This window comes from Crotalus tigris, unplaced genomic scaffold, assembly GCF_016545835.1.
Source record: "Crotalus tigris isolate CLP2741 ecotype Arizona unplaced genomic scaffold, ASM1654583v1 scf7180000017800.2534000, whole genome shotgun sequence".
Taxonomy (NCBI): Eukaryota; Metazoa; Chordata; class Lepidosauria; order Squamata; family Viperidae; genus Crotalus; species Crotalus tigris.
The window spans coordinates 1,937,687-2,009,775 of NW_024096645.1; the positions used below are offsets into that span (position 1 = coordinate 1,937,687).

The 72,089-nt window shown below is 40.1% G+C and overlaps 1 protein-coding gene across 6 annotated transcripts; it reads left to right on the plus strand.

Annotated features, from left to right (window-relative positions):
• The first annotated feature begins 2,496 nt into the window (after positions 1-2,496).
• BMF (Bcl2 modifying factor) lies at positions 2,497-37,348 on the plus strand. Of its 6 annotated transcripts, none has more exons than XM_039342655.1 (6): positions 2,497-2,584; positions 7,356-7,481; positions 16,891-17,052; positions 19,463-19,783; positions 21,616-21,779; positions 35,486-37,348. In XM_039342655.1, exons 4-6 carry the CDS (start codon positions 19,468-19,470, stop codon positions 35,585-35,587), a joined length of 582 nt encoding a protein of 193 aa, XP_039198589.1. In that variant the 5' UTR covers positions 2,497-2,584; positions 7,356-7,481; positions 16,891-17,052; positions 19,463-19,467; the 3' UTR covers positions 35,588-37,348. The 6 variants fall into 6 exon arrangements, with proteins under 6 accessions (XP_039198589.1, XP_039198583.1, XP_039198584.1 ...); XM_039342650.1 differs by lacking the exon at positions 2,497-2,584 and adding an exon at positions 2,923-3,171; XM_039342651.1 differs by lacking the exons at positions 2,497-2,584; positions 16,891-17,052 and adding an exon at positions 2,923-3,171.
• The last annotated feature ends 34,741 nt before the right edge of the window (positions 37,349-72,089 follow it).

Below are 72,089 nucleotides of genomic sequence, written 5' to 3' on the forward strand. Positions count from 1 at the left end.
GAAGCTGTGTTACATGGGAACAAGGGACACAATTAGCAGACTACTATCTCCTGCCCCTTAAGATGAGACGTTCTTCTCCTGTTTCACATTCTATCTAACACAGAAGAGCTCATCCTGTCTTTTTAAAGTGGGAGCTGGTGGGAAAGAGATCCATGGCTATTAACCCTGGTGGCAGTGGCACAGCCCTGAAAGCCATCTTCTGGGAGACTATCATTCAATTGATGCTTAACATTATCAAAGTTAAAATAGTTACTATAGCAGTGTTTCTCAACCTTGACAATTTTAAGGCATGTGGACTTCAACTCCCAGAATTCCACAGCCAGCATTGCTGGCTGTGGAATTCTGGGAATTGAAGTCCACATGCCTTAAAATTGTCAAGGTTGAGAAACATTGTACTATAGGAATTGAGCAAAGGATTGATGTGACTCTACAAACCAGGGCAGTTGTTCTCAATCTTTTCTTCATCACGGACCCCCTTGAAATACCTTTTGTGGCCACAGACCATAGCCATGGACCCCCAAGATTTAACTCAAGATTTAAATCATAAAAATTCTTCAAGCCTTCGCAGACCCCCTGTGGTGAGAGCCACTGAACTAGGGTACAATTCCAGAGACAGGATATTTTATAGAGACATACTGTTAAAATGAAAGATAGACGAAAATATAGGACCTAAATCTAATAAACATAGTATGAAGGTTTCAGATTATATCATAGAATTACTAATGGCCTAATCCAGAATGCAGTGGTGCAGGAAGTGTTGTGTCTTGTGACACCAGTGCTCTGTAAACTGCACTTGTTGCTGGTGAGCTTCTGGTGCTGTTCAAGATTCCAATTATTAACTATAAAGTCCTTCATGGCATAGGAGTTTTGAGGGACTGCCTATCTCATCATGTTTTTGACCATTTAGTAAAATCAGGCCCACTTGCTCTCTTCAGAACTATTCAAATAAATAATTCTTTGTCATGGCACCTGGCCTCCGGAATGATCTTCTGAAGATCTTTAAAAACATGTATCTTCTCCCAGGCCTAATGTTAGGTGGCTGTAGAACCATGTTGGTGACTAAATAGAGCAGTGGCTCGCAACCTTTTTATGCCGCGACCCCCAACCGGTCATAAGTCGAGGACTACTCAACCCGTCGTAAGTCGAGGACTACTCAACTGGTGCAGCACTGTTTGCAGAATGGGACTTTTGGCGGGCTCAGCAGGGCAGAGACAGCCTGGACAATTCCTATTGGCTTTTGAAAGCCAATAGAATTAGACTCTATTCAAGAGAGTCTATTCTATTGGCTTTCAAGACCAATAGAATAAAAGGGAGTAGCACAGCTAAGGAAAAGGGGGAAAAAAATGGCGGACTGCGTTATTTGGCGACCCCCGTGAAATGCTTGTTCGACCCCAAATGGGGTCCCGACCCACAGGTTGAGAACCACTGAGATAGATAGATAGATAGATAGATAGATAGATAGATAGATAGATAGATAGATAGATAGATAGATAGATAGATGGATGGATAGATATTGTATGAATGTTTGCCTTGTGTTTTTCTGTTTTTAAAATGATAAACTGACCAGACTAAGCTTGGAGTTGGATGGTCTCCAAATCTAATAAATGAAAATATTATCTGGATCTGTGTCCTATATTAGGCAAAATACAGGTTCCTTCTTAGGAAAGAAAGAGAAAGATGGCAGGTTTTATATTAATATTGCTAGTATAAAGTTCTATGCATGACTATTTAGAAAAAAAATATGTTTCACGAAGTAGGCAAACTCCTCCTATAGAGCAGCAAGTGGTTTCAAAACAGGAAGCAAGGGTAAGAATAAATTGACAGCTCTCACAATGGAGGGAAGTAAGTACTGAAGGCTATCCACTGGGAATTCTTCAAGGTACATAAAAAGCAAAAGCAATGGGGTTTTTTAGAAGGAAATTATATCTAGAACAGTTTAAATCAAATCCTGGGAGGGTAAGTTTATGAAAGGTTATCTACTATCACAACTAAATTAAACCTCCCTGTTTAAAAGCCATATAGTTCATCTTTTTAATACCCGAAACAACTTAGGAACAGTTCTTTGTGCCCTCTCACTTAATTTCATCTAGGATTACTATTGTACAGCTAAAAGTTTTTCCTTTTTATTTGGCAATTTGTAGGTGCCTAATCTGGGGGGCACCAACCAAGGAAAAACAAATATCCAGTCTTCCTCAGTCTGGCATCCTTCAATATATTGCATTACCATATACCCTTAATCTCCAGTCACTCTTCTGGCTGAAGAAGATGGGAACTGTAGTCTTAGCAAATGGACATCAGGCTGAGGACATAAAACATAAAATAACAGAGTTGGAATGGACCTTGGAGGTCTTCTAGTCCAACCCCCTGCTCGAGCAGGAGACCCTATACGTTTCAGGAGGACTGCAAACAACCAAAAGTCCCCAGAAACCACGAGAACAGCTCAACCCGATGCCCATCCTTAGAACTCGAAAAAACGAAGGCGTTAAGGATCGCACAAGAATCGCTTCTCTGCAAGTCTGGACTTGCCCTGTCTTCCACAGATCGCGACGTTAGGCTTGTGGTGGAATGCAAGGGCAACCAATAGGTAAGGTTTGGGGCAAACTCTTTTGCCTACGGGTCTCCAACTAATTCTCGCAATCTCAGCGCCGTGATTTGGGGAAAGGAGGGGGGTCGCCCCGTCTTGAGCCAGCGGGCTTTAGAAACGGCTCTGCTGGAGCTCCAGTCTCGCTGTGAACCGAGATCACGAGCCGGACTCAACAAATTACCCACGTTGTGACAGCCCCGAACGCCGCGAGCTGGGAACATGCGCGCCTGCCGCTCCCCATTGGCGAGACCCCCTCTCTGACGTCACGGGGGGAGGCGTGTCTTTCATCAGCTGTGCGGGTAATGCCAGGAAGCGAGTGTCTTTTTGGAAACAATACCGTGTGGTGCTAGCGGCGGCGGCGGCGTCTCAGGTTGCAGCCCGGGGACTTTCCGGCTCCCGCTCTTTCCGCTGGCGGCTCTTGTTGGCGCTTCAGGAGCGGACCAGATGAAAAGCGGGATCCGTTTAGGAGGGTTCGCAGATCGCCGCTTTGAATAGGTGACCAAGGGCTCCCGTCTCTTGTCTCCGGGGTCCGATCGGAAGCTTCTGCAACTGTTCTGCCCAGGCAGAGGCGCAAGTCGGGGCAACAGGTCAGTATTGGGGGGAGGGCGGGAGGGGAGGGAGAAACGAGCACTTGAGTGACAACTGTGTTGTTTGTATTTATAAGTTCTGCTTTGTATAAGTTCTAAATCACATTGTGCTCATCGCCCATTGGGATTTGGATTTCTTTAGTGAGGAAAGGACTGGGACGAAAAAAGCGAGTCCCTCGAGAGCCTTCGTTAGAGAGGCAGGCATCAGCGGATTCTTCAACTTGAAGAATTAAGGAAGTTAACTTTCCAAGTCATAATAACTTGGTCCTTACTTGGCCTAAGTAAAAGTGGGGGGAGGGGGTTTGTCATGGCTAAATGGCTTTCAGTACTGCTTGACAAGCAGGACCCAAAGATTAAAACGTCTTTTCTTTGATTTTTGTCTGTTGGCCATTAAAGTTGTCCAAGATATAAGTACAACAAACTGGTTAGGACCACTGTGGCTAAAATTTGTGCCAATGGTTCATGATTGTTTCCATCCCGTCTTTTCTGTATGCCTAAAACTAAGATCATTTGTCATTTACTGAAATAGTTGTTCGGATACCAAGACTATATAGCTGTCTGAAATAGTTCCCACAGAATCATTAGGAAATGCAAATTTATATTCTGCAAAATAGGAAAGAGACATTTGTGGTCACAAATGTGCTACAAATGAAATTTTAGTACTGAAAGACTCAATGAATTTCATGTACCATGGATGCTGTAAGTAAGGTATTGCTTTTTGTTGACTCATTTGGATAACTTATGAGTTATCTGTTTCCCCCCCTCCCTTCTCTTTTTCACTGTAAACATTTGGTTTGATCTCTTCCTGGGCTGATATAATGCATTTCAGCCTTAAAGATAATTTATGATTGAGTCATTTAAGCACAGGGAAGAAGGCAAAAGGAAGAGCTAAAGAGATCATGAAACCAGCTTGTCACTTTGTTTTGGTTAACTGGCATGCACGCGTGTTATGTCCTCCCCCACTCTCTTCCTTTTTCTTCCATTCCTGAACGAAGGCAAGTGGTTGTATATTGATTTTTTTTCCCCTGGGAGAATGCTAGAGGTAATGGAAGAATGCCTGCATTGTATGGTTCCTCAACAGGTGTTTCCAAGTGGAAAGAACTGCAGAATTAGTTTCTTTCTTTCACATTCGGGGTTGTGAAGGTGGTTGCTGAATTGATTTCCTTCTTTCCAAAGAGCATGATGGTTATTTATTATGCTTCTATAGCATTTCAGGAAATATAAAACTGCTTGCTTGGGACTTTCAGGGGATTCCAGTCCAGGTGCTCAGATGTGCTGAATGGTACCAATATAATTGCATCATGTACACTTAAATCCCAGGATGTTGCTTTTGGATACCAGTGTATTTATGGACACTTTTCTTGCTACTTTCTGCCCCACTCTTCTTATTTTTTAAAAATATTATTTTAATTCTTATTTTCATTTCTCAAGAGTGTCCTTGCATTTCACATAGGCATTCTTGGAAAATAAAAATAATAGACATAGTGTAAGAAGGGACTACATAAACCTTGGTCTTCTGCTCAAAACATATTTATAATTTGTCCTACTTTCAAGGATCTTGGATTGGCCCCATAACTGCACACATCACACTAAACCGAATGAAGTGTGTTTGTCTACACACATCACACTAAACCGAATGAAGTGTGTTTGTTTTTGGCTCAGTGTATAGCACAAATCCAACTATTGTCACTTATGAAATATAGCTTATGATTTAGCAAGATACAAGAACCCTCACGACATTGGTTTATTCCACAAACCATGGCTAAATGAATCATGATTTATAGTGATCTGTGACCCCAGCCTAAAAGAAAGTGATGAGTTCCCAAGCTCCAGTTCTGTTTTTTTCCATATTGCTAACTGTTCAGAACCTCACAGACTCATGGACTCTTATTTCAAGATGAGCCCCCACTGAACACAAAAGTTCTTATGCATAGTGTGTGGTAAATGAATATTGTTCGTAACATAGTTACGAACATAGGATCTGTACTGAGAGACCTCTTTCTCTCTAGGTTATACATTAAAAACCCTGGCTATGGTGATAGATATTGTTATGAATACTTACTGGATAAAAGTCTTAATTATACATGCAAGATTTTTACTATGTTTAACCTGGAGAAGAGGCAGTTGTAGAGAGATATGATCATTGTCTTCAAGTATCAGAACAGTTATGGGGCAGAGTTACTCAAAGTCCTATCCCAGATGATGGAAGAAAAGATAATGGGTTGAAATGACAAGGAGGTCAAAGTCATCTGGACATTAGGATTTTAAAAAAGCCCTAAAAGTAGAAGCAGAGTGGAACAAATGCCTTGGGAGGGGGTGGACTCTTCCTTTGCTGGAAATATTTAAACAGACTGGATGGTGGTATATAAAAGATGTTATAGACATGGACTCCTATGCTAGACATGAGATTGGACTAGATCAGGGGTAGGCTCTTTTATGACTCGTGGACTTCAACTCCCAGAATTCCTGAGCCAGCTGTGCTCTGCTGGCTCAGGAATTCTGGGAGTTGAAGTCCACAAGTCATAAAAGAGCCAAGGTTGCCTACCTATGGACTAGATCAGTGTTTCCCAAACTTGACAATTTTAAGGCATGAGGACTTCAACTCCCAGAATTCCACAGCCAGCAATGCTGGCTGTGGAATTCTGGGAGTTGAAGTCCACAGGCCTTAAAATTGTCAAGTTTGGGAAACACTGGACTAGATGATTTTAAAGGAACTTTCCAACTTAGGCATTCTGCAACATGAGGTCTTTGAGGAAAGGGCAAAACAACTCATTTCCCACTCTCCTCATAGTTCAGAACATTGTTCTGTCCTTTCCATTTTTCATGTTTCATTTCTGCCACCCTTTCTTCCATTCACAACTTAGAGCAGATACATAAATGGAGTAAAATGAAATAATAAAAAAAAATTAAGGCATTTGGGAGTTCTTTACTCCAAGGTGGGGAAGGCTGTTAAAAGAAATACAGTGGAAACAAGGTGCATGGCATGGCAAACGTTGAGTTGGATTTCATTCTGCTCAAACACGAGGGAAGGTGAGATTCAGAATCAGTCAAAAGAACTTCTTCACAGAATGAAATTGAGCAAATTGAAATTAAATCCAGACAAGTCAGAGATACCATTGGCAAGAAGAAAGCTGGACTCTGGAACTATGATGCCCCCTTTTTTGGATGGGACTGCATTCCCCAAGAAAAAGTTGACCATCAGCTGTCATTGGATTTGCAGATGGCAGCTGCAATGAGTAGCGCTTCGCACAATTATGGCTAGGGTACAGCTGGAATCCTTCCTGAGCCAGTGGAATTTAGTGACAATAGTTTGCACCTTGGTTACAACTCTTCTTATTTATTTGGGCCGATCCTTGAAAAGTATCCCGAAGTTGCAGTTGGTGCAAAATGAAACAGCTAGCTTCTGGTCTGGTATGCAATATAGGAATGGTGTTGTTTGCACAAAAAAAAATCTGCATTGGTTGCTAAATGTGCCCCAAGCACAATTGAAGATGGCAGCACTGACCTTTAAATCCCTAAACTGCTTATTGCTAGATTACCTGGGAAACTCCTTTCGGGTTACTCAGATTGGTAGGCGAGACCCTTCTCAAGATGCCCCATTGTCACAGCTCATCTTTGTGGGAAAGAATCTCCTTCTCTATGGCTCCAAGCTTGGAAATAATTCTCTAAAGAGCTATATTTGGCTCCAACTCTTTCAGTATTTAGGAAGATGAAAAAAAAATGTATTTTTAGCAAGTTTTTGATTATTAATTATTTTAGTGATTGATTTTCATTTTGGTTTGGGTTTTACTTATTTTTAATCTTTCATATTCCATATTTTTCACTTGTTGATAATCACCTTGAGCATTAAAGTAAATAGAAAGACAGATATGCATTTAATAATATTTAAAAAGTCAAGTTGGAAAGCTAATTATTTCCTTAGTCCCATGCCATAGAACAATTTCCTATCACTGTTTTCAGTTTTTACTCTGTCTCTTCCAAAGTTCTTTGTTTCCAACCACTCATTCAGCATCTTACAACAGCATTGAAAACAGAGATTTGTGATCAGTCCTCAAAGTTTCAGCCTTTGCATTGTTCCCATGGTCTCATGATCACGATTTGGACTCTAGGTAACTACTGTAGTGTGCATTTATGATAATTGGAGAGTGCTACAATCACATGATTGCCTTTTGTGATCTTCACAGCCATCTGTCAACAAGCAAAGTCAATGGAGAAGTTGGCAGGAACTCACAAATTGGGGTCAAGTGACATCACACTTAAGAACCTGTGGTGATTCGCTTAACAATTACAGCCAGAAGTGACAAACTGATGTAAGTCAGGCACAGTCCTGTGATATTTCACTTTATGCCAGTGTCAATTAGCAATGGAGTTGCCAGTCCCAATTTGGTTGGTAAGTGAAGACTATCTATAAACAGTACATGTTCTACAAATTTGAGTTTTATTGTGTTAGGAATACAGCAAGGTGTTTGGAAGTTATTTTATTTTAATAAGGGTGTGCTTTACTTTCAGCTGCTTTGCTTAGGCTTAAAGCTAGATAGTTTTACCTTATGAAGTAAGGCCTATTGAGTTCAGCAGGACTGTTCCTCCAAATAAATGTGCATTCAGCTGCATCTTTAAAAATAGTAGTAGGAATCTTTTCTATTTCAGGAGTATATTTGACTACTGTGAGTGTGATTTGGCTGCATGGTAAAGGTCCACCTCACAAAAACTTCTATTTATCAGAAGTTACATTGAAGAACTGTAAACCCTATCCACCTTTTATCTGAGATTTCTGTTGTCTAACATGTGGGCAGGTAGAACCCAGCCATTTTTATTTTCTAACAATATTGATAGGTCTTCTGTGGAAACTAGTTCAGTTTTTGTAGAGAAAGATTGATTGGCACTTTGCTTACAGTATAACAACTTGTATGTATTCTAGTAACAGCAACTTTTATTATTATTTAGAACTCTGAAGAAAAAAAGATATGGCAATAACCAGTGCTTTAAAAAAAAAGGTGCTGGAACTCACACACGTCATACAACCCGCCTTGCCTACCCTACAAGGTTCCATCCAAAAAAGGTGCCGGAACTCCGTTCTGGGTGTTCTATGAGAAAAAAAGCCCTGGCAATAACTATCTACCAACAAAGAAGAATGATTCTTGAAATAATTCTGTTGTGTGTATTCTGTATTGTACCTGACTGTAGCCCTTCTTTTGTTCACTAGTTGTAAAGTATTATAATTATGGCACCTGTTATTAATGTAGAATAAAAAATTGTTTAAAGTTAAATAAACTTAGAATTGCAATACAGTACATAAAAGTGTTGTTTCCTGGGCTTTAAATATGCGGGCTGTAGTACACTACAAATGAAATTAAGACCAAGTCTTTTGATCTAGTGAAAGTTCGGGTTAGAGTTTAGGTTGGGAGGTGTTATTTTAAACTTTAAATACTTTTATATACAGATACTCAAATCTGAACAAGATTTATAGCCCAGTTCTGTATGTGCATACTCAAAAGAAAATCCCTTAGATTGCAATAAACCCTCCGACTCCTAAGTAAATTTACAATAGATTTCAGACTTGTTAGATCTCATCAGTAATTGCAAGTTAGATTAAACAAACCACAGCAGAATAAATAATCCAAATACTGAATTTCACTTTTTAAAGATCTGGAGAATTCTTGTGTGCTTTGTGTGTATTTAAATTAAGGTAGCGTTGAGAGAATCATGAAAGACTAATTGTTGGCCTCAAGATGTTCAAAAATCAATGCACCGTCTGTTATAATCTATAACCTAAATATGCATCAACAAACACTTTTGGTTTTAATAGGCCAAGCATTTTGAGAGCTTATTAAAATGAGATAACGCTCTATAGATGTTTTCTTTATTTATTTATTGGGTGGAGGGCATTTTTTAGGTACAGTACATATAACGTTTGGATTTGGGATTTCAGGAAAAGAGTTGTCTGTTTTGCAAGATCTATGCATCTTGGTGCATTTCAGCAAGCATGTCAAACTCACAATGTCACATGACGTCGAGCAACGTATCGCGACTTTTCCCCCAGTGCCGGCAATGGGGTGAGTACGGTTTCGGCGTGATGCATCCGGCCCATGGGCTGGCAGTTTGACGTGCCTGCATTTCAGTGTCACTGACTTGTTCAGGGCTTTTCCCCTCTTCCTTGCTACTTATCCCTTCATTCTATTTAATTATCACCTGCTAACACCTCCACATTCACATTACCACTAGCTAACACCTCCACATTGACAAGGGGCTGAACCTTGTCAACTTGAAGATGGCATTATAATGCAACCTCTAGTCTACAATAATCTATAATGTCTCTAAGCCATGTCTCAGAATAGCATAGTCAAGGAGTTCCCAAGGCTTTCTGGGAAACTATAGGAAATAGTCTAAGCCTCCAGATAACACTTTCTCTGCCCACAAAATAGCCAAGCCTCAGAACCACACCAATCTTCCTCTGGCTTCTTTCATCCTCTTGTTTTTATTATTTTTGGCTGATGGATGCTACTTGAGTAGTTCCATTTACCCTGGCCAGTTAGGCCAACCAAAATCCCTGCCCTGATTCCTACAAACTCCTGCCTGAGGCCAGAAGAAATAGCACAGTTTCCTTTTCTTATCTATCCCAGTGGTTTCGGTTGCTAGAGTGAAAGTATAAATTGAGCACATTGCCAGATGTGCTCAAGAGACACTAGTTTTGCGAAGTGCCTCCTTTTTTGTGCAGCATGTTCTGTTATGAAAAACACTTTTTAAAACTCTGTTTCTGCTTGCCAGACTTTCTTTATATAAGCTCTTGAGAATGCATAATATGATCTCAGAGTCAAGCTCAATTATAGTGACTTACATGAGTATTTCTATGCAGTTTTCTTGGTATAGTACGATGTGGAAGGGGTTTGCTGTTGGCTTACTTTGGGATGTTCTTTTCACTTCCCACTCCACTGGCATGGGATGAGAAAAATAAATCCATGCCATCCTATGCCACCATTTCAGCTGTATATTTAATCCTTTTTGCCAAGGGATATTTATATGGTGGTTACTATGATTGGGCATGGAGTTACATAGTTTACATGTTCTGTTGTGGGCAGACTGGTTATTGATTCAAGAGCCATCATTCAAAAACATTTTTTTTCTTTAAATGTAACTCAATGGGAGAGAAATTGCCTATACCTTGCCTGGATGGATGTCATTAAAATTGTACGCTCAGTGAAGACATGGCCATGGATCCCGGTATAGCATTTGTTTGAGGTTATAAATTTTGTTAGAGATTTTCTAAACAACTGCATTCTTCGCTATTATAAGTATACTCTGTTATCTAGATGCTAGATAACTGAGTTTTGTTTCTTAATTCAATAAGGTTTTAGATCTTATGCTTAGATTTAAGTGCACTTGTTACATACCTAAAACAGTTCTGCAAAAATAATTTTGCACCGTCATTGTCCCTAAGCCGATTCTGAAGTCAATTCACTCCTATTGTTCTTTAGTCAGCCTGATTGAACAGGTTTGCTGACCAGGGTTTTCGTCTTTCTATAAAGTGAGATTGCACAAGGTGATCTTCCAAAATCCAGTTAATGGGAAAATTAATCTCCAATCCAGAAACTGTAAACCACTTCCTTCTCTACTTGATCTTAGGTCTGGGCCCTGGCACTGTTCACATTCAAAAAAATGTGACTTCAAAGATTGGGCAATACCAAGGAATGGTTGGTGAATATGATAGAACTTGCTGAGGCAGCCAAATTGACTTGTCTTTTTTTTTTAATCAAACATTTATTACTGACTGAAAATGCCTCACAGATCTTGTCTTTTTTTTTAGATCTTGTCTTTTTTTTTAATCAAACATTTATTACTGACTGAAAATGCCTCACAGATATTTTGTGTAAAACAGAAAAAAATGAACTTATGATCTGTGGTTTGGACAACTAAATAGGATGAATTGTAGAAAAAAGAGAGTTATGATATAACTTAGAGAAAGATGTAAATCTAAAATTGTATGTATAACTGCTGAAATGAAAATAAGAAACCACTTCTTTATTTCTTTTTTCTTTTCTGTTTTTCTTCTACCTTTTTGTCTTTTTGCACTTTAGCTTTTTTTTTCTTCTTTTCTTCTTTGTTTGATTTTACTCTATTTTAGTTTGTGTTAATTCATACTCATTTACACTTTCAATAAGATTATATTAAAAAAAAAACCAAAATATGCTTGAAGAATCAAATGTTGGCTGGGTACAGCAGCAAAAGTTTGTTGTGCAGTTGTCCTTACCTGATGGAATAATCTACAGTGGAGTGTTGCGTGATTACACAAGCTGCCAAATTACAATGTGTATTAGATTTTGAAGGGGGAGATACAAAGATTTTTTTAAAGTTTCTAGTAGTTTGGTTCATTGGGGTACCAATCGCTGGTAATTGATCTACAGCAGTCATCACTTAGCCATAATAGCTAGATTCACACAATCTACGAAGTCAAACAGAAACAAACCAAGTGATGGAATAGCATTATATGTGAACTAGGTGTTTAAACAGCTCTTGAAAGAACTGAACATTTCATTCTGTTCTTTAAGAAACAGTCTCCCATCTTTATTTTACAGCCTAGAGTTGTTGCTGTTGTTTCAAACAATACTTCAGTATTGGTGATCACTAAATAGCAGCATTGAGGAACTAGTTTTCAGTATCCCTTTGCTATACATTATTGGCATCTGGATTTTGGCAGCCCAGTTTAAGTAGCTACCAAAAGTAGTACAGATAGTCCTTGACTTATGACCACAATTGTTGTTTAACAAGACAGTTGTTCAGTGAGCTTTGCCCCATTTTACAATCTTTCTCACCATAGTTGTTAAGTGAATCGCTGCAGTTTTTCAGCTAGTAACATGCTTGTTAAGTGAATCTGGCCTTGCTTATCAGAAAAGGTGATTATGTAATCCTAGGACTTGCAACTGTCATAAATATGAACGGGTTACCAAACATTCAAATTTTGATTACGTGACCATGGGGATTGCTGCAATGGATGCTGCAAGCATGAAAAACAGTCATAAGTCACTTTTTTCAGTGCCGTTGCAATTTTGAAGGTCACTAAATGAATGGGTGTAAGTTGAGGACTACCTGTACTTGCTTTAAAAAATTTTTTTTAAAAAAAACAGCCAATCATAACTCTCATTTTGGTACATTGTGCTTTTTCCATTTTTTAAAACTTTGCAAACCATTCTGAGAATAGTTTATTCTCAAAGCCAGTGCCAAGATATTTTATAAGGAGAAAATCAACACTCCACCAAGAGCTCCCGAACGTTGCCATCTACAGACACATAGTACAAACTGCAGATATCTAAATACAGGTAGTCCTCAGCTTACGACCACAATTGAGACCAAAATTTTCGTTGTTAAGTGAGACATTTCCTAAGTGAAGCCCATTTTACGGCCTTTCCTGCCACAGTGGTGAAGTGAATCATTGCAGTTGATCAGTTAGCAACTCGGTTGTTCAGTGAATCTGGCTTCCCCAGGTTGCAAAATGTGATCATGTGACCTTTGGACCCAGCAATGGTCATAAGTGTGAACCAGTGGCCAAGCGTCTGAATTTTGATCACGTGATCATGGGCATGCTACAACGGTTGTAAGTGTGAAAAATGGTCATAAGTCACTTTTGTCAATGCCGTTGTAACTTTGAACGGTCACTAAAGGAACTGTTGCAAGTTGAGGACTATCTCTCAATCTTTTCAGTACGTAAACAGACTCCATTAATATTTATGTAGCCATACATGTGAATAAATATAAATAGGTAATGCAATATGGCATTAAGAAGTGTCCAGAGAATTTAATTTAATTTAATTTAATTTAATAACAGCAGCAAGGCTATTGATAGGTCAATATTGGAAGAAAGATTCGTTGCCTACTATAGAAGAATGGACACTTAAGGTTTCTAATTTAGCAGAAATGGCTAAAATTTCTGCTTATTTAAAGGATCATACACAAGAAAGATATATTATGGTATGGAGAAGATGGATAGATTATATTCAGATTAAATATGGAACTAAAAAGTTCCATTTGTTTTATGATTAAATTTTAATATAATAAGTATTATTAATAGTATTTTATAATTGGAATTATTTAGTTTATTTATTGTTATTATGGTTTTTTATAATAATTGTTTAAAAATGGATTTATTTATAATATGTTATTAAGGTTTAAAAGGAGTTAAGGGTTAAGTATGAATTTAGTTGTTGTATAAATTGTTAAATTTAATTGGATTATGTTTAACCTATTTGTTAAATTTAATTAGATTAAGTTTAATATGTTTGTAATAACCCTGTACTCGGCTCTGGGAAGTGGAGGGGGGTAGGAGGGTGGGGATGGGTGGGTTAGTGGATTTATTCTGTTAATTGTTAATAAAACTTTTTAAATAAAAAAAATAAGTGTCCAGGGAAGCTTGATTTCCTCAGTCTTCTGGCTGATTCTTGAGGTTCATGAATCAGTTAAAGGGGGGACATGATAGTAGTGTTCCAATATCTCAGGGGCTGCCAGGAAGAAGAGGGAGTCAAGCTATTCTCCAAAGTGCCAGAAGGCAGGACAAGAAGCAACAGATGGAAACTAATCAAGGAGAGAAGCAACCTAGAAGTAGGGAGAAACTTCCAAATAGTTAGAACAACTAACCAGTGGAACAACCTGCCTCCAGAAGCGGTGAATGCTCCAACACTGGAAGTCTTTAAGAAGAGACAGGATGGCCATTTGTCTGAAATGATGTAGCGTTTCCTGCCTGAGTAGGGGGCTGGACTAGATGACCTCCAAGGTCCCTTCCAACTTTATTATTATTAATTGGACTCCTTGCAGAGAGATACCACTTCTTCTTCCTCTGGCAGCATCTTCTGGCTCTGGACTCTGTGCTGTGTCCTTTATCTTTTTGCAGAATAGATGAGTCCCAGCAAAGCTCCTTCTACTATAATGCTTGCCAACAGTGCTTTTTTTCTTTTTCTTTATCTGCTAGAAATAGATCTGAGCCCTTTTCTCCATTCTCCATGATTGGCTGTTTTCAAAATATATATTTTTTTATCTTTCTTTTGGCTCTTGTTCCTTTTTTTGCCCATTACTAATGTTAAAATCTCACGTCCTGCTGCGGATGTTGCCAGTTGGTACAGCATCCTTGTGTTTATAGCATGGATACATAAATTCATAGAGATAACTGTCAACCATCAATCAGTAACCCTAACATTAAATCACATTTGGTGGGGGGGGGGAGAAGGATAACCTAGCTGAAACAAGCAGATGGAATTGACTGTTGCGTGAAACACACTGGCAAAGAAAAACATTTTGGTGGGCAAAAAGGAAACAAGATTTCTCCTTTCCTAAAGACAATTTAAAATCACTTTTTTTGTGGGAAGTCATTAATAAGGATGAGAACTGTGTGATGTTTCTTCAATTGCCATTAGGAGAGATTGTTGCCTTTTGCTGTAAAAAAAATCACTGGGAATCAGGCAGCATACAAATTTAATAAATTATAATGGTTCATTGCATAGTCAGCCAGATGTTTAGACTGGATTTGGCATTTTTATCCACCTATCAAGTTCTTTCTAACAACCTGGAACAAGATGATGGTGTTAAAGGTACAGTCACAGGATGTAAGCTGTTCCAAATAAAGTTGCCTTATGAAGTTGACTGGTGATTTTTGTCAGAGATGATAGTGTTCAGCTGGTTTTGGGACTATTACTGTTGGTGCTTTGCTTACTTTTGCCACAATTGTCCTACTTTTATTTGCAGGTCTTTATGTTTTGTGACTTTCTCCAGTTCTTTTCTATTCTGCTATCTCCAGGTATTGCCATGTCTAGGATCCAGACTTTTTTGTCTTTGTTATCAACAATTGTTATATATGAGGTGTAGTGTGGCAGATGTTTATTTGTTTGAATTCAAGGTCCCAGTGCACTTTAGTTCTTCATTTTCTATGGTTTTGTCTCTTTTGTGGTCTCACCAGTTCTTGCTTGGAGGCAAAAGGTATTTCTTGTAGATATTCCAATGCACCATTGTGGCTACTGTATCATGCCATTATTTTTAGTCCATTATTTCTTTGGCTTCTTTGCAGAGGGTGCACTTGCTGTCCGTTGCTATCTGTTGTTGTCTTCTCAATTTTAGCTTTGTAAGGCATTTGCTTTTAAAGCTTGGTCTTATGCAGCCAGAATTAGCCCCTCTGTCTCTTTCTTCAATTTTCATGCTCTTAGCCATTGCCAGGTCTGCTTTGCCTGCTTTTTTTTAATGTACTGACCATGTTATACTTTGTCTTGCCACATCTCTTTTCTGTTTTTCATCTTGGTCTTTCTTGTAGGCCAATTTAGTCTATCCAGGTCTCAGTCAGCTTTCCTGGTATACTAGGTTCAGTTATCTGAAATGGTATAGATCAGTGGTGGCGAACCTATGGCACGGGTGCCAGAGGCAGCACTCAGAGCCCTCTCTGTGGGCACACGCACCATCGCCCCAGTCCTAGGCCTTCAGCTGGGGTTTATAAAAACTTTTCGCTTTAGGCCTCCGCCGCCGTGTGCAAAAAAAAAAAAAAAAAAGGTTCAATCAATCAGTCAATTTCAGCTTTTCACGGGGAAAAAAAGATCTTGCAAAGTTGAAATTGATTGATTGAACTTTTTAGTCCCACCCAGTCTGCTGTTACCACTGCAGCCACGCCCACTCAATGGGCCACACCCACCCAATTGGCCCCACCCATCCGGCACCCGACGATGCATAAGTGGGTTTTGGGTTGCAGTTTGGGCATTCAGTCTCTAAAAGGTTTGCCATCACTGGTATAGATTCTCCTGCTTGAGCAGGGGGCTGGACTTGAAGATCTCCAAGATTCTATTCTATTCTGTTCTGTTCTATTCTATTCTATTCTATTCTTCATTGTCCTTTAGGTATTCTTCCAATTCCCCTTTTTCTTCTTCAGCTGTCTGGTGTACTGGCAATATTGCATACCTGCTCATTTTCTTTGGTACATAGAGTTTGTCAACATGCATGAAGGCCATGATTCATTATCATTGTTTTTCTTGTTTTCCTATCCAGGGCTTTTATTTCTGCTTGAGTCCAGGCCACTATTCCAGCTGTGGAATTTCCCAGGTGGCATTCCTTCTAATGATTTTGGTGTTTAAAACTTTTACTGTCTTGATATATTGACTTCTAACTTTCTTCCTGATTTCACTGTGCTTGATATAGTCAGGTTGAAGAATACCCAGGTATTTGTAGTAACGGTTTTCATCCAGACTATTGTTATTTCCACATAGGGCATTTTGATTCCTTCAGTTTTCACTATTTTTCCCTGTTGATGGTGAAAGTGGTACATCTGTCCTATCCAAACCCTATTTTAATATCTTGACTGCATATATGGACAGTGTTGAGCAGCAGTTCTATTTCAGCAGTTGTTTTTCAGACAGCCTCTGATCATCCATGGAAAAAAGGTGGGAGATGTTTTTAATGTTTGATAGCCATGATCTGACTTGTTCAGTATTATTGACCGAGGAATCAGAGCAATGACAAACACTGGTGGTGAGATTGAGTCTCCGTGAAAGATGGATCTCTTGAAATTAAATTCTCCCAATCTATCACCATTGACTGGCAACTGTGTTTTCCATTGTGCCATTGATCTTTGTACAAAGCTTCTGATGCTTCTACTTACTTGTTATTTCTAGGCACTTGATTATCTAATCATGTGGTAGGGAGTTAAATGTTTTCTTGTAATTAATCCAAGCTACATTCAAGTTGGTCTTTCTTCTCTTGCAGTGTTCCAAAACCTTCTTATCAATTAGGAGCTCATCTTTTGTTCCTCTGCTGTGTGGGCAATTTGCTCTCTGCTCAGGTGGAAAAAGCTTGTTTTTAACTAAATGCTGCTGGACTTCATCAGCTACCATACCAGTTGGCAATTTGAAAGTTGTTGATAAGCAGGTAATTGGCCTGTAGTTGCCTGGTCCTTGCTTGTTTGTTTATTTATTAAATTTATGTGCTCTGAGTTGCTTTTGTTGGATCTTTCATTATCAGGTAGATTTTGCCAGATGTTAACAAATCTTCAGTTTCACCTCCTTGTAGTAGGTTATTAAACTGCTTGGCAACAGGTAAGCGTAGACCAGGGGTAGGCAACCTTGCTGAAATCCACGAGTCATAAAAAAGCCAAGGTTGCCTACCCCTGGTGTAGACCAATCAAATGTTTCAACCGCAAACCATGCAATTCACCTTCACCTGATGCTGACCAGTTCTTGATCATTCTTGCGCTTTTCCCACTACATCTGCTGTTACTCCTTTCATTTTAGCTTCTTTTTTTATTTTTATTCACCTCCTTTATGCATTCTAGTTGTATTCACCTCCTTTATGCATTCTAGTTTGTCATCTAGTTGTATTCTAGTTGGGTTGTCCCATAGCTGTGCCCGGAACTACACTTTTCTTCTTTATCAGGTGTTGACTGGATCAGCTAGATGTGAACACTTTTGTCAAGATCAGCTAGGATGATTAATTTCTTCCAGTTTCTCAGCTTAAATCCCCTCTGCTTCTGGATATAACATACAATGTGTTTGTCTCTGGGAGTTTATTTATTTATCAAACTTATATAGCTGCCTGTCTCACCAAGGTACCTCTGGGTGGCATACAACAATAGATAATAAAAATATAAAAACAGTGAATACAAATATAAAAAAAATAGTAATAAATATCCTTAAAAATGTAATCAAAGTGGAGGAAAAATAAGAAATGGCCCTCTCAATAGTGGAGCTATCTAGCCAGGTCTGGGCAAATAAGCAGATCTTCAGGGTCTTATGGAATGTCAAAAGGGATGGGGCCAATCTAATTTTGGGAAAAAGGATGTTCCATAAGCCGGGCACCACAGCAGGCTCATGTCATAGGATTCATCAAATGTAGATCCCTGACCAATGATATCTGCAGCATGCCTTCTCTGCGAGATCTGATGGGGCAAGTTGATGTAAATGGGGAAAGGCAGTCCTTTAAATAGCCTGGTCCCACGCCATGAATGGTGTTTATTTATTTATATTTCACACTTCTTAACGGCCCATCTCCTTCAGAGGAGGGCTCTGAGTGCTGTACAATTTAATCAGTGAAATTAAGCATTAATAACAGAATGATTTAAGATTATTTTTTTTAAAAAAATATAAACATTATAAAATTGCAAGAGATGGAGAGTTCCAAGATGGAAAGGTTAGCAGTTGTTAATACAGACGAAAAGGTTCCCATGGGGCCAACCAGCCTCCGTGGTTGGGTGGGCCCCTGTGTGCCCACGCAAGGCTGCACAGCCAAGTTTTAACCCCTTTGTAGAAGGCCAAGACATTGGGGGCTTTCCTTACCTTTAAGGGCAAGATCTTCCACAGTGCAGGGGCAGCAGCAGAAAACATCCTCTTCCTAGATCCCACCAGTGTAAATTCTGGTGGGATCCATAGCATTCCCTGCCTGAATGAGTGGGATGGGCTGATGTGATTGGGGGAAGCCAGTTCCATAAGTAGCCTGGCCCTATGCCATGTAGAGTTTATATACACAGATGCACAAGAGAGACATTCATATATATTATATGGATACAGAGAGATGTATTGCACACTTTCCCTTAAATTTTACTTTTCTATGCATTTTGCACTGCAGAATTTTTAAAAAGGGTGTGTGTGTGTGTGTGTGTGTGTGTGTGCGTGCCCGCGCATGTGTGTGATACATGTTTTTTCTAGTTCTCCTATGGACATGAGAAGTATTTCTCCCCATTCCAAATTTACGATGGCAGACTTAGAACTTTAAGTAGTTCATTTTCAAGACTTTGCATTAAAATGGCAAAACCCAGCTGTACTTGGATGTATTTCCTAGTAAATTTGAGTAGCACACTCAGTCCCAGGATCCCCTGGCTCTATTATTTAGATTAACAAACATTAATCAATGTTTTCAGATACCATACCATTATGAATTCTCAAAACTGCGTAGAGAATTTAGAACAGTATTTTTTGAGAGATTTTTGCTTGTTAAAGCATTAATGTGGTTTATAGCCTTTGCATTCTAAAATAATTTTCCTGGAAGCTGTTTTTTTTCCCCCTTTAACTTTCTTCATAGGGCTGACCAGACTGTAAACAGTCTGAACTTTAAATGGCATTTTGTTTCCCATTTGCTTCAGAATTTTGTTTTAAAGAAGAAGGGAGAACTGGGTCAGAGAGCCTCCTTCCCTAACCAATTAACTTTTATTCCCCAGACAGCATTCAGAAATAGCTTTGTGTGGCAGCACAAATGAAATGCTTGTATGTTTTTATTCTGCTATTCAATAGTATATTGTCCAGCTTTGTAATATTCTTATTATTCTTATTAATTATATTTTTTGCAGGGGAAATGGATCCCCCCGTTTACCTGGAAGATGATTTTTCCCATTTGGATGGCCTGGATGACGATGTGTTCCACTCGGATGATTGTGAACTGGTCAGTCAGTCCAGCAAAATGGCCTTTCGTGGCATTTTCACCCAAAGCAAATCTTACAACTGCCTCCTGGGCAGGTTCCAGCTCTTCCCACTTGCACACTGTTGTGGCCCAGGCAGCAAGCATGCCAGACAACAGGACAAGGCAACACAGACCCTCAATGCATCCTCTTCCAGCCAGGATATCATGTTACCTTGTGGAGTCACTGAAGAGCCTCAGAGACTCTTTTATGGTAAGTATCATACTTGCTCCTTAGTCTACGGTGAAACAAAAAAAAAAAAAAAAAAAAAAAAAAGGCAATGAACGACAGATATAACCTGTTCCCTTTTTTTTAAATGAACTGTGCCGTTTTTGAGCAAAGCAGCAATTGCCGCTTCAGATAGTTATCTCAGAACCTTTTGCCTGGCTCTGCTTGAAACAGATACAGGGAGGTCCTGCATCATGTTCAGTGTATTTTATTTAGAGCAGGTCTGGGCCGCCAGTACCTCAAGACATATATGTTCTCTCTTGTCTTAGTCTATGGAGATTCTCAGTCATCCAGGGCACGGATGTCCCAAAGGTGCTTTTTCATGAGGCAACTGGACTTTCTTGTTTCCCTTTGGGGAAATGATGGGGAATGGAAGGATCTATACTCCTTATAGACAGCTGGTCATTTGCATTCTTTTAGAGCAGGGGTCTTCAAACTTGGCCCTTTTATGACTCATGGACTTCAACTCCCAGAATTCCTCAGCCAGGCACGCTGGCTGAGGAGTTCTGGGAGTTGAAGTCCATGAGTCATAAAAGGGCCGAGTTTGAAGACCCTTGTTTTAGAGAGTTTGTCTTTGTTCGCCAACATTTGGCAGCAATGAAACCTTCCATTGGATTTTGGTGCCAAGTCACTTAGAAACAATCTTCCTAATACAGGTCATCCTCGACTTACAATAGTTCATTTAGTGACCATTCAAAGTTACAACAGCACTAAAAAAAGGGACCTATGACCATTTTTCACACTTAAGACCGTTGAACCATCCCCATGGTAACATGATCAAAATTCAGACGCTTAGCAACTATTTATGATGGTTACAGTGTCCTGGGATCATGTAATTATCTTTTGCAACCTGTCAAGCAAAGTTAATTGGTAAACCAGACTCACTTAACAACCATGTTACTAACTTAACAATTGCAATGATTCACTTAACAACTGTGGCAAGAAAGGTCATAAAAGGGGGCAAAATGTCTCACTTAGCAACATAAATTTTGGGTTTAATTGTGGTCATACGTTGAGGAATACCTGTTTATCCAAAAAAAGTTCAAAGTACAAAAAGAAGTAGATGATGAATGAAAAATATATTAATGGTTTGCATCTTAAATGCAGAATTAATGAATGAATTGCTCTCAGTTGACATTTCTAGGATGTGTTATAGGCTCTCGTTCCTTATAGACCAATAGTAGCATCTGCAATAATAATTTAGAAGAAAAGTAATCTAAGTTGTCCTCTTCTCAAATTAATTGGTAACTAACTGCAATTCAAATTTAATTCCTATTAGGGAATTAGTGTGTTGTTATGGTTTTGAATTGGGACTTGGCATAAAGATCGCTGGTAAATTTGAGCTAGTCACTTCCTCTCAGTCCAATCTTCCTCATGGAGTTGTTGTGAAGGAAAAATGAGGGGAGTATCAGCTTTAACTCCCGGTAGAAAGGTGGGGCATAGATGCAATAACAAAACTAAATTAAATGTTGATTAAAATCATATTAGTTGCCATGGGTATAATATTCCGAATTAGAGTCCAATTATATTATTTAAAAGAAGCAGTTTGGTGTAGTAGCTAAGGTGCTAGGCTAGAAACCAGACGCCTATGTATTCTAGTCCTGACTTAGGCACAAAGTCACCTGGTTGACCTTGGGCCAGTCACTCTCTTTCAGCCCTATGAATCAGGCAATGGCAAACCCACTTCTGAAGGGCCTAATCCAGCCAGTCAGTGCTAACTCAGAGGCACAACAATTAACAAAAAATTTGTTGAATGTCATACTGTTGATGGCATACCATATTATGATATAAACACCTTCTTCTATGATATTTGGCAGGAAACGCTGGATACCGTTTACATGTCCAACCAATTGGTTTCACATTGAATCCACATCTCCAGGAGGAACCTCAGGAAAGTCTGCAGGAATTGCGTACCGAAGTTCAGATTGCACGGAAGTTACAGTGCATTGCAGATCAGTTCCACAGGCTTCATCTACAGAGGGTAGGCAGCTTGACGAGCAAGTAAAGTAGGGGTAGCTGTAAGAATTAATTCATTGGAAGAAGGCTTTATGAATATATTGATTAGCCAAGTAGTGTAACTTCTGCACCATCACTGCCAATATGCTTAGAATGCGCTTTGTGTTAATATTAATAATATACAGTTTGTTTCAAAACTGGGAACTATTTTTTTGAAATATATGTCTATATTATTCTTTATTCATTTCTATTGTAATTTGTTTACAGAGGTAGCTTGCCTCACAGAAATACTAATATAATTATTGTTTCTGAATGTAAAGCTGGTTTCCTTTGTTCAGTTATGCTGCAGCCGAACCAAAAAATAAATAAATAAAGTTTGCAGGGAGCTACAGTATAAAGCAGTGGTTCTCAACCTTTTTAATGCCGCGACTCCCAACCAGTTGTAAGTCAAGGACTACCCAACCGGTCGTAAGTCGAGGACTTTCCCTGCCCGGGAACACCGCGCATGTGTGGTGCCTCCCCCTGCGCCGGCTGAGGGGTAGCTGGCAAGCGGCAGAGACGGCGCAGGCCAACCACCGGCTGGGCCACCAGCTGGCCCAGCCCAAGGGAGGTAAGGCACCCACCAGGCTCCATGCGCGCCAGCAACCCTCCTTGCGCCCGCCGGCCTCCCACCTCCCACCCCTGGCTCTCTTTTACTTACATTTTTAGTAGTTGCTCAGCAGGGAGGGGTGGAAACTTCTAGACAGCTCGCCTTCGCTGCAGACAACTTGCAGCACCGTTTGCAGACTGGGACTTTTGGCGGGCTCAGCAGGGCAGAGACAGCCTGGACAATTCCTATTGGCTTTGAAAGCCAATAGAATTAGACTCTATTCAAGAGAGTCTATTCTATTGGCTTTCAAAAGCCAATAGAATAAAAGGGAGTAGCACAGCTAAGGAAAAGGGGGAAAAAATGGCGGACTGTGTTGTTTGGTGACCCCCGTGAAATGGTCGTTCGACCCCAAATGGGGTCCCGACCCACAGGTTGAGAACCACTGGTATAAAGAAAGAAGTAGATTTGTTTCTGAATGTTTTCTATTAAGACTATTAAACAAAGTAAAGAGAAAACAATGAAACAAAGATGAAAATAATCTTTCTTAGTGGTGGGCAGGTTTAGTCCTTCTGAGGAGGGTTCCTAAATACAGTATATGCTTTTTATTTTCTTTCTGCTTACCAGTCTACCACTTTGAGCCTTGCCTTCTGCTCCCAAGGACAATTTAGAAACTGCAAATATTTTAATGGGTACCTATTTACCTCAGATTTATCACTTTAGCAGGGGTGTTAGGAGAGGGAGAAAGAACAAGGCCTCTCTGCCATCCCAGATGCTGTAAGGGGCTGGTCTTCTGTTTCCATTAATCATGAAAAGGTATATTTTCTGCTGATTAAGTCCATCAGCTGGATAGCAGAAAAAGTAAGCAAGGCTTCCAATATAATTCTATCATCTTAACCCCAGGAAGCCAAATTTCATGCTTTGACATCTAGTCTGGAATGTAGTTCAGCCTTAAATACCATGAATAATCCAACTCTCTCCCCTAGTGCTCTGAAGTATCCATCACTTTGGAGATTTGCTCTTCTTTTGGGGCTCTCTTGTGAAACAGATGAAAGAAATTAGCATGGCCTGATGGGTGAAGCATGAGGCCATGGCAATAGTCCTTGTTCATCAAAAGCTTTGAGTGCAACAATAACAGTGCAAAGCACCTGTGTAATTCTCCCAGGTACCAAAAGTAGTCTATATTATAATTGTTACAATAAAGAGAATTAGTACCGAGGCCCTGCATGCTTCAGAAATGTTTTAAAACAAGTACTTTGAAACTTGCACACACACACACACAGCACTTTTCTGATCTTACTTAAAGCAGCCAGAGTTTTTCCAGACTTTCTTATAATTGTGGTGGGGGGGGAGTGCTCCTGCTACAGTATATTCTATCCATTCATTAATTGTGATTGTTAAAGCAGCAGTTGTCTCACAAGGCAAGCTGAAAAAAGGCAGGCTGTTTAAGCGAAGAGCTGGGAGATACTGCACTTATGCACATGCATAATCCAAAACACTTCTCATTTTCAAAGCCAGCAAACCCTATTTAGTTCTATTCTCCCCAGATTGCAAATAGATGTAAGTCTCCAAGACCGATAGAAGGGCTTGCCTAAAGTTTCTTAGTGGATGTGTTCACATAACATAGTAACCCTGAAAATAAGTTATATCAATAACCAGTTTGCATAATATGCAGAGCCATAAATTAACAGAAAAGTTTGGGTATATCTAGCACGCTAAGCTACATAAAAGAAGATCTAAACCCAGCCCAGGATGAACCTTAAGCAAGCCTAGCATCTGCTAGGTTTTGAATTGATTTTCTTAAATCACATTTTGTATGAGCATGGCCACTGAGTTTTAGCAAAGGTGAGATGCTAAATTTGGGATGGGAAGTCGTGCTACACTAGTTCACCACTCTATTGGCACTCCGAGGTGTCTTTTGGCATCTTCACAAAAAAGATCTTGGTGCCAACCCATCTTCAAAGAAGTATTGTGTTAGACTTTTTGATTAAAGATCTCTGCAAGGGAAGATTTGCAGAAGTACCGTAGGAGGAGTCCTCAGAAGGCTCACCACAAACTTTTCTATCTGTTTTATAAAATATCCTACACCTAACCAATCAGCTATAAAGTTCTGAGCATCTGTCCTTTCCTCTGAGTCTTTCAGTAGGAGGATCTTTCCAAGGATATTATCTTTGGACACTGGGTGCTTTTTTCTTCCCTTCCCTCTCCTTTTTCTCTCTATTCACCCCCACCAGCCTCCACTTCCCACTACTAATTTGTAAGGTACGCTTGTGGATTGTCCTACCTTGTGTGAAACCCTCCGAAGCAGATCTCTCAAAATGCTTTGCAGGAGAGCAGGAATCACCCAAGCCAGTTTATTTTAACCTACCCAGATTTATCTGATTTCAGCTGGGGCCACTTTACATTCCTTCTGAGAAGAATTGCACTCAGGAGTTTATCACTGCTGTGGGTTCTGTTTCTTTTCTAAAGACAAGTGCTTTGGTTAGGGGCCAATGAGATCCATAATGAGGTCTACCGTATTTGTAAAGGAAACTTGTGCTTTTATGAAAAGAATGTACTTGTGGAAGATAAGAAATTCCTTGGAGCTGTTTTAATGGATATAAATCAAGTAAAGAAAGTTTCACTGCCCGATTGTGGTGTTTCCAACTGAACAGGAGTGGTAGCCTGCAACCATTTCAGGAAGCTGTTATGGACCTGGGTCATGTGGGGGATGAAACTAGGCAATGGCTGCAGAGGGCTAGAGTTTAAGTTACAGCCATTGCTATTTCCTATAGGAACTCTGCGGCAGCTGCCAAGTTCTTGCAAAGGCAGAATTTGCTCAGATGTTGTATATGTTCACTACAGTGGCTAGAGTTCCATGGAGTGCCAGATGTTCAGATTGCTCCATTGCTTTTCCTACATTCTCGAGCTTCATTTTCATTCATTTTACCCTCTTTCTCCCAGACTTCTGCCCACAATTTTTGGGATGTAACTGTGCTTGTGTGAAGTGTGTTTGGGGGTGGGGGTAGGGCAAATGGTTCTACACAAAGAGTGGTATCTCTGATTTCACATTCATCAAAAAAGAACAATTTTGCCAAAGTGTGTGTGTGTAGGGGGGAATGATTTACTAGAATAAAAGCAATTCCTCAAGTGCTGGAGTGCCATTCTAACTTCTTGCTCTTAGTAAATATAGGAACTCCTTATGTGTGATAGGTGAGAGAAGAATTAATCACCTCCCTCTCCGCTGAAATCTTTCTGGCAATGTTTTTCCCATCCTAGATAGCATTCCATCAGCATCTGTCCCTAATGTCAGTTCTGGGGTAGCTAACTTTGTTTAGAGTGGCAAAGGTTAACAGGGCTTTGTTTTTCCTGTCAAGAGTCCTGAAGGGAAGCTGTAGAACTGGTTGTAACATGACCCGTTCCATCTGGGGAGTGTAGCTATCCAATGTCTTTGTCTGGGAAATGTGTCCAAGAATGCCCCAGGGGAAAAAAGCTGTAACCAAAAAAAGAAATGTGGATCTTCCCCTCCCTTTTCTTCAGGCAAGATGTGTGCGTTGCTGTGGCACCAAGAGCCAGTGAGGAACCACTGCAGAGCAGAAATAATGTAGGAGCATCATGTGTCATCCAAGCATGTGGGAGAGTTGGTAAACAAAAGCGTCCCTCTTTACTACAAGCTGAGCTGAGGCAGGCGAGAGAGGAGGAGCTGTTCCTTTTTCAGCTGAAATAATGAAGTGGCATAAAGGAGTGTGTGCAAGCTGACAGTCCCCCCCCTTATATGTATATGCACAAATTCCTTATTTTAAACAGAAACACTTGATCTGCTACCACTCAATTTATTACTAAGTTTGTGCTGGTGGCTTATATTTCTTTTGGCCATTTCCCTCTCAAGCTGTTGATGAAGACAGTGGTATGTTGTACAGTACTTTTCTGGAAGATTATTGGTGACCAGAACTGTAATTTGTTTATTGTGTCACTTCAAAGAGGTATGGTAGCAATCAGATTGCACTATTGTGTAAAAAGGAAAGAACATTGTCTTAGGACTGATGATCTTTCCTATGTAAATGAAAAGAACAATTCCTATTCCATGAAGATGTTCCTATAAGAACAAACAGGGAAACATAAAATTTAACATATCCAATACTTTTATTAAGGACTACAGCCCTAATTAAAATGGAACAAGGAAGATGATGCACAATTGGAACATAGAAGAAATAGTTGAGGAAAGAGATGACTTTTTTTTAGTAGAAGAATTATTAAAATGACCAGATGATCATCCATTGAACATGAATGGGTAAAAACAGCCTTTTTCAGCCTTGGTGTCCTGAAGAAATCCTACATGGCTGAGATAAAAATTCTTTCACTGTAACACGCAGAGCTAAAATTTACCAATATTTCTTATTTCATATCCATAGCCATGAACCTTCAGTAGAAAGGAATCATATTGGTTACAGGTTGACTTGAATTTGTATTTCCTTGGTCCTTGATCAGTATCATAATCCCTACACCAGCTTCAATAACAAATATTTGGAGTTTATCTGATTCTTTTTTTAAGTTTACATTTCCATGAAACTATGTTTACAGGCAATGTTAAGCCTGGATTTAATTTTATGTGTATGAGACTCTGTGAGCCAAATGAAGCCTTGAGTTTATGTTTGCTTCTCCTTCTTTAACTGGATAAAAAAAAATTATGATTCATTTTCAGCTCCTTGGACTTTGGGCCTATATATGAATTAGGAATCAATGTTTAATATAGACTCCAGTTAAACATTTGGTTTGTCCTGCAGTTGATTAGCATTTGTGTTAAACCTAAGACATGCATAATTTGTATTTCTCCTCTTTTGGGGGGAGGGGGGGGAAGAAATTGGTTTACCTAATAATTTCCTCTTTGCAAGTATTCCATTATAGATAATTGATTTATTAATTATGTGCCATCAAGTCAATATCGACTCTTGGTGACCATATGGATAGATTTCCTCCATGCACTGTGGTCTTTCAGATCTTCTAACAATCTATCTATCACTACTGCAACTGAGTCCATTCACCATGCTGCTGGTCATTCTCTGTTTTCTTCTGCCTTGACTAGCAGTTTAGCCTTCTTCACATAATGTATCTGAGGTAGGACACATTTGGTCATTTGTGTCTTGAATGAACACTATGGGTTGATTTGTTCAATGACCCATTTGTTAATTCCTTATTCTCAAGAGTTCAAAAGGATCAATACTCTTTCTATGTTGGTCTCTTAAATTCCAACGTTCATTTCTGTAGATAATAGAAAATACCGACTTGTACTGTTCTGATCTTTGTAAGTGAGACACATCATAGCACCTGAATAACTTTTCCAACAGCCAGTGGTTTAATTTTTAATTTTAGGTAACAACAGACATAAACCTCCTATCTGAAGATAGAAGTACAAAGGATCAAATACTGGAAAATATTTTTAAATGATTTCTACTGCACTTTTGGTGTACAGTAGGGGCATATTAAAGTCTATGACACAGTAATACTCCATCTGTAATATGTCTGAGCGTGGCTCACCCATTTTTTAATTTACACACTGAAACTTCTTTTAGTCATTTGGAGATTGTCAGACTTCATTCTCCCTCTCAGCCAATTACAAATTTATTTAAATTTGTGATAGCTGTCTAACTTCAACAAAGTTTTTGAATCTTGTTAGGATACAAATTTTCACAAGATCTAGGGAGTAGAATAGCTTATTTTATTGTATCTATTCAAAGCAAGGCCTGCTAAATTCATCACTTCAGACTTAATCTCAAGTAACAATGCATCACAATCATGCAGTGCATGAGTGCAATTCTAGCAAATCAAATCACGGTTAATCAGTTTGTTCTGTTTTAGAAAAAAAGCAGAAGTAAACATTTTTCTCGACTTTCTTGTGGCTCCCAGGGTTTTACTTAATAGACTGGGAGTCTATAAAAAATGGAGGCAGTTTATTTTTGCAGTATGAGAGTGGCATGTCAATAGAATCCAGGAGATCTGACTCCAGTCTCCAGCCTTGGCCCCTAGATCTGGCTGAGATAATGCTTCAGGGCTTCTGGGAGGTTTTTGTAGAAAATGAGCTGTAATTGAAAGCTGTATATATTGACCAATAAAAGTTTACAGCTGTGAGGCAAGAAGGAGGAAAAACATAAACTGTTACATTCTTCCTGGCTTCTGCAGCAGTACAGGAGGCAAATAAGAGACACTCCTTTAAAGGTGTTGTTGTTAATGCAGTATTGTACAACTAAACAGAATCAGAAGTTTTATTGTCCTCTCCCACCCCCAAGGACTGTTTCTCTGGCCTTCTGTGGTAGGGTTGTGGGGTTTTGTTTTGTTTTTTGGCAACATGTTTCTTGTCTCCTACACTATCCCCTTTTAAAAAGTTGCCTTTACTAATTATGATTAGTTTGTATGATGCAACACAACTCCAAGGAATTATGAGAAAGAACTTTGCCTTGAAGCAAGAAGTCACGATCAATTAAAAAATGTTTCATTTGGGACTGCTGGCAAGTTTTTTGTTTTAATTAGGCATAGGGAAAAAATGGTTCAGGGCATTCTTGTCTGTACAACTGTGCGTGAGAAAGGTAGGAGCTTAGCAGGAATTTCTCTGCGGCCAGCACTGTTTAACTCATTTTCTAGATTTAGTAACTGAGTCATCATAACTGCTGACAAAAGAGGCTGAATTAATGGAGACTTCATTGTTACACCTGACTTCTGGTCTTTATCTGTTTCTAGCAGGCACCTTCCAAAGATTTTCTCAGCATTATCTCAACATTAATACTAATTAAATATTTATATTTTTAATTTTTAAGGTTGTTTTTTTTTCGTTAACTATCTCATCCTGACGTTTTGGGCTCCATATGTCTCCTTATGAGAAGTATGCATTGAGAAAGACTGATTTCTTGTAAAACTTGTTAAAAGATTAGAAGCAGAAGGATATTTTTGCCCATGCTTTAAACAAAGTGGTTATGAATAAAATATTTGTTTCTCTAGCAGTTTGGTCCCTGAAAGGAACAAAAAAAAATCAACATCTAACACAAGGACAAATTGTGGCAATGGCAAATTTGAATGTTATAAAATATTACAAAACAAAAAGAAAGGGTGAACTGTGGTAAAAAGTATGCAAAGGAGAGTCAACTGGAGGGAATGCAGTGAGTGGGTGTATCTCATTAGTTTGTGGGCATGAAACTGACACTAGTCCTTCAAATTTTGTTGCTTCTTCTTGAAGCAGATCCAATATTTTTGTACCATGATGATGTGTAAAGTGTGGATTTGTTTATAGATCTGCCAATGAAAATATTTGCAAAAGTGCCTTTTCCTGGTATTGACTTCCCATCCTGTAAAGATCATGATCCCTGCCTTTAAAATTATTTCCTGTCTCTTGTCAACAACATGGACTCTTGCTTTGATCGCTGCTGGTGTTTTATCTTTTCTCCTTCCATAATCTCATGTTTGCATCCAACCTCAGCTGTTCTTTGTCTTCCTAGCACCTGCTCTGGAGTATTTGGGGTCTGCAGCAGCAGTTCATATTTATGACGGCTGCAGGGCCCTGGGGTTGTGTAATCAGGTTTTGTGACCTTCCGACAAGCAAAGTCAATGGGGAATCACTTAATGACCATGTTACTAGCTTAACTGCAACAATTCACTTAACAACTGTAGCAAGAAAAGTCATAAAATGGGGCACTTAACAAATGTTTCACTTAGCAACATAAAATTTGGGGTCAATTTGTGGTCGTAACTTGAGGACTACTTCTATTAATTCAGTATATAGAATTCTTAACTATTGATTAACATGAATTCCCTCTACAGTAAAAAAATCTTACTTGATCCTCACACTCTTGCACAGAGACACAAAAACACAGTTATGCACATACATATTCTCCTTTCAACAGAAATAGATAAGGCTGAGGAAACAATGGCAGGATGGAGATAAGGGGAAGGAGGGGAAGGGATAGTGCACTGGGGGAAAAAATAGGGGAAATTGAAATAAATTGAAGGGAAGTAGCTGAACAGGGAAGGGTAAATGTTGGACAGCATGTATTGTAATGTTCAGTATTTTGGAGAGAAAATTTGAAAGAATTTGCAAAAAACCAAGCTAAAAACACACACCCCTTTTTGATTTTAAGAAGATAGCTCCCCTTCATCTCTTGTGCTTTGCTGGGGAAGAAGCAAGATTTTAAGTAAAGATTTTTAAGTAAATATTTTTAAAACTTATTTAAAACATGGGCAGAAGTAACTTCATAAGATAGGATACTTATCAATGCAAATTAAAAACCCAAAACAAAACTTGGATGCTTAAAATAACAGAGTGAGTTAATATATTGAAAAGAGAAGTGAAATAGATAAAAAAGCAGCTAGATGAAAAGAGATTACGTGAACATACTTGCAATTTTCAGAACATTACTTTTCTGCTTCAAACTCATATGTGATTAGAGAAAAAAGTGTTATGAGAGGAGAAGCTCTTAGTGTTTGACAGTCTGCAAAATTGTCATGGTTGGCATCAAAACATGGCCACAATCAAGATGTGCCTGGTTTAAAAAAAGGGCATCGGGATGTGCTAGAAACTGCATGAATTTGAGTTTGCATCTGAACTTCAACTTTCATAGCAAAACAGAAAAATGATGCTCAAAGAGTTGTATTTGAACCCCGCCTCAAAAACACTAAGGCTAAAATATCTCAGATATCCATGCCAGAAACATACAAACAGAGATTTAGTTCCTTAAATTTATCAAGTAATGGCCAACTTCTTTTCTTTTTCTTTTCAATTAAAAAAAAAGCACAAACATTTTAACTGGCTAGGAGTGCTTACAATGCGCATGTCACAAACTTCCAGATGCTCTCTTTGCATCTGTTCTATCCAGTAATGGTCTCTGGACCAGAGGGGAATCATGCAAGGCAGGGATGAGGAAAGAGGGGAGAGGCAGAAAAAAGTATGGAGCTTTGCCTTCCAGACACTTGATATTAAAAACCCAAAATAATAAATTAATAAATTAAGAGGATGGGAGAGTTCTGCTCCAGAACATGGCTGTGAATGCTGGACTTCTAAGGAGCCAAACAGAATTGCCAGAGAGTGTTGAGTCTACCATAATTTCCTCCTTGGATATGCCTTTGATAGAAGAAAGCCATTGCCAATCCTGCCTGAGATTCCCAGGCCTGGTGGTCAGTAGGAAAACATCTGGTAAGCTGCAAGCTCAAAAAATTGAGTTATTATTTTCCATAAAGTCTTCCCTTTGGCATTTGGTGGCATTTCTTGAGCCAATAAAATATGGTTACTTCCTTACTGTCCTCCTTTTCATGTCCGTATTCTGAGAACAAGAGTGGATTCACCTGCATAATTTAAACTAGACTTTCCCAACCTTGACAACTTAAGACACAGAAGTCTGGGAGTTGAGGTCCACATATCTTAAAGATACTAAAGTTGGGAAACCCTGATTTAAACCATTCAAAAAACCACAACCTTATTTTCTAGTTGGAGTTTAATTTGAAATGCTTTTTCTTGCAATAATAGCACTGAGTTCTTGTACTTCCTTTTTCTCTGTTTTTGCAAATGGAAAAGGGAACTAAACAAACCATTAACTTACACAAGTCGAGATGCTATGAACCTGGGAAAATGTGTCAGCCCGGGGGTGGGGGCAGCCTGGGGACAGCAGTTGTCTCTTCCAAAACAAAGTCAACTGGGTCTTGTTATTTCACTCTCTTGCTATCAGTGCGATGGTGAACTGCAGCAAGTACCAGGAGTCCTTTTTTACTAAATATTTCTTCAATCAGCTCAGAGAAACTCCATTGTATAGATTCTGCACAATCATCTCTTTTGGCTAATGAAGCTAGGCTTCTGCCCCCTTGCAAACCCTCTTTGGTTCTTCCTGATTCACAGTGCATTGCCCTGGAATGGTTAGTGGCATTCTTCCTAAAATAATTATCAGGTATCAAATAAAGAACCATGTTGTGATTTTTGTATTACACATACATTTTCAGCCTCTTAAACGAAGTTCTCACTTTTCCTTCCATGTTGGCTTTGGAAGATTAAAAATTGAAGATCCAACATTGAAGATGATGGCAAGTTTTCATCTGTGCTGCTAAATCAATATTCTCATCCATACATGTTTTAATAGCAAGAATGGAGAATTATAAGGTTAACCGAGTCATTTTCCAGATACTTTAAGTCCACTGTGGGGACTAGATTCTTTTGCCATTGGAATATATTCATTCATCTGTTACTCTGGGAAATGTGAATTATTTCTCTGCTTTACCTAACATTTAATTTGTTCTGTGGTAGCAGAGTATGCCTACTCCATACACCTGATAGACAGGCAAAATACTTTTCAAATTATGCAGCTGTGTTAGATTTTGTGTCATACATCACACATTTGTTTGTATTCTTTTGTTGGAGTGCTCTTGACAACAGTGGTGTCAAACTGCCGGCCCGCGGGCCAATTTCATCATACCAAAGCCTCACCCACCCCATTGCTAGCAATGCAAAAAGAGTTGCGATACATCGCAACACATCACGTGACGTGGTGAGTTTGACACCCATGATCTACAAGATTGCCTCTCCTTGAGAGTATCTGTCCATTCCACTAAATATGATCAGGTGGATGTCCTTAGATCCCTTTCCTCAAATGTTGCCATCTAGTGGGACCTAGGCAATATGCTTTCTCAGTAGCTGTCTCTGCCTTTTGAATATTCCACTGAAGTCTTCCAAAAACCGTGACAGCCTGGTTTTCTCACAAGGATGACTTTGGAGCCCAAAAAGGTTTTTTTATGTGTGTGTGTATTTTTGGGGATGTATGGAAGTTGGGGGCACTGGGAGTTTTCAGTAGGTAGATTTCACTTATTGTTTTGTTTGGTAACCATTCAAAGTTATGGCAGTGTTGAAAAAATAATTTTACAACTAATGACCTCATAGACAAGCTTAGCAGTGTTCCTCAGTCACATGATCTTCATTATAGTCCATACTCAATGTACTGTGCTGGACCTGTTTTGCTCTCCTCAACTGCCTTGCTGAGCAGAAAGATTGGAGTGGAAGAGATTAAAAGAGAATAAGCAGGCACACAGTGAGGAATATACCGGGCCACGTGAGTGGCAAGCTTGGACTGTGGGTGCCAACACATTGCTCTAAATGAATTTTCCTTATTGTGTGCCTTCTTACTCTTTTGTAACCCCTTCTCCAATGAATGTAAATACAAACATTAATTCCCTTCTTGCTCATTATCCCAGCACCCTGCATGGGAGTGAGCATCCCAAAGGGTGGGGGAGTGGGGAAAAGAAAAGCACTGTCATGTGATTTCCCACTTCGCAGCCACTTTGCTGGAGCACAGTGGCTCAAGTGGTTGGAACCCTGGGCAGGAGGTTAACAAGCCCGTGTTTGAGACCTGAGAGCTGCCATGAGGAGGGTTATGGTCTTGTCCTTCACTCCAGCTTCTGCTGGGGACATGTAAGGAACCCGCAACTGGCTAATCCTTTCAGCCTGGAAGGCCCTCCATGCTTCTGACTCAAGTGCAAAGCCACTTAGCTTAATGACAGAACTGCTGATCCCCAATTATGGTCACTAGAATGAGGAATACCTGTATTGATTTTTAGTTTTGTTATAGTTTTCGTCACTATTTGTGAGCTGGGATAATATGGGGATAATATCAGTTGCTATTACATTATTAAGAAAGATGGCACTTGTGGATGAAAAAAGGCTGAGGTCTGGCTTCTGGTTGAGATAGACTCCGTGGCTCCTGAAGACAAAACAGTTCTGGAATTGCCAGAGGATTATTTTAAACTAAAGGATCATTTCTCTAAATCCCTGCAGCATTCTAAAACACAAGACCCTTGCCCCATTTCCGAAAAGTATAGCCTTACAAAACAATGTTCATGGCTTCACTTCTTCTTTCACAAACAGATCCATTGGTGGACGAGACTATAATCTAGCAGGACTCCTGCTGATGTCTGAAGGCAAAGTGGCCTTCAAACATCAATTCCTTGATTCTCCTCTCTTCAGCAGCTCCCGGAGCCACTTTTCATGCTCTGCTGGACGTCTGCCAATTTTCTGGAGCAAGTTTTTTGTGGGGAGGGGGGATCGTTAAAGGGAAGGTAGGAGAAAATTGCCTCTTTGACATAATGTGCATGGGACCCTGCTTGCTGGATCTCTAGATCTAACTCTCATATCAATGATGTCTCTGTCTTTCAACAAAGGCATGCATCGTACAAAGCATGGATTGTGACATTTGATGAAAGCTAAGCTCTCGCTAGCCCTATCTAAAGGTAGCAAAATTAGAGTTTGAAGGCTCCCCGCCCCCAGTCAAGCTTTAAAATGTGTTGCTTGATAATGGGGACCTGAAATAACCCCTAAGGTTTTTTTTTTGTTGGGTTTTGTTTTCAAGTGTATTCTTGCTTAAGGTTTAATTGGCTCCAGGCAGTAGGAAAGGGCTCCAAGACTGATTATTTATGGCTTACTGTCAAAAGGAGCTATTAAAAAAGGGCAGTATTATCTTGGAGATGTTTGGAAGCAGAGCATGGTGGGGGGAACGTGTGTGTGTGTGTGTGTGTGTGTGTGTGTGTGTGTGTGTGTGTGTGTGTATAGGAGTGTGTTTTCTTGTACTGGATAAAATCAGTTTTGCTGTCTCAGCAGTGTGGTTTAAATTGAAGATTAACCCTTTGACCTTCACAGTGTCAAATCACTTACAGATGGATCACCAGCTACACTTCTCTTCTCCCCTCCCTCCCTTCCCCCCTCTCCTGTGTTTGCTGGAAGAGGGGGGCACTCTCCTTTAGGAAAAAAAAGAGGGGGAAAAAGTTGTTTGTTCTTGCAGCTGGGCTATGAGACACTCAGAAGCCAATCTGATTAAAAACAGCACTTGGCTAAACTCTGCAGAATCCTGCAAAAAAAAAAAAAGGGGGGGGGTAATCCTTTTGTGCACAATACATAAAGGGTTTGCTTCTTTCTTTCATAATATTGGAGCAACAATTATTCCTAGAGAAACTACTACTAGTCACACACACAAACACCCTGGGGCCAATGCTTTTTTCCTTAATATTTGTAGTATTGCTGGATTAAAGTGCCCGTTCTTAAAAATATAACATTTTTTATTGGGACAAGTTAACCTTTTGAATGGTAGCTTTAACATTTTATATGAGTAATCTTGTTCAGACCCTTTCTCCCCCCCCCTTTTTTTTTTTAACAGCACCAGCAGAACAGAAATCAGGTCTGGTGGCAGATCCTTCTCTTCCTCCACAACTTGGCCTTGAACGTGGAAGCAAACAGACAACGTGTGGGTCAGAGGTGAGATCTGCCCTGCCTCTTCCAGGTTCCATCCAGTCTGCTGGGAGCACCAAACAAACCCAGGTTACAAATGCGCATGCCACTGGACAGATGTGAGGTTCCTGTGGACCTGAGGGTGCTTGTTGTACAAAAGACTTGTTTTCAATGGACTTGCCTTCTGACTCCCTTGTCTTCTGTGGTGGGGAGCTTTGGTCCAACACTGTTGAAGAAACATCTTCCCAAGTTGTGTGGCTTATAATCAAGGTGCAAGGAGGAACTAATGTAAGGAAGCTTTGCATGAGTTGGTGATGGACTGTTGGTGATGTTTTGGGTTTGAGGTTTGGGGCAACTACCAGATTCCTGATCAGTAAACTTTGAAGAAACTCTGTAAACAGCAACTGTGAAGCAGCATATAGAGTATGTATGACTGAATCTTGACATTTTAAATAATGGAGATACTGGTGTAAACAAGGAGTGAGTCTTGAATACGTAATAACACACAATCATTACACTCAGGAACATATGGGCTCCTCTCCTGTCTTTCAATTCAAGTCAGGAAAATGAAATATAAACAGTACTTTCTTATCAAATGTAACTTTCTTTACTACTCTAAAGCAGTAATCCTTGTACTAATAAGCCATTATCCAAACAATAGGATTTCTTAGATTACTTCCCTAAGGAGAGAAAGAAAAGTTCGTCCTCGGAGAGAGAAATTCAGCCTCACAAGGATTTTCCCTAAAGCTGCAAACTGCCTGCAGTTGGTACTATGAAGGCCGGGATGGGGGTGGGGGCTGGGTTGCTAGGAGAGGCCCTGCTTTCCACTGTCCTCATATGCCAACACGCCTCTAAAATGGGTAGGATCATGGCAGCCTGGAGCTTGCACCATCCTTTTTCTTCCCCACTGGAATCATTGGGAGGGACAAGGAAAGGAAAATCCTCTTTTGGGAGGATCCAGCTGACATAAGCCGTTAGAATTACAGAAGCAGCATTCAGCTACTTTGGCTTCTCTCTTTTCTTAAGTCTAAACATCTAACAGAATTAGTTTAAGTTAGCAGAGAAAAGTGCTTTAATTTTACATAAACCCTCATTTATGATCATATTCAATATCAGAGATGGAACCACAAACTACTGAATGCCCCATGCTACGTATTTTTCTTTTGCCATTTAGAAAAAAATGGAAGCAAAGGTTTTATTTGGAGAACAAGAAAATATTGTTTTGTATTGTAGAAAATAAGAGGAATGATTTTTTTTTGCCTGGCCATAGGTAGAGGGGCATCAATCCAAAAGATTTTGAAAGGGCTCTGCCCCCTGGTTTCAGGCTTCTGGACTTTTCAATTGTAGAACAAGTGAGAAGCAAGATGAATTAGAAGGCTGGTTATGCAAAGATTTGGCTATATTTTTTTGCGAAAGACCTACCTTCCTAAGTGCTCTCCTGAAGACATTTGCTATTCTGAACTATGTAGCTATACTTTCCCACTATCTTAAGAGGCAGTATTACTACTCTAGGTGTTTTTAAGATTTAGAGTTAGAGGTCACACAACTTGGGTAACCTTAAGTGCATTTATGGTTTTGCCCTCATGGCTTTAGCATGTTGTCCAGATCTAGTCAGTTTGGTTAGTTTGTGCTTCATTGTATTTTGGGGACCAAGAAAATGGACTAATACAGGAATGCAATTGCGTGATTTGTGTTTAGTACTTCTTCCCAAAATAGCTGTAATGAGAGTCTCTCTAACAGTATGGCCTTTTTATATATTGGTTTTTAATAAAAACAACATGAATTAACAGTATCAGTATTGTTTAAATATTTCCCAGTGTGAAGGAACAAATAGTTCAGACAAACTTTTATTCAAAAGTTTCTAATGCTTCTTACATTTTTAATTTCATCTTTTCGGAGAGGGGTTTTAGAGTTTAGCAAGCAGCTTAGTCTCAGACATTTGTGTCTCTGTGCTAGATTTCCTTCCAGCTTTGCTGCTGTCTCTTCGCTAAAAGCCTTTGCCCCATCTGGCCTAATTCTGGAACATTGGCCAAGGCGTCCGTGGTTTGCCGACCTTGTGGATCTTTCGCTCTTGCCACCATGGAGGATTCCCCTGGACCGAGTAGCTCTCAGCCAAGGGAATCTTCAACATCCAGACCCAGAGTGGCTCCAGTTGGCCGCCTGGCACTTGAGCGGGAAAGTTTAGCTAGGCAATCCTATTCGCCCGGGGTGATCTCGATGATTCAAGCCTCAAGGCGCCCCTCGACTAATAGGATTTATGACGCCACATGGAGGAACTTCTGCACGTGGTGCACTAAACAAAATCTCAGGACGCTCTCGGTCACAATCCCTAATATTTTGGACTATCTGCTGGAAGGTATGAACAAGGGTTTATCACCTAGTACCATCCGCAGGAAGGTCGCAGCTCTGTCAACAGTCCTTACCTGTGACAACTTGGTTCCTTTGTCGCAACATTCAGCAGTTACTGCTGTCCTAAAAGGGGCGGTTAACGCTAGACCGCCTGCGGTTCATCGCTACCCGTCTTGGGACCTGCCTAGGGTGTTACAGGCTCTGACCTCTCCTTCGTTTGAACCTCTCAGCTCTTGTTCTCTTCATTTTCTGTCTTTGAAGGTGGCGTTCCTAGTAGCCATAACATCGGCTAGAAGGATTTCGGAATTAGCCACACTTTCAGTTAGAAGTGATTTGTGCACCTTTTTCAAGGATAGGGTGGTTCTCAGATTGGACCCTTCCTTCATTCCTAAGGTTAATATCTTGTTTCACAGGTCCCAAGACTTGGTTCTTCCAAATTTCTGTCCAAATCCTTCACATAGTCTAGAATGACAGTGGCATAAACTGGATGTGCGCAGGGCTCTGCGTCATTATGTCAAGCGAACCTCAGCTTTTCACAGGTCGGAGGCCTTGTTCGTGTCTTTTCAACCCTCTGCCATGGGTCAGAAGTTTTCATCTTCGACCATTGGTAGGTGGATAAGGGCATGCATTGTTCAGGCCTATCTTTCGCAGTCACTTCCAGTTCCTGCACACATCACGGCTCACTCGACACAGTGTAGTGAATTGGAAACTTGCTGCTCAGAATCCTGGACTGAATCCAACTTTTGACCTCTACAAAAAGAACAGATTTCTTTCATAGTAGATTCTGGTTAATGGATCATTCCTGCTGATAGAATGAAGGAAGAGGTGATTTTTGATTTCTCTAAATTGTGGGGGTTTTGGACAATGAAGAAGAAGATGTGAACCAGAACCCTCTAATGGAATTCTGCTTAGGGAGGTCCTGCTGGAGACTCCTGTTTTCATCCTCTTGAAAGGAATCTATCCCAAATCCATCTCCCTGAGAGATTATAATTTTCAGATGTGAAAATAGATCACCTGGGACTGGGTCCACCAAATCTGGTACTATTTAGGTGTGCTTGAGGATTCAGTTCACTAATTCTCAGCCAGCAGGAGGGCAACAGATTGAGAAAAGCTGACTTAAACAAAGTGGCTCCAAGAATCGAAGTTTCTGAATCAAGAACATATGATTATTATGGTCCCATGTTATATCTTCCTTGACTCAGACAAATAATGTTGCTGACCATTACTGCATCGTGGCAGATAAAAGTGGAAGATTATTTCTTTGAACTTTAATGGGCCAATTTCATTTTTGATAGCTCCTTGTGATGTTCCTCCTCCTCCTGATCAGTATAAGGAATTTTTAGCCCTTCTGCCACGAGAGCAGATTGTCTTATTTAACACATGACCTACATACCCATCATCAGTTTGGACACAAGGCAGAAATCTGAAGCACAAAGCTTTATTGTGTTATTCTCTGCAATGGACCAAGCAGTAAATACGTGCTGGAGAAATAGGGCATATTAGCAGATGCATGTTGCCTTTTACACAATTCTTTTTGTGTGAAGATTAGAAGTCCCAATTAGGATCTTTAAGAGTTTTACATTGTGTCTTTTTAATCTAATAAATAAATACTGTTGAACATTGGTTCCCTCCTCCCCACTATTACCAATGCTTAACTATACTAAAAAGTTATAATAATACATGTGTATCTATTTCCATGTATAATCAAGAACAGAACCTGACCTGGTTAAAAGGCATAATAGCTTCATCCCACCATACATAATTAAATAATGTGTTCTATTTCTGGAGGAGGACCTGGGAAGCTTATTTGAATTTTAGATTTTTCATATCCTGTAGAAGAGAACAACTAGCAATAGAAAATTAGCACGTAATTATTTCTTACTTCCTCTGGCTTCTTGTGACCATTTGGTATCCTTATCTCATGTATTCTAGCTGGACTACCCCCTTGATTTAATGACAATGAATTCTGTGAATCTTATTAATAATACAAACTGATGTTGCTTATGAGTCCCAAGGTTTTGGAACTCTTAATTTTTGAATGGATAGATTGATAAAATCAGGGCCAGCTTAGGACATCTAAATTTTCTCTAAAAGAATACTTCCATTTTCTGAAGTTCATCAATTAACCCTTATGGAGAGGGCTCTTCTCTCATGATCATTTAATTCAAAATAAGCAAGAGTCCTTGGCTTGGGGTGGGAGTTTGCTTTGTACCACTAGTTTACATGGTTGTCTTTTCTCCTTAGTGGCTCTGTAGCAATAGAAAGAAAGTCTTAATAGAAAGAGTTCCAAATAACCTGCAACATTATCTGAGGCACTACTACCTCAGTAAAATGTTGCAAATGAGGCAGAGCAATTTTACAGCAAAAGCTTCCACTGAGAAAGGAATTTTCTTTTTTACTATCTCTTTCTCCTCAATTCAGCTGGTTCTTTGTTAATCCTTTTTAAATCAAACTTTCCTTGGCTGCATTCTCTCCAGTAATAGTGCTTTTGCTGCAGTTCTTGGAAACTGAGACAGCAATCGTAACAAACTGTACTGCCTGAGGTGACTTCCAGCTGCCAAAAGCCAGGCCAAGGTGGGGAGAGAATAGAGGAATGGTCTTAAGATAAAGACCCTGAGGATAAAGACCCTGGGGACACTGGCTGATTGTCCTGTGTTGGGGTTTGTTGTGCAACTTCTGTGTCTGTAGATGTAGCTGCTGTTTTCTTTCAATTGTGTGGATTTTTCTTTATTCCATGGCATTGTGTTCTCCTATTGTACCAAATCTGCTTGTCTTGTTCTGCCAACTTAAGCGGCCTGTTGGCAGCAAGTTCTTGTCAGTGTTCCCAAAGGCTGGAATTCTCATTTTTGAAGACTTTTACTAGTCTCGTCACCTACTTGCAAGCTTTGGTTATATCAGCCAAAGAGGGTATTCTAACATCCCCATAGAAAACTGTATCTGTAACTTTGCTTTCAAACACATTAATCTTGGATTTTATTTTGTTCCTTTAGGAATTAAAATTGTCTGCTGGCATTGTGACCAAACCCTAGATACGCAGGGATACTGTTGTCATGTGAGCTTGAATTAATTAACTCTAATCACTATTTGGTACAAATAAGGACATACACAACAGGAATTACAACTGTAACTGAGATTGGCCACAAACTGACAATCCCATCCTATAGAAAAGCCTGGGAAAGGCATTAATCACACAAAAAGTAGAGTCAGACGTGCCTTGCAGAATGCAAGACAGAAAGGCTTTTCTAAAGTCAAAGAGAGCTATGACATGGGACATGCATTTATTCCAGTGCTTCATATAAATTACCCAAGGGCTATAAACGGAATTTATAGCAATTAGTAGATTTAACTGGCTGTAATGAATTAAAGAAAGGAGTCCTTAAAAACACCACAACTATTATTGCTATAACTGCACTGTCATCTCAAATTGTCTTGCTGCAGTGTGGCACATGGGAAGTTTCTTTATACTGGTTCAGAACAACAAATAATCTAACTCCTAGGCCACAGGCACCAACCCAGCCTTGTTTTCCTCCAGTATCCTCTCCTGGTTATGTTGTCAAAATTAGGAGGTAAATGCAGGGAATGAAAGACATTTCCCCCTACTCTTTATTTTTGGAAAAATAGCAACTGAAGAAAGCCCTTGAAAACTACAATGCATGATGTCATCACCATGCCCTGAGATCCTTGCAGGGTTTTTCTTTCCTTTCTTTTCTTTTTTTAAAGTAGATTCCAGTCACAAAGGATTGTCTGAACCTGGTCTACAATGCTTATCTGCAGCACTGCCAAACCTTCAGACAGATATCCCCCTTTTACTATCCCAGAGATCTAATATGAGACCATTGGAGCAGGACTCCAATATCCTTGTTAATCTCCCCAGTAGATGAGTCAGCTGAAGCGCTGTTCATCCACCCTCCCTGAATGCAGGCAAGTAGCTTTTGTAATCTGGGGCTGGAGTCAAAAAAACAAGCAAGGCTCAAGGAAGCACCCTTTGGAAGCTGGAGTTGATGGGTAGGGAACAAAAGTAAGGTTTGTGTTATGCTCCTCAATTATCCTGCAAATGAGGAGATGGTTGTCCTATCCTTAATATAGAATTAATGTTTCATTTCCAGCTACTTTTCTGCCATTGAGATGAAGGCAGCATCTTCCCCCCCCCCTCTTCAGATAGAGGGATTTGAACAGTTCTTTGTGGTTACCTTCTCTCCCGATATGGTGAGAATTTACAGGGCAGATCACTAAGTTTAAGTCCGGCAATCAATACATATCTTTTTACGATATGGGTAGCTTGAGGTCTTCCAACTGTTGTTATACAGCTGTTTTCAGCAATCTCAGACAACATGACCAATGCTGAGGAATGCTGGGAGCTTGATCCTGTGGCATCTGGAGAGCCCAATTTTCTAAGCCTTGTCTCAAGACTCAAGTTTTAATACCCTGGGTAAGACAAAGCATGCTTATGACAAAAGGTGAAGTTGCTTACATTTATGTGTGTGTGTGTGTGTGTGTGTGTGTTTTATTCCTATCCTGCTTGGTTTTGTGTACTGAAAGCAGATGGTCTTGTGGTTAATTACATTATATCATTTTTTAAAACATCTGGCAATATGTGTTCAGTTCTATTGGGGTTAGTTTCACACTGGAGCCAGCAACATGTAAAAACAGAACTTCAGGTGCAACCTATCCATCAGTGGCATATTTCACCCTCACTTATTCAAATGTAAAATAGGAAAAGGGATAATTGGTTCTAATGACAACCATATAATGCTTAACTATTAGTTGAAGATTTTTTTTTAAATGTAATTTTCAGTGGAGTGTAAAATGTGAAGTTAATAAACCAAAACTTCAACTTTATGTACACTTGAAAGTAATTCCATTTTACTGTAAAAGGTCTTGCTTCTGTGTAAGCCTGTGTAGAATCATATTGCATGTCCTTTTAATATCTTAATAGTTTAAAATAACAAATGAAGCTTGAGATCTATATCTTAAAAATACAGACATGTCTTTACATAGTCAAACGTCCATTTTCCATCTAAGATTCACAACATGCCTGCCTTACTTTACAGTAAAGTTTGCCAACTTTTCCAACTATAACTGATTTTTAAGTGCTACTTGTTCAGAGGCGACAGTGGGTTGAATCCCAGCTTGGTCCTCCCTAGAGTAGAGCTATTAATTGTGATGGAACCTGGGAAAGAGGCCTGTATTTTAACAATTCTCTCTTTTTTAAAGTAACTAAATTTGTATCTAAACCAGTGGTGGAATTCAGCCGGTTCGGCAGAAACAGCAGCTACTTTTTTGTTGCCCAGGCCCAGAATGAACTTCCTGAAGTGGCATCCACGCAGAGAACCGGTTGTTCACATATTTGAATCCCACCACTGATCCAAACCACTGTTTATTTTCATGGTCTGAGAAACTTCATCTGCTTTTCAAGATATGAGGATTTTTTTTTTTCAGGTATTCTGGCCGCTCTTGTTAGCAAATGTCATTCTAGGTATTAAATGTTATATATATACACAAATACACACACACACACAAACACACACAAATGATTGTTGCTCTGGGTTTCACAATGAACAGTACCATTTTTTTTAAGTATCTAAACCAGTTCTGAACTCCTACACACTTCTGATTCTTAATCATTAGCAACAGGACATAAGAGGCCAAATATATCACATGCATTGGAATATAGTTGTGTATGTATATAAATAAAATGTGGTCTCTAAATTCCTCTTTCTCGTTGCCTCAGATAGGATCACCAGTATTTAACTGCCTTTGCTGCATTCTGTTGACAGTGATTGGAGCTGAAGAAATTGGCAAGTTGCCATAAAAACTATTCCTGCTCATGTATTCAAACCAAGTTGCCTTAAAGACATAGGTTGGGTGAAGCACTGGCAATCCAGACAGATTTATTGGTTGGGTTATTGCAACTCACTGACTGTGAAACTGGATTAATGAGCACTCATGTGCCACCATATTACCCTCCTCCAATCATAAATTGGCAGAATAAATAGGAACTTTTCAGAAATCTAGTTTGGAAGATGATTCCTGCAAACAGAAAGCCATGTGCCTTTGGGGGTGAGAGGGACTTTATAATGCTTAAATGAACTCCATTGAAATCATCTGAAGTGTAATTACTCATTTGTCCTGTTGATTTCTATGAGCTTCAGTTGCAGCTTATGCTCTCTGGTCAGGAAAAACTGGGGACACAGAAAAAAAAATTGAGATGTGTTTCTAGAGGCCTTGGGATGATTGTCAACCTTTGACTAATGAGAGTACAGGATGAGTTTAAGAGTAGGAAAGATATTTTTAAATGCTGTTAAGAAAATCACCATGTGTACAATGTTTATAAAAATGTTTTGGTAAGGATGTTTATTTAAAGAATATTGATTAGGATTGGTATACTGGGCTCAACAGCAAGGAGTGTTTCTCCACCTTGGCCACTTGAAGAGGTATGGACTTCAACTCCCAGAATTCCCCAGCCAGCACAGCTGGCTGGGGAATTCTGGGAGTTGAAGTCCATACCTCTTCAAGTGGCCAAGGTGGAGAAACACTGCTAGAGTTTTCTGTAACTCTTTGCTGCCATCTAGTAATTCCCCAGATGCATTTAGTATCCTTTCAGTGATATGGGCCTAACCAAACCTGTAAGGCAATTGTTTATATTGTTTTATAAATATTTATATAACTCTTTTTGTTCACAGTGCTTTTATTGCCTATTTCATTATTATAGGAGTCATAGGAATTAAGGAAGCATGTTTTGTGTAAAGATGGATTTTCTGCGCCTTCAATAACTGTAAAAGAGAGCAGGTCAACTTTGTTATGGGCTTGAAAATGGAAATTGTACCTGTTTTGTGACTATTAAAAATAGAGGATCTTATTTTCCTTTTGTACTTACTGGGTACATTGTACCAAACCAAATTAGTTTTTCTTTATTTCACACAGTTTGGGTTATTTAAATAATGATCACATTTTTTTAACCCCAAAACTCACTGTCACTTCATTCTTAACTTTGTAGATCTATTGTGCCTTTTCACTATATAGTGCAAACTGTTTGTAACAATCTTATTATGTGATACAAGGATGTGTGTCCAACAATGGAGAACTGGGATTTGTTTTTGTTTTGTTGGCCTTTTTTTACTTGCAGCTGTTCCCTAAGATCCTGGGCACAGTGAAGTCTTTCCCATTATTTTGCTGGATCTTTTGAAATGAGCATACCAGATATTTGAACCTGACACTTTCTGCATACGAGCATGTTCCTTATCAGAGGACAGCCGGCTCCTTGTAGTTGACAAAATAATCCAGAAATCACACACTGATGACCATTCTTTAAACAAGTGGTCTTTAATTGGAGACTTCCAGATGGGAGTCTGGAAAGTTGCAATCCCAGTGTAGCAGGAGTTCATTTTTCCTCCAATATTCGGGTCTACTGAAGTCAATAAAATCTATAAATATTAGTCAAATGTATTTTTGTTAAACTGTAAAATTGGGATCCTAAAGAAATGTCATTCTACAATCTTAAGCTGTCTTGAATTTCTCATTCTGATGTAGTAATTGATAATCTCTATCTGTTATAATCTTCTGCCTTTCCATCACGCATTGTGTACTGTATGCTGCAGATTTCTTTTGAGTGCTATAGAAAGAAGAATTTAAGACGTGTTGTTGACATGTTCAACTTTGTAAATAAGGAATTACAGTAATTTGTCAATAGCCAATTATACTGGGAAAGCTGGTAGGCAGCAAATATTGCCACATCATTTTTAAAAGTGTTCTTAAAAAGAATTTGGTCATATTGTATATATTATATATTCTCCCACTTTGAGGATGTTTCTGTTGTTATATCTTTTCCCATCGTGGGCCTGAAGTACACAGACCTCCTTTTCCATGGACCGAGACCCAGTGAAAATGTAGCATTTTATCTAACTATGGTTACGTGTCTTCAGATTGTTCTGTCTCAACCAGTGGCAACTCAGAAGAGTTCCATGTTTTTGTTATCTTTGTTATCCAGCAGAATATTTACTGCTGGATTTCTCTGTTTTTCTTATTTCTGACTATTTAAAATGCATCCTGGACTCTTTTTTTCATAATTGGTACAATTTTTAATAAATACTTAAAATCAAATCAAATGTTTTCTTTTTGTTCTGTGAATTGGCAGCTTGTATCACTGTGGTTGAAGAAACCTATAGCTTGTTCCATCTGCAGTGGGAAGTTGTGCTAGATAACAGGTGGCTGGAGAAAGCTGGTGTACAGCATCTTTCAGAAATGCAACAGAGGTTATTGTGGGTGACATAAGACCAGAGAGTAGCTTCTTGGAAGCAATTTGTGCCAGCCTGACTAGCCATAACCTCTAGTCTTCATATCTGAGCTAGCATATCACACTAAACTGGCTTGTTCAGTCATGGTTTGTTGAATAAGATTCAACCTAAAAACACTAAGCTTATTATCATTTAACACAATACATGATCTCTATCCAAGAAAATCATACAGTTTGTGTTTTCAGGAAAATGTAATTTTATTCACTTTCAGCTATTGGCTAGCTAGCCCATGGGTATCTATCTATGGGACCAAATGTTTTTGAATTAAACACCATCACAATTCAGCTAAATTCATTTTTGCAAAAGCAAAATTATTCAGTAAAACTTCAGATAAGATACAGCTTGAATATTTTGTGCTAAAATATCACACCCAGACATAAACAATGTAAATACTTTTATTTTGAAAAAAAACCCTTTTAAATCAACAGAGAATAAATTCAAGTAGAGGTTGTTAAGTACTTCGTTTGCGTGCGAATGATGAAAACACATGGCGATGTTAAACAGCTCTTTATTCTTTTTCTAACAACAGCCGAAGGAAAACAAAAGGCTCGCAGGCCCCTTTATACGGCCAGAAACCCGTACAATGACAAGCAACAGTAACAGAGCGCTTTTGCGCCTTGCGCATGTGCACAAGGCTGGCACCACTCTGTCTGGTCCCGGGCAGCTTTTGGAATGCCTGGGACCAATGCAACGTCCCAAGCCTGCTTTTGCAAGCTCAGGACACAACACCCCTCCCCCCTAGATGGAACATACCTGCGCATACACATGTACGTCATACATTGGAAGAGTGTTATATAGTTTCATTAATTAAATGCAAGGAATGTGGAATACTCGAGCACCCCTTCAACTTTATGCATACAATAAATGTATCCGAAATCAAAAAATAATGCAAAATAATCTACCTTACTCCCGTTATTCAGGGGCCTCATGAACAGAACCCTCATGATTTGACAGCAATTTCACAAAGTGTCTCAGATGTTTGGGTGGGCACTTGGCCCGCTGTGACCTTCTAAGGGCCAGAGAGATTGCCTGGCCCACTTGCTCGCCTACCAGGCTAGGCAGGCCAGGGCGTTGCCCTAAATTCCCAGTAACCCCAGTGAGGGTGCCTGGCCTACCTGCTCGCCTACCAGGCAAGGCAGGCCAGGACTTTGCTGCCCCAAATACCCGGTTGACCTGCCCCGCTGCTGGCTGGCTGGACCCTCTAAGTCCAAGCCAGCATACCATGGAGGGGTGAAATTTCCCGAGTCCACAATGGACCCCTCCTAGGAACACTGTCCCTCTAGCCCAAGGCCAGCAGATGGAGAGGACTGGGTAGTGGAAGTGCCCCAATACTGTGGCCCCTAAACACGTGCCCAAGGTGCCAGAGTCAGGAGTCGCCTCCATGGCAACCCCCTTTGCTGGTGACCTCCTTTTGGGAGCAATTGCAGAATTTGGCAAGTGTCCCGATGGAATTCTTTTTCTCTTGCTGCTTGTGATTTGTGTGGATACCCCTGGTCAGTCTCCCTGTCTGGAGCACTATCTGACATATATGAATACTGTGGATACCCCCAGTGTGACTCCCTGTCTGGAGTGATTATGGATGTGTGGGATGACCTCCTATCCCATGAATTCCTGTTAGGAGTACTTGCGGAACCTTGGGATGAATCCCAAATAGTCTCAGTAGCAGCTAGTGATGGCCTGTTAGAAACTGTGACCCAGAATGCATGTTATGGTCCTCCTCCTCCCCCAGAGCAGAGCTAGGAGCGGAAGGGTGAGAGTCCAGTCTCCAACGCAGTTGGTCTATGTGTCTGCAAAGAACGCAGCCGTCTCCCAAAGCAACTTCGTATGACAATGGCCCAGAGATCTTGCAGACCACAGCTGTGACCCAGAGATGACCAGGCCCATAGTTTCTTGCCCAAACCGGATCACCCACCTGGAGTCTCTAGGTGCCCACGGTTGTGACACCTGTGAAGCCACCCGGTCAGGGTGCAGCCTGTCCAGTTTAGTGATGAGGCGGCGACCCAGCGGAGTTCAGCAGGGCTCTTCCCTGTGGCTGTGCATGGTGTGGTGCGGTGTGGAAGAAGGAAATCTGCTAACCTGTGATGCTAGTTACCATAAGTCAGTTTCTTGAGGGCATCTTTGGTGGTTCGCACCATCCTCTCTGCCAGTCCGTTGGAGGATGGATGGAAGGGAGCCGAAGTTGCATGGCAGATCAGGTTGGCCTGAAGAAAAGCCTGGAACTCAGAAGAGGTAAATTGAGGACCGTTATCTGAAACCAGAACATCTGGAAGACTGTGTGATGCAAAAATTCCTCTCAACACCTGGATGATCCTGGCAGTAGTAGTGGAGGAAAGAGGAACAACCTCTAGCCACTTGGAATGGCTATCAACAACAACCAGGAAGAATTGCCCCTGAAAGGGCCCAGCATAATCTATATGCACCCTAGACCATGGGGTTTGAGTTTCCTCCCACCTATGTACTGGGGCCTGAGGCATTTCAGGCCTGGACTGTTGGCACACTTGGCACCTGTGCACCTAGGCTCTGATGTCTTTATCGAGCCCAGGTCACCAAAGATGGCTGCGCACAAGCGCTTTCATCCTGACTATGCCAGGATGTCCCTCATGCAGAGAGACCAAGATTCTACACCTCAATGAGGCTGGGATCACTCCTCTGCTACCCCATAACAGGCATACCTTGAAAGTGGACAACTCAGGCTTTCTTGTGCCAGAAACCTTGGAACACAGTGTCTGGGCACTTGTCAGGCCATCCTGACAACACCCATGTCAGCACGCGTGTAAGTGTGTAATCAGTGGCAGTTTCTGCAGCCATGTCCCTAGCACTGAGGGGAGACTCAGGTAATTCCTGAATGGACAGAATATTAATGGCTGGAGCTGGAGCTGGCTCTAATTGGTTCAAGGGTAATCTGCTCAGGCCATCTGCATGGCCCATTTCTTTTCCTGGTCTGTGGACTAATGTATAGTCATATGCTGACAGGAAAATGGACCATCTCAGCATACGAGGAGAAATGATATGTGGGGCCTGTTTGTTAGTGGTAAACAAACCCAGCAGAGGCTTATGGTCAGTATAGACCGTGAAATGGTGGCCATATAAGAAATCATGAAATTTCTTAATGGCCACTATGGCCAAGGCTTCTCCGTCAATTTAAGCATAATTTCGCTCTGCAGAAGACAGAGTCCTTGAGTAATAGGCCACAGGGACCTGTGTCCCATCAGCCTTCAGATGGCTAAGTATGGCTCCCACCCCACAAGGAGATGCATCTCATGCGATGCAAACAGGCAGTTGCTCATTGAAATGCGCTAAAACAGCATTAGAAGTGAGCAAGGCTTTAACCTCATTGAAACTTTTCATGGACTTTAGTCCACTGCCAAGGAGCCTGCTTGTCTAAGAGCCTGTGTAATGGCTCTGCTACTGCAGCTTTATGTGGGAGAAATGCATGGTAAAAATTTAATAGCCCCAAGAAGGCTTGCAACTCACTCTTAGACTTAGGGATTGGGGCCTGCTGGATAACTTGCAATTTTTGCAAGTTTCAGCAGGGTGAATGCCTTGAGCATCTATCCTGAATCCTAAGAAGTCAGTAGAAGTGACTCCTATCTTACATTTATCCTTCTTTATTTTAAGGCCTGTTTTTTGAAAACGAAGCAAGACAGCCCTTAATCTCTCTACTAAATTTTGAGATGACTCCCCAGCAATGAGGACATCATCAAAGTAGGGACAGACCCCAGGAATACCTCGAAGTGTGCTCTCCATGACACTTTGGAATATGCCAGGGGCTACATTTACCCCAAATTGCAGTCTCTTGACCTTGAAGTTACAATAGTCTGGGCCTCTGCAGCTGCCTCATCAACAGGTAGCTGTTGATAGGCCTGTGCCAGGTCAAGCTTTGCAAAAATGTGCCCCCCCTTGAGGGAGGCCAGAATGTGACTTACCACAGGCACTGGATAAGCATGCTGTTGCAGCACCTTATTTAGTGTGCACTTGTAGTCTGCACATATACGTACATCCCCATTAGCCTTTAGAGGCGTTACTATGGGGGTTTCCCATGGACTTGAATCCACAGGTTCTAGAATGCCCTGCTGGAGCAATTTGTCCAGCTCAGCATCAATCTTGCCTTTGAGAGCAAAAGGTACCCTCCTAGGCTTAACCCTGATGGGCGTGATGGTTGGGTCTAACCGTAGCAAAATTGGAGGCCCCTTGTAGGATCCTAACTCTGAACTAAACACATCTGCATCCAATAAGACTCGTATGTTCACCCCCAACAACCACCACATCTAGGGGACCTTCAAAATCCTTATGCTGTACTCTAAGGGTGGCCTCCCCCTTAACACACACCATAGAATTCTGCAAATCTGTAAGTATTAGATTGGATGGCCTGAGTTTAACTCGGCCACTGCTGCTGCATATCCTTTTGAATGTGTTAATAGAAATAATGGAGAGAGCGGATCCCGTGTCCAACTCCATTAATAAGGGAACCCCTTGCAGCCTTATGTTAATGGAAAGCTTCTTCTTAAGGGGCTTATGTGTCCCTGTCCTTAAAATACTCCTGCGCGATACACAGAAATGCATCCTATGTTGGCAGGGGACCCTGGTACCTTTCAGACGCAATTCTTCATGAGGTTGGACCTTCTGGCAACCCAAACAGACAGATGCAATGTGGCCTTGCCTGCCACACGCTCTGCAAATGGCGGAGCGGAACCTGCAGTCAGCTCGCTTATGGCGTCCTCCGCACCCGAAGCATTGAAGAGTTTCTGGGGCCTTGTCCGGATGTTCCTTCTGCCTCCTTTCAGCTGGCTGGTGAAGTCTATCCACCTCTTCTTCAGGATCCTCTTCCGATCCTTCTCGAGCGTCCTCTTGATGGACGGTAGCTGTCTCTGGAGGGCTCCTGGTCGGCTGTAGGGTCTTCACAGCCCCGCCTGCTGCTTCCTCAGCTGTCACCTCTCATAGTGCATCTTGGAAAGAGACATCCTCTTTTGCAAAAATTTCTGCTGTAAGTCTCTGTTCCTTAAACCGCATACGAAGCAATCTCGCAGCCTCTCTTCCAGATCCTTCAACTCACAAGGCTGCTCGCCTTAAGGCCGCGGTAAAATCCATAGCAGATTCACCTGGCCTCTGGTCTCTCTGCTCGAACACGTGCCTCCAAGCAATAACAGATAACTTTGTCTGGAAGTGTTCCTTTAACATTTTCTTCAAGTCAGTATATGTTGCTGACTCCAGAGGTGCAGGGGCCACCAGATTCTCTGCAATTTCAAAAGCTTCCTGTCCACAGACACACAAAAGAGTTGCAGCCTTCATGCCATCTTCTCTAATTTGGTTTACTCTGAAGTAATTCTTCACCCTTGCAACGTAGGAATTCCATCTCTCTGGATGTGAGACATCAAAATCAGACAAATGGCCAATCTTCACCATCTTACTAATACAACCTTCATCACTTGTTCCTCTGCAAACTGCTATTGGGGAAAGGGTCCTTTAGCCGAGCTCACCCTCCAGCGACGCTATACTGGCAGGCTGGGACGCTAATTCAGATACCGTCTTCCCTCTTCAGGACTTCCTGGGTAAGTCCTTAAAGCTTTTTCTTCAGCTTGCAAAGGATCCCACCTTTATCACCAGTGTTAAGTACTTAGTTCGCATACGAATGATGAAAACACATGGCGATGTTAAACAGCTCTTTATTCTTCTTCTAACAACAACCAAATGAAAACAGAAGGCTTGCAGGCCCCTTTATATGGCCAGAAACCCATACAATGACAAGCAACAGTAACAGAGTGCTTTCGCGCCTTGCACATGCGCACAAGGCTGGCGCCACTCTGTCTGTCCCGGACAGCTTTTGGAATGCCCGGGACCAATGCAACGTCACGAACCTGTTTTTGCAGGCTCAGGACACAACAGAGGTCATGCTAGCCTTCCTCATGAAATTCAAACCTGAACACATGTCAAAATTCAAGACTACAAGGCCACCCATTGCTGTTCTCCCTTCTGTTCTATTTGGAGTTTTTAAAAGATCCATCATTCATATTCTGTAGTGGTACAGAGAAAAAAATTGTTTCAGTTTTGTGGTCTTTCCCATGAAATAAAATAGAGGCTACTCTTTTAAAACTTGTTTACAGGCATGCAAAAAGTGGGTTTGAATTTTTTTACAAAGAAATCCTACCCTCCCTTACTTGGGAGTAAGTACTTTTAAATAATCTCAATGAATATGAGTCATCAGGATAAAATAACTGGTGGAAAAAAACAAATGGAGTTTTAGCTGTATCAGCAGAAGTTTAGTTTCAAAAACACAACAAATAATAGCCAAACTATTTTCTGCAATAGTTAGATTTTTATCTCAAGTATTAAATCCAGTTCTACTCACCACACTTGAACATGGATTTGGACAAATAAAAAGGATAACAAAGATGATCAGAAAACTGAAAAGTAAGTCTTACAAAGAGGATATTGAGCATGTTTAGCTTAATTTCAATTCTGATGCCAAACCAAGACTTTGATTCAATGACCTCATTTGCCCTAATGATAATTCTATGATGTAGCTAAGGAAATATACCTGTGACTATATTCTAAGGATTACACAATCTGGTCTGATAATGACTGCCCATATATCCCATGCTAAGCCATTGTTTGTTTAAACATGATATAAGCTACAGTAGTTCATATCATCTATAATGAGCCAAAACTAAATAAATCATATTACAGTTGGATACAATTTGTTGACTCAATACGTGATTTGACCACATTTAGCTGTAGGATTGTTTTTTTTTAATCTAAATCCAAAGTCAGTGGGATCTCAAAATCCCAGAGGACCAACACAAGCCCCCTTAACCTTTAGGCCTCCTCTTACACAAGCAGACATTGGGTAGTACTCACACTTCCTTCTCTCTCACTTCTTCAGGTTTACTATTACTCTCACTAATATACTACACTACTACAATTTGCAAAAGAACCATATTTTTGTTTGTTAGCCCAAGGCTGCTGCTTTGTTTCTATAAAGTAACAGAAACTCTTATTCCCTCCCTCCCAGAACAACTCCACCACATAACTACTCCAACCAGCACCAGCACCACCACCACCACACAGCACCCTCACACCCAGCTGCTTTTCTGCTCAGCTTTTATAGCTGCTTGTTGCTGGGCAGCTGGGCTGGTGAGGGAGAGGTGTAAAGGGGGCAGAGCACCATCAGCCCAGATGCTAGCCAATTTCAGACAGCCTTCTCTCTCACGTTAATATGGCACTGTGTGTGTCTGTCAAAATATTCAAAATGTTCCTATGTGTGTGTATGTGTGTAGAAAAAAAGTGAATATTGCTGTCAAGCTTCATGCCAGACACAACTACCTAACTCTTCAGAATCATAAAATCATATTTACAATTTTGCATACAGCATAAGCTCACTATTACAACAAGCTGCTTTATGGCAGATAAGATTAAAATTATATATAAGCAAAATATCTGCTTTCTGTAGAACACAGGAACCAAGCCTTATATATCTAAGGTCTGTTCCAGCATTTAAATTCTAGGCCTTTCCTCAAGCTTTTTTTAGTTAATGGAAATTTAGCCATTATTTTCCTGATCTTGCAACTGAGAGACACTTTCTCATCCTCCAACTTGTTTGGTTTTGGCTACATTTATTGTTTGAACCCAGCTATTTCAGCTTGCAAATCACGAATGATATGTGTCATGGACAGTATCTTCAGTCTTGCTGTAAAACATGATAGAAATGCACCAGCTTCAAGGATTGGTTCAACCTGACAACTTAAGCCAGGGGTGTCAAACTCTCTATGTCACATGATGTGTCACGATGTATCGTGATTTTTTTTTCCATTGCCGGAAATGGGGTGGGCCCGGTTTCAGCATGACGCATCCGGCCAGTGGGCCGGCAGTTTGACATCCCTGGCTTAAGCCACTAAAAACAAATGAGGTCCAACCAAATTCTGCTTCCTGCTCCTGATGCAGAAATGATTAAAGCTGGACATGAATCACATTGGTGTGGCTTCATCTGTCATAGTTTGGTGAGTGATCACTGTTGCCAATTTGAAAAGCCTGGGGCTTACTCATTTTAGATTAACGTGTAACTTTTCTCAGCACTTTTCTTCAATTTGAGCTAGAAAGGAAAAAAAAAAATCTACAGAATTATTTGCCACTTTTTCTTTCCCTTATCCTTATGAATTATTAAACAGCCACAAAATGGAAAGTACTGGTTTCTGGCTTTCATTTTAAATATTTTTCTGGTGAAGCTACATCAAAGTCTAGTATAGAAGCTTGAGGTCTTCCCATTACATATGTTTCACACAGAGGATGTGCACCATTAATACCTCCTCTTGGAAATAAGAGCTCTTCTACTTTCAAGTTTAATCGCACTAGCACAAAAATTGATTACTCCAGGGACATTCTGCCTATTGCTCGAGAGTCCCTGTTTACATGTAACATTCCATTCCAAATAACAATTGTGTGGGAAATAAAGCCCCATTATATTTAGTTGAGAAAATTGGATTTGGGGAGCTGGATCAAGGAAAAATTTTGGGCCATACTCACCCAAAAAAGTTACAAATTTACAAATGGAAAACCTCCTTTCTCCTGTTGTGTGCCTTTCAAAAATCAGCAACAGTGATTATGAGCCGAGGTGGCGCAGCAGTTAGAGTGCAGTACTGCAGGCCACTTTAGCTGACTGTGTTCAGCAGGTCATTGGTTCAAATCTCACCGGCTCAAGGTTGACTCAGCCTCCCATCCTTCCGGGGTAGGTAAAATGAGGACCCAGATTGTTGGGGGCAATGTAAATATATTGCTTTCTGGTGTACACCGCTTAGAGAATGCTTGCACTTAAAGCGGTATATAAGTCTCATAAATAAATAAATAAACAGTGATTGATTTCTGCAGAACTTAATGTGTTTCTATTGTGGATATTGCACTTGAAAGAGAACTCAGACAACTGGAATAGGTTCAGAGTTCAACAAGGTTTGGCAAGGAGGATACCAGTACCCTTCAAATATTTGAACAGATGTTGCAGTGAAGGATGTCACCATGTCTAAAATATGTTTCTGGCAACTTCTTGTTCTGGCAGGTCTTTATGATGGTGGTATCATGTCATCTACAGCCCAAAGTGGAATTGCCTTAAATCAACTTCAACTGTACCAATGTTAAAGGAGTGTTTTTTCCCTTATACTGACACCATCTAGTTCTAGTAGTACCCTTAAAAGATACAAAGCCTGTTATGCTTTGTCACACATTTACTTGGAGGGAAGACAGATGACAGAAGCAGGATAGGGAGTACTAATGGGAGCAGCATTCAGTCTAGCATAGTTTTGGATGTTTGACAAGCAGCTAAACACAATATTGGAGAAAGGTGCTAAAAGTAGAAAGAAAATTATGTCAAAATAGCATCCAACCTCCAAGCTGGCCATAAACTAAGGAGGATATTCAGGGCCCCTTTATCTTGTTTCTAAATAAATTATTTTTTATTTAGAATTATTTTTAAATAAATAATTTCTAACTGTTATCGTGAGTTTTGTGCACCATGTAAGATTTACTTATTTATTAGATATATTTATATATGTATATCTACCCAATTGACATGCCACTCAGGATAGACACAACACAGATAGATATAACACATAATGATAAGAATTAAAAGCACAATAAAACGTGTAGTGCATGTGGCATTTTTAGTCAGTCAAGGCAGTCAAAAATAGTCAGGAAAAACATGAAAACCTGATCTAATGCCTGAGCCTTTTGAAAGATAATTAGGGTTGGGGCAACCCAAATCTTTAGGAATGGAATGTGGTTCCATGGGGCTGGCTTAGCAATAGAAACAGCATATCTCTTGGCTCCTGTCAAATGACTCTGTTTAAGTGACCAGATCCAAAGTAGGTCTACTCTGTCAGGTCTTATTGTATGGACAGAAGCATTTGGAGACAGGCAGCTGTAAAATGTTTTGTAGGTCATAGCCAGCATCTTGAAACTCCTCCAAAAACATATTAGTAACCAATGGAGTTCACAGAGTAGCAGAGTTATATAAGCACACTAAGGTGTGTCTATCAGTTGCCACATTTTGGAGCAATTTCTGTAATTTCTGAGAGGGGGGGGGCTTCAAGGGCAGCCCTATATAGTGTGCATTGCAGAAATCCAGATGAGAGATGACTAAGGCATGAGTGACTATAGATGGGTTTTTCTGGTCCAGGAATGGGCACAACTGGTGCACAAGATGGATTTATGCAAACGGCTTCCAAGCCATAGCTGCTTCACTCTCTACCATATTCCTGCCCTTTTGCAACTGGAAAATAGCACTATTTCACAGAGATGTAAGTTCAATGAAAAGTGCCAACAACTGCAGAATAAAACGCAAAATGATCTCTTTAATTTGCATTAATTGATAGGGATTTGGGGGCACTCAAAATGTACACAATCCTAAATATGCTTTTGAAGTAATAACCCAAAATATGGATATTGAAGTTGCAATAAAGATTTTTTTTGTACATCTGTAGCCACATACGGTCTTTTGGACTTACAGATGTTTGGTTTTCCCATTGTCAGCCTGGTTTACAAGCAGCTGTCCTTACACCTCACTAAGCAATTTGTCTTCATATTTAGCAGTTGCAAAGGATCAGTTCTTGGCATCTTCTCTCATATAAACCTTGAAATGTACAGCTATAATTATTTCAGACCATATATGTTTATTCTGGATGATGTTCAGATTTATATAAAAGATCTGTATTTTCCACTGCGGTCTGTGAAGATTAAGGTCAGTTTTTTATCCATATTCCCCCTAGGATCCGTTATGGAAAAGAAGTGGTGGTTAGACTTGGAAGGACTCGGGATTCTTCACAGAGTTGGTACACCTATCTTCATGACATAGTCTTGTCAGAAAAAGTGAGTCATGAATTAAAAGCCTCTATGCACAAACAGGCATAGCTCAGAAGAAAGGGTCTAAGGTAATGCATTGTAGTGGCCATGCAACAGTGATGAACATTTCATGCTGCTATTTCAAGAGAAAGAGAGTCTGCAGGATGTGCAGATATCTCCATGTGGAAGGTTTTTTTCCCCTTCAATTATCTACCTCCAACTCTAGTATGACATGATGCTGAAATTAGTATGATATCAGAAATCCTGTCTATGGAGATCCTCAGTCATCCAGGTCATAGTTATCCCAAAGATGCTTTTTCACGAGGCAACTGGACTTCCTTGTTTTTCTTTGAAGACGTTTCGCTTCTCATCCAAGAGCTGAAGAAGCTTCTTGGATGAGAAGAGAAACTTCTTCAAAGAAAAACAAGAAAGTCCGGTTGCCTCGTGAAAAAGCATCTTTGGGATATCAGAGATAGTTCCACTACTGTACCTCTTTTTGCAACACGATGCTTCTCCATCTATGTAATGTGTACAGCAGGGCTAACATGATCAAGAAATGTATATAACTTATATAATGTGACATTCCAAACTCTTAAGGTGATTTTTTAAATTTTTGTTTTAAATCTTTTTCCTGCCTTTATTATTTTTATCAACAACTCAAGGTGGCAAACATGTAATATTCCTCAGCCTTGACTACTTTAAAATGTGTGGAATTCATCTTATTCTGGAAGTTAAAGTTCACGTATCTTCAAATTGCCAAGGTTGAGATGCATTGCTCTAAAACAGTGGTTCTCAATCTTTTTAATGCCGCGACCCCCAACCAGTCGTAAGTTGAGGACTACTCAACCGGTCGTAAGTTGAGGACTACTCAACTGGTGCAGCACCGTTTGCAGAATGGGACTTTTGGCAGGCTCAGCAGGGCAGAGACAGCCTGGACAATTCCTATTGGCTTTTGAAAGCCAATAGAATTAGACTCTATTCAAGAGAGTCTATTCTATTGGCTTTCAAAAGCCAATAGAATAAAAGGGAGTAGCACAGCTAAGGAAAAGGGGGAAAAAATGGCGGACTGCGTTGTTTGGCGACCCCCATGAAATGGTCGTTCGACCCCAAATGGGGTCCCGACCCACAAGTTGAGAACCACTGCTCTAAAACACAGGTTAACAACTTTTTCCAGCCTCGGAATCATGCTTACTTTTGTTTTATCTAAGAATTGTAGGGGATGTGTTCAGTGACATATTGCTATTACTGAGTGAGCAAGGCGGAATTTTCCTAGTATAATCTTGCATTTCTGAAGGGATTCAGTTAATAAAAGCACAAACTCATATGACTGTTTGCTCAGAAGAATGTCCCACTGTGTTTAATGAGCTCCCTAATGTTTAGGACTGAAGTTTCAGTCACCATTAAAAGCTTGGGAGAGCAAAGTGGATACTGAATAATAATGAATAATAGGCTAAATTTATACACCTATAACAAGAAGAACAAAAAAAATGGCAACATTGTCTGTGTATGCTCCTGTAATATTACACTAAATTTTCCTCCAGCTTTTCTCAAACCTTCAATATATATTCCATTTCCTGAAAATCTACCAAGATTCTGTCCACAAACTTTTGAGGAAAATTAACTGAGGACAAACTCCCATGAATTGAACATGAAGCCTCTTTTTCTTGAAATTCTGGAATCTTATAGAAACCGTTTATCTTTATTAAGAACAAGTTGTTATATGAAATTAAGAGTGCTCCTCTTCAATGTTCGTTCCAACTAATGGTCAATGAATCCTCCCTATCTAAAGAGCTATTCCATTCAAGTGCTGGCTATTCTAATTTTTAAAGATCCTCTTGTAATCAACCTTTCCAGGTACTTCATGAATATATGTGGAAGGTTAGGAATATTAACATTTACTTTAGAATGAAATATGTTCATTTAGACTGCATTATCTTTAAGAAATACTGGAGGGCATTTGGAATTCCTAATATCAGGAAGAAGGCAAATGTTACCTCTGTCTTCAGAAGGGGAAGGAAAATAGAATCCAGGAAACTACAAAACATAGTCAGTGTAACATTGATACGTATAGATTCTTAAGCAGGCCATAAGTAACCAAGCTCTAAGAACCTTGAAAATAATGCTGTTATTAGCAAAAGTTAGTATAAATTGTATAAATTGTATAAATACCATTGATTTTCTTCCAGATTGTTTTTAAAAAAATTCCCATTTAATCTACAGCCTTGGATGAATTTCTGAATGATTTCTCATACAAGTACTAATTAGGCCCAATCACATTTAATTATTAAGTTCAGGCAGGGTTGGGCAGATGCTGGCATCCACCCCCCTGAGGCAGTCAAAATTGAGTGTATTTTGGTTTGGATTGCCTAAGTGGTTCCTTCTAGCTCATTAAAATTTTAATCTGGTGGTATAAATTACAGCAATATCAAGAATGGAAGTGAGTAAATCAGCTTTTCCCACTTGGGTGTGGAATCCCTGATGGATTCCCAAATTCCCAGTTAGGCTGGCTCATATGCATGGAAGATTATGAAAATCTTAATATAACCCACATGATTAGAAAATGCTGCAAAAGGAGAAAGAAAAGGACATACCGGCATATTCCTTGGATGCATCTCAGGATCTGTTGACAATGCCTGCAAAACCTATTATCTAAAATTTCATCAAACTTCATTGAAGGTTCCTGATTTCTCTAAAATAATAAGGAAGAGGCTATAGAACAGTGGTTCTCAACCTGTGGGTCGGGATCCCATTTGGGGTCGAACGACCATTTCACGGGGGTCGACAAACAACGCAGTCCGCCATTTTCTTTTCCCCCTTTTCCTTAGCTGTGCTACTCCCTTTTATTCTATTGGCTTTTGAAAGCCAATAGAATACACTCTCTTGAATAGAGTCTAATTCTATTGGTTTTCAAAAGCCAATAGGAATTGTCCAGGCTGTCTCTGCCCTGCTGAGCCCACCAAAAGTCCCATTCTGCAAACGGTGCTGCACCAGTTGAGTAGTCCTCGACTTACGACTGGTTGAGTAGTCCTCGACTTACGACCGGTTGGGGGTCACGGCATTAAAAAGGTTGAGAACCACTGCTATAGAATATGATTTTGCTATGTCTCTGTCTTCTAATCCAGTGTCCTATTTCTTTTAATAGTTAACCAAATGCCTCTGGAACAAGGAGAGAAAATTCTCCTCTTCCTTGGCTAATGAAGAAATTAATCAAGAAATATGTTGTGTCTGATTCTGAAAATAGCATGCGTTGGCAATGCCCAGATTCACTTGATAGTGAGATGGGCAGCATATAAATTAAATAAATAAATATTATCACACATTATATATGTTCCATAAGAAATACTTTTGTTCAATGTGAATGTACCGTGTATCAATCTAACTGCCTAACTCTCACTCTTTTTCGCTCATATTGAAAACCTAACACTTTTGTGACAATGTGTTATAAATGGGGAGAAGTGTTGATTTGAAACCTCATTTTTTTTCTAAAGCTTTCTGATGAAATATACTTATGACAGGCTGGCAGCCGTCAGAATAATTCTGATTCGCTTTAGCGTGCCTTGTTGGGGAGTTTTACCAAGGATTACCAAGGATTTTTTCCTTCAACCCAGATTTAAGAAAAGAAAAAGAAATGTTTTGGGGATCTTTCCAACCAAAGCCCAGAAATAATCAACTGAAAAAGCACAAATATTTTCTGTGCATCAGTGCAGCTTTACATGTGTGTAGGTTTTCATGAATATTTCCTCTTTTGAACAAACAAAACCAATATCTAGATATAAAAAATTAATTTTATTGGAAAAATACATACTTGGGGGGAAAAAGTAAGGAAACAATTCCATACAGAATTCTGAATAAAATAATTATCATCACTAGAGATAAGTAATTATCTATTTCTTCCTTGAATGAACTCTTGAATTTCAGCACGTTTACAGTTCATTTCCAAGAGCAGAGATAGAGAGAGGTCACTGAAACATTGCATCTTGATGTTGTTAGGCAAGTCCATTTTATCGCTGCTGCTTCTTTTTTTTCCCATTGTGCATTGGGAAACTTCAAGAGATCCTGATATCTGTGATGTGGTTCCGGCTAATGAAACATTCCAAAGAACTTCCAGGCATTTATTTTCCTAAAAGTCTTTTAATGTTACAAAATGTCGGCACAGGCACAAGGGAGGGATGCTAGGATCTAAGTTCTCTTCCTCTGAGCAGTTAAATTATCAGCATGTTCCCTGGCTAAATTAGCCGCCATATCTCACACTATGCAATTAGTGTGAAAGTCAACTGTTTTCTTCCTCTTTCTTTCCCCGGGCTTTACTCCCAACACCCCTTCTGCTCTTTATTAACCCCATATTTACCAGACAATTCTGCATATTGTCAAAAGCAAGAATATACAATATTTGCAGCGTTGACAATCTGCTGGAAAACTAAAGTGGTTTGAAGCAGGAGGACTCACGGAGTTTTCTTGCAGACAATTTCATTTTTCAGAAGAAACAGGAAGAAAGAAGACAGTCATCCAATCTAGAGTAAATCCTGACCACCAACAGACAGGAATTGATTAAAGGATGAAAAGCCATTTTGGGGGGAGGGAAGCAATTAAATCATATTGGAATTCAAGATAGCTTGGGGAGGAAAACTTGAAAGAAGTTGGACTCGCTCCAGGGATTTCAGCAAGACAGGTTTTAATGCACTCAGGTAAAAGGTGAACAACATGTCATGGCTTGAATCTTATGGGATAAACAACAAAAATTAGACATTGAAAATATAGGCATACATTATCTCATGGGAAGAAAAAGTAGAAAAACATTAAAGATCTGTATGAATGAATAATGATTTCATTAAAACCTAAAAAGCAAAAAGATATATAGGCAATGGAAACAGGAACTGAAAACTAATGAGAATTACAAACTGGTAGCTAAACCATGTAAGGATAGAGACAGGAAGCATACAGATTAGAGTAAAATTCTGATGTGGAACACAAATATTAAGTTAAGGGAAAACATTTCTGAATATATATTTGAGGAAAAGGAGAGAAGTTTAGCTTAGGTTGGACAGAGAAAGAGAAAGACAGCTTCATTGAACTGTTTGCTCCCCAACAGAATCCTCCATCTGTGATATCATGGATCTCACCAGCAGATTCAGAGATTATCTAGTGCTGAATCTATCTTCCTAATGATCTTTGAACAATAATGACAATAACTAATTTTCAGCAATTGTAATTTTGTATAAAAAGGATTAAATGGGAGGCTGTGGGGAGCAGGTTGAAAACAAAAGTTCAGTTCCACCAACTCAGGCCTCTTAGGCTGCAATTAGCTCATTCTTAACAAAGCACAACACTTATTATGGACAATAAATAAATCTATGCAGAATGAAATGAAGGACTTGTATGAAAAGCGAAATGCTTTGGGTAACCAAGAATACAGACCACCAAAATTGTGCAAGCCAAAAAGAGAAATGGAAGTCTTTGCACAGCAAGGATTTTTTTTTATAAGTGCCAGAAAAGATCTTAACATTTTCATATGAAGTAACAAGTTCAGAAAAAAGCAGGTACATATGCTGTTCAGAGAAACATGAGAATTAAACAATATTAAAATGAAGATTACAGAGTGGAAATTTCAATCTAGAAACCTTCCCCCCCCTCATTAGCGTAACTATAAACAAGGAAAAAGTGCCAGAAGAAATGAAAATTTAAGGAAACTTAGACAATCTGACAGAGTCTTGAAATGAAGTGCTTTAAATTTGGGAATTATTACTTTAATGGGAAAAGATACAAAAGCAGACCAAATATTAACTGGAGAAAAGAAGAACATAGGAACTTTCTCAGAGTAAACAATTCAAGGCACTTCATAGCGTACACTCCAAGAAACTAATAAAGACACATTACAATGTTCTTATTTAGTTTTGAAATGGAGGCTGCATTGTTAGAAACAATATTGTTTAACTTGATATAAAACCGGGTTTTCCACCTTTTTTGTAATCTGTGGCTCAGCATTTTTCCTAATTAAAACAAACTGATTTCAATACTCAGCACATCCACTTCTCAGAACAGTACTTCTATCAGGCTGAATTTCCACTGGATGAGTGAACACTGAACATTTAAGGTATTTTTTTTCCACATCTGTTTTATTGATGCTTTGACTTCTTTCCTGGATTCAGCTCATTAGTGGACCTTGCAAGAAGGGCGAAGGCTTCAAAACATTGTCCACTTCCTGCAGTTAATTGATCACAATAGTAATTCAGGACCAAAGGTACAGTCACACGTGATTGAGCTAGCACAGGAAACAGGAAGGAAGAGATCATGTATTGTGAACTTAAATGTGTGCAAATATGTAAGTTATTGAAGTTTTGATCATGAATAATCTCATTCTTTTATAAGTAACCTACAGTGGCCTGCCTCATATGTAGCAAAGCTTAAACCAAAGCAAACTTGTTTATGATTTGGCATGGCATAAACACTATGTGATACATGAATATGAAAGGGCGTATGTGTCTATATAAAGCCACCAACCCATCACTGGGAGAGATTGTGGTCAGACTAGTAAAGAAAAGGAAGAGATTGTGAGCAAGTCACTTGGCAGCTTATCTTATAAACAACGACTAAGGTCAGGTGGGGAAAACCCCCCAAGATATTTATAAAGACTCTATTTTAATTAACAGACTATAAATGAAATCAGGAAATTCCTATTATAATTTCCAAGATTCTGTGTTTAACCCATGACCAATAATACTATGTAGTTCTTGCTTTCTTGGTCTTGCTTTCCTGCATAGGGCTTGAAAACAACTGACAAACAAATTTTTCCATTCCAGATTAAAGCAAAAGCAGAGCATAGCTAGATTGTGGTGGATAAACCATGGTTTACAGTTTAGGGAAATGTGCAGATCCAGCTACTTGCAAAACCAGCAGTATTGATTAAAATACCTTCAATTTAGCTCAGAGTATTGGATTCGGTGGTGTGGAATAGCAATGGCTTCCTTGTCATGTGGTTTAATTTAGCCGTGTTTTTCAAACTTACCTCCTGTGATTGAGGGGGGAGTGGCTTAGTGCGAGAATAACAACATGTGGCCTGCAAGCAACAGATTGCTCCACTGCAATTTGGCAAGATATCACCAATTGTGTGTGTCTGTGTTTTTCAATGCAATAGTACCCTACATTTTATTTATTTATTTTTATTTATCAAATTTAGAGACTGCCCATCTCACTCACAGAGCGGCTCTGGGTGGTGTACAATTCAAAACATAAAAACCATATAAAAACCTTGATAAAAGGAGGCAGATAAAACAAGGATAGATTAATTAAGTTAAAAAGGCAGGGGGGGACTTTAAAGTCGCTAACCAACCCAAAGCTTGCGTGTTCTTCTCCGAGTCCCATGTGAGTTGGCAGAGCCAGGTCTTCAAATTCTTGAAAGGCCAGAAGAGTGGGACCCCACTTCTCCTCTGAGGGGAGGAATATTTCAAAAGGTAGGAGCAGAGAAGGCTCTTTTCCTGGGTTCTGCCAGTCAAAATTCTTTAATTGACAGTCTGTAACATACCTTCTCTGCCAGACATGATGGGATGGTCCAATATAATGGGGAGAAGATGATTCTACAGGTAACGTGGCCTCATGCTGTGTATATATATATACAGTAGATGCATTAAGATCCTAGAAACCTTAACACACCTATTTTGTAACACACCTTTACAGGATTTGACTTCACAAGATTTGACTCTGCTCTCTACAATGACATCACCACAGAATTAAAGCTAAGTTCCTTTGTTTCTGAGAGAAGGAAACCAGAGAAAAAATATCATATGATCCAATATGAACTGCTGGGAACAACATTTCTTCCAGAACCAAGTTGTACACTAGACCAGGGGTCCCCAACCCCCGGTCTATGGACTGGTACCGGGCTTCGGCATGCCAGCAATTGGACTGCACAAACAAGCAAACCCCCATCCGCGAGATGCAGGTAGCACACAAAACCAAGCACCCTCAGGTCCGCGGAAAAACCTTTCTCCACAGAACCCGTCCCTGGTGCCCAAAAGGTTGGGGACCTCTGCACTAGACGATATTAAATTAATTATAAATAAAAGGCCAAACATATTAGTCGCTTCCTGCTGTCATATTTGTTGGACTACAAATTCACTATTTCTAGAAAGAAATGCTAGAACGCCATAGTCATTAAGCAAACTAATGTTATGTACCAGTTCCAAGTAAAGGCTGGTTTTGCAACACTGGCAAAATGTGGTCACGCTGCAAACGGTCATAAATGCAGGGTGGTTGCTGAGTGCCTAAAGTGTGATCCCACAACCCTATGGTGGGATCCCCAACCATCAAAAGTTTGTAAGTATCCCTAGGGAGGTCTGTGGTCATTTCAAACAGTAGCTAACCAACCGGATGCAAGTCAAAGACTCTGCTTTTTCATAGTATATCTGTTCTGGAAGCTGAATTTTGCATATGATAGCTGGCACACATGGCATTATGATTTAATTATATATTTAATTTACCATACTTAATTTGTCAGAAGAATATGGAAAAGATTGGCGCCTGCATCCCCCTCTCTAGTCAGAAAGCCCATTGGTTGACTCTGGGCCAACAGAAATCTGTTAGCCTAATCCACTGTTTCTCAGCCTTAGCTGTTCTAAGATGCATGGACTTCAACTCCCATATTCCTCAGCCAGCAAAGCTAGCTGGGAAATTCTGGGAGTTGAAGTCCACACGTATTAAAGCTGCCAAGGTTGAGAAATACTGGCCTAATCTTGCTGGAGAAAGCTTGTTTGGATTCTCTAGACGATGGGCAAGAAATGAAAAACTAAAATAAAAAAGTTAAAGTGCTTTTTGACCCAGATGTTAACAGTGCTCTGAAACATAAAGCAATAAAGAAATAACGTTCTTCTAAAGCTACATAGAATGATGACAGCATTACAATCATTTGGTGTAAGCAAAAGCAGGTTCTTCAAAAAAAAATTCAGCCAAATAGATATATGAAATGGCTATAAGAAAAAAGCATCGGATACTTTAGGGACAGTTTAACAGGGGGAGGTAATTCACGAATTCTTATAGTAGTGTGCAATATTGTCATACTATTGAATTTTCAAATTTATGTTATCAGCTTCAAAGTGACATATATATAAGAATCAGGGATGACCCCAAAAGCTGGGATGGTTAGATAATTGTCAGTAGCCCAAAACCAGAAGAGTGCATGTGTGCACAAAACAGAGAGATATGCACTAACTGAAGACCCATCAAGCACTTAGATGCAACCTATAAAAATTCTGACTTCAATCGTTTGAGTTTTTTATAAGGGGGAGTGGGCAGAATAAAGGTGTTGTAGCAAAGAACCTTTAAAATTCTGTACTCAGTGCAAATTGCAGTCATGTTCAACAGGGAGTGTGGATGTTGTTTAGCACAATAATAATTCAGTTCACGAAATCACTGCCTTCCCTAAAACAAATGCTTTAAGCAACTTTTTTCCCCTGCTATTGTCCAATTCATACCAACAATTCTATTCCATAATATTTTCCCCCTTTCTCATGGAGTTTCTTTGCATTTGGTACCTTTTTATAAACCTCTGATTACCTTAATCCAATATTTAAACCCTGACTTATACTGTTTAGAATTAAATATGTACTTCCCTTTTTCTCCAAAACTATGGTTTTATCATATACACATAGCAGTTAATGAAGGTATTAATTCAGGGTGTGCACTGGATTTAGCTAAAGCCTGAATTCCAAGGGAACGTGGGATAATTTAAGTAGAGCAAAGCAGATTGGTCTGAGCCTGCTTTCTATATTTATGTGCCAACAAAGCTGTGGTCACAATCAATTTCTCACGAGTGCCAGCACACTCTAAATGGCAACACCATGGCAGACACAGTTTAAGCTATTAATCCAGAGGGTTGATGGAGGGATATTTGGATTCAGTATTGGATGGTTCTGCTCTTCAGTCAGCGTGGCCTTTATGATTAGACCATGATGATGATTGAAATTATACTTTGCATCCTGCTGTTTAATTTGGATGAAGGACTGTGTGCAGCTAAGAAATAGAAGGTTATTGGAGTTAGAAGGACATGATTTGAGGTTAGGTGGCATGACTATTTATGGTATCATAAAGTCAAAGTTAATATAGATGTTAAAACTCATTTTATTAGATGTGCCATATTGGGACTGTAGAATAGATATAAATATAGGCTTGTCCGAAAACACTGTTGCAGCTCTCACCACAAGAAGCATATTATTGATGAGAAATTATAACTAAACATAAATAGTTAACTTATGGTGACATATTGGAACTTTCTCAGAGAAGTTTCAAAATAAAAACAAGAGAAGATTTGACTTCAAAAGGATATACATGTCAATGGTTTTCTTGTATACAATTATTAGAAAGATTTAAAGTAGATGAAAAGAATTGGTGTTGAATAATATACGAATGAATTTCAACAGAATTAGGTGCAAATGATAAACAGGTTATTACTGAAGTGTCAGTGGTGGGATTCAGATATGTGAACAACTGGTTCTCTGTGTGGATGCTGCTTCCAGAAGTCCGTTCTGGGCGTGGGTAACAAAAAATTAGCTACCGGTTCTGCTGAACTGGTGCAAACCAGCTGAATCACACTACTGTGAAGTGTATGGACTTATTAAAATTTGAAACAAAAGAAGAACACGTGAAAAGAATGGATGATAAAATGGGCTAAAATTTTGGTTATAATATACAGATGGAACAATGGACGAATATGTAGATGAAAGGACTAAAATTCACAATAAAGTTATAATCTTAAAGAGAACTTTTATAAAAGAATGCAACACTAGTATTTGTCTAAATAATTGTCTAAAATGTAAAAAGATATTTGAATATATGTTGGAAATAAAAAGAAGAGGGGATATTTTTTTGGTCACACTTGGTGGACATGTAAAAAAGCTTTATTTGCACTGAAATAAAGTTAAAGGGAAATGAGAAAGTTTATCCCTGTCCAGTCATGTCCGACCATCCGGCTTCTCTCCATTTCTAAGCTGAGGGAGCCAGCGTTGTCCAAAGATATTTCCGTGGTCATGTGGCTAGTATGACTATATGCTGAGGCACACAGAATGCTGTTACCTTCCCACCAAAGTGGTATCTATTTATCTACTCACATTTGCATGCTTTTGAACTGCTAGAATGGCAGGAGCGGGAGCAGGTAATGGAAGCTCACCCCGTTCTCAGATCTTGAACTCAGGCTCTTCAGCTTTCCAGCTAATATTGTGCCCCCCCCCCCTTCTGCATTGAAAAACATACATTAATTCAAACAAATGTAAAGATTAAGATACAATTGAAACCAGAGATGTTTCTTTTGCTACTGATTGACAAAATCTGAAAAAACTCATGGAACTTTGTTATTATATCTGATAACAGCAGTTAGACTTTTATATATATAATGGGAGAAAGATTCGACAATACTCACCACGGAAGAGTGATGCTGAAGATGATGGAATTTGCTCAGATAGCAAAATTGACAGCTTTGGTTAGAGAGAAGGTATTGATTATTTTTAATGATGATTAGAAACTTCTTTTGGAGTTTTTGTGGGAGACAGAAAAAAAATGAAAATACGATATGTGGGTCTGATGATTAGAAAAAATAGTTGATTAAAAAAATTAAAAGTAATATTGTAACCTTAGAATTTAAATTCAATTTAAATTTATAACTATTGAAAAATAAAATCAGAAATCTTTTTTTATATTTTTCTTTCTGCACTTTTGACTTCATTGACTCTTTACTTTTTTCTTTCTCTTATCTTAATGAATAGTTTTTGTTCATTTTTTATCTTTTTAGGATAAAATGTCTAATAAAATTATCAAAAATGATTAGACCATGATTAAACACTATTGGTCACCCGAATCATATCATCTTGCTTAGCAGACAAGGTCATGTATGGGGAGGCAAGGGAAGTCAAGAAATCTTTAATTGTGAGTTTTACTTCATGACATGACATCATTTCATCTTAAATGTTTTTTTTTTAAAGCTCCACTAGCTAGCTAACCAGGTTTTGCTGCAACCTGATTTTGTTTGGAGACCAACAAATGCCCCAGCAACTAGCCCACTCTAAATCTTGTTCCCAAAGATTTTCTGTGCTTGATAGTTAGATATGGCTTGCTGAGTCTGGATTTACCCTTTTCTGCCTGATCCAAAACCTGTTTCAACCAAGAGCCCCAGAGCCAGTTGAGCTGGCAAGAGACTTCCAAAGACCCCAACATAACAGAGAAGAGCAAAGTCAGAGTATCATCAGGTCTATGTTCAAGTAATAAACCCTAGAGAAAAAGGCAAGGTTTTTAGTAGCTGAATACTAAATCAGCTCAAAGCCAAACCTTCTTTTTCAGCACTGGGTCTTCTTCAAAAGGCATACTTATCCCTGCAGACTTCAGTCCTCCACCCTAACACAATTACCCTGTATATCAGGGGTAGTCAACCTTGGCTCTTTTATGACTTGTGGACTTCAGCTGTGCTGGCTCAGGAATTCTGGGAGTTGAAGTCCACGAGTCATAAAAGAGCCAAGGTTGACTACCCCTGCTGTATATGCTCATTTCAGAGTGTGGCTAGACTATTTATTGCAAGGAGCTTCTTCCTGAAGGAGCCTGGCACATCTATATCTCTGACTCTTGATTCAATTTGCTATTCTTGGACACTCAGGGGACTCAGAAAAGAGAGATACAAGGGTCAAATTCTTCTACACTGGCTGGCGCCTGACCCCCTAAATCTCCAAATTTTCTTTTGTCTGGCTCCTTCCAGCCCCCAGTGAATGAATTTCTGTACAGACCAGGGGCATATTTGCCTCAAATTTCACAAAAGTCTTCCCTACAGATGGAGAATTCAGGTTTTAAAAAAGTACTGTACAACTTCAGCAAGGTTTATGAAAGTTGGCACCCATCAGCTTGCCATAATTCAAGACTCCTCATGACTATAGGTCTTAAATTGTTTGATCCAATTACCCTTTTTCCTGCTCTTGAATACTTAAGGTGACCAACTTTTTTACAATGAAAAGGAGAACACAAATAAATTGAAGAAAAAAATATCGTAAAAGCTGGCCTGGCCCATGGAAGGTCAATCGCCCACTGTGCCCCTGCCCGCAGCCGCCCCGCCAGCACCGCTGCCCTGCCATATAGAGCGGGCCCCGTGGCTCCCAAAGCACCAGCCGTGCCAGCTCCGGCCCCGAGGAGCAGCCTGCTGTCGACACACCCTGCCTGCAGCCGCCCCGCCAGCACCACTGCCCACCCTGCACAGCCCCGGGTAAAGAGGGCCCCACGGCTCCCACAGCACGGGGGGCAGCCAGCCGCTGCCGCCCCTCACACTCCCGCCCGCAGCACCCCCGCCGCCCCTGCCTCTTGTGCCCACATCCATTATTGCCCTAGCAGAGATGAAGATCAAGAGAAACTTACCGCTCCAGTCTCCTCCAGGTATCTTTGGAACTAACTAGGACAGTGATGGCGAACCTTTTAGAGACCGAGTGCCCAAAAACTGGCCCCACCCCCCACTCCACCTTCCTGCTCCGCCCCTGCTCTGCCCCCCATCCCCCACCCCACCTGCTCACAGGACCACTCATCGCCTCCAGGGCCTGCCACAGATTGCCCAGGCAGCCCAGCAGCGCTATGGCATCCACACCCTCTGCCCACGCCCTGCAGCATCAACTGCATGATGGGGTGTGAGGGCAGAGTCTTGTCTACACTGCCTGGCTGCCATGTCCTTGGCTGCGCTGCTCCATGTGGGCCATGCTCGAGGGCGACTCTCTTTCAGGGGGGCTGCTGGAGAGGAGGGGGTCACCAGTGGAGGCAAGGCTGGGGCAACAGCACGTGTGCCCACAGAGAGGGCTCCAAGTACTGCCTCTGGCACCCGTGCAATAGGTTCACCACCACTGAACTAGGAGATGGTGTAGTTGGGTAGCAGGGAGGGGTGCAAAGTTCCTGCCAATTCGCCTTCGCTGCAGACAACTTGCATGTGCAAAGTTTGCCGGCCGGGTGTTTTGGCGGGCTCAGCAGCAATTCCTATTGGCTTTCAAAAGCCAATAGGGGGGAGTAGCACAGCTCATGCAAAAGTTGAAAAAAAAAACATCAAAAAAAGATGCTGGAACACCGTTCTGAGCGTTCTATGAGAAAAAAAAAGCCCTGCAGATTAGTCTTCAAATATCAAAAAGGAGGACATGTAGGAGGCCACTTTTCGAGGGAGGACAGACCTTACAAAAGGAGGACTGTCCTCCCTAAAGGAGGATGGTTGGTCACCTTAGAATATTGTAATATCACTACCCCCATTTTTTAAAAAACCCCAGAATGTTGTTTTACACAAGGATACAGGAGGATCTGGACAGACTTCACTGGGTGCTATCTAACAAAATGAAATTCAATGGTGAACAAAGCAAGGTTCTACATTTAGGCAAGAAAAACCAAATGTACAGGTATAGTATAGGGGGTACCTTGCTCAACAGTAGTATCTGTGAGAGGGATCTTGGAGTCCTAGTGGACAATCACTTAAATATGAGTCAGCAGTGTGCTGCAGCTGCCAAAAAAGCCAACACAATGCTAGGTTGCATTAACAGAAGGAAAGAATCAAGATCACGCGAAGTATTAATACCACTTTACAATGCCTTGGTAAGGCCACACTTGGAATACTGCATCCACTTTTGGTCACCACGATGTAAAAAAGATGTTGAGACTCTAGAAAGAGTATAGAGAAGAGCAACAAAGATGATTAGGGGACTGGAAGCTAAAATATATAAGGAACGGTTGCTGGAATTGGGTATGTCTAGTTTAATGAAGAGAAGGACGAGGGGGGACATGATAGCAGTGTTCCAATATCTCAGGGGCTGCCACAAAGAAGAGGGAGTCAAGCTATTTTCCAAAGCGCCTGAAGGCAGGACAAGAAGCAATGGGTGGAAACTAACCAAAGAGAGAAGCAACCTAGAACTAAGGAGAAACTTCCTGACAGTGAGAACAATTAACCAGTGGAACAACCTGCCTCCAGAAGCGATGAATGCTCCAACACTGGAAGTTTTTAAGAAGAAACTGGACAGACATTTGTACGAAATGGTATAGGGTTTCCTGCCTGAGCAGGGGGTTGGACTAGATGACCTGCAAGGTCCC

Bases quoted from the DNA above. Each gene is read 5' to 3' on its own strand.
- BMF (XM_039342649.1), top strand. The intron at 19,784-21,615 runs GTAAGTATCATA...GATATTTGGCAG, and splicing joins GCCTCAGAGACTCTTTTATG to GAAACGCTGGATACCGTTTA. The intron at 21,780-35,485 runs GTAGGCAGCTTG...TTTTTTTAACAG, and splicing joins ACAGGCTTCATCTACAGAGG to CACCAGCAGAACAGAAATCA.